Here is a 72,089-nt window from a genome sequence, read left to right as displayed (position 1 = left end):
CCCGTGCTGGGGAGCCCAGTATGAGACTGTGCCTTCTCACTCCTCAGGAGGGACCTCCACAGCTGAGATAGTCGTCCCAATTTTTAACCACCACACATGTGTTCTGGGAGGATTTAAACACAGTGTTTACCTGTTCCACCATTTTGACTGGAAGCCCATCCTGGATATCTTTTTTTAAACCAGACTTCAAAAGAATTGCAAAAATATAACACCATGTCACTTTTTTCACTGCATTTCTTAGTCTTAGAAAATATACCTATTCTTTAGGAAAACATGTTCTAAGTTTTCATTTCTAATAAATACCAATACATATAACGCAAATAAGCAAAAAAACTCTTTGAGGTGCTAAATAATTTCTTAGAGTGTGAAGAATTCCCTGGTTTTCAAGAGATTCTCACTATGCTAGAAAGATCATACAGATAGTTTAACTTTCTATTGGGGAATTTTAGGAAAAAATAAAGGCTGGAAATCAATGAAGGCCATTCATGAGATAGTTGCCTCTTGAGTTGTGAAAATTCTGTCATAGTTATTTTCAAACCCCAATGTTTCAGGGAACAGATGTGGCTGAGTTTGAACCTTGTAGCTTTGTGTTCTTTCAAGGAGAAAAGCAAAGCAACCATTTTATGAATTGGATAGAGTAAGAGCAAGCACTAACAGTGGAGGGTAGAAAAGAGGAGTGAGGCCTAAAGGAAAGGAAATAAGAGGTCTTCTATTGATCCAGGTGAAGGCTCAATAAACACTGACAATAAAGGTGGATCTAGGGATGGAGTGAACTCAAAAGATGTTGAGGAAGAAATAGATTCCATGAATGAGTAAAAGGGTGGCTCTGGGATTTGGCTTAATATCTGAGTATATCATGTAAATTTATTGACACCCCAAAGAACCTATAATATTAATATTGAGCTCTTGTGTTCTGCCTTCATGTGATTCTCATGGTTTCTACCTATAAATTACAAATCAGGAAGTCTTTGGTGTTCTGTGATTAAAACATAGGAGAGCATGAGTATCAGAAACCATCTGTTTGAGTCAACATATTTTACAGATGAAGAAACCAAAATCTTGGGTGGTAAAATGATTTGCCGACATAGTGGCAGAGCTAACATTAGAATCTGTTTTTCCTGACTCTTGAATCTGCAGTTTTTATGAATATGAAGAATAATAACACCTTAAAATGTTTTTCCCAAGGAGACCAAAAGTGTCATTTCATCATTAATCACCTGAATAACTTTGACTAATGTAAATGTTCTGGAATCTAGATTTGCCTCTTCAGTTGTTAAAATTCTGTCATACTTATGGGTGGGTGTATCATTCACTGGGTGTGTCAAAGCTAGATTAACCAGAGCACACTGGCTTTTTCATATGAGATGCTTTAAAGAGGAATGTCAAATACCATCTGCATGTGCAGCCTAACTCCTATTTCATTAATTCCATCTGCTGCCACTTTTGCTTTTTCTTATATAGTGTAAGTCACTATGTGTATTCCCCCCTAAATGTACTGCGTGCACCCTTGCTTCTGATGTGGCAGCACAATCTTTCAAATATTATTATGCTAGTCCACTTCCATGCTCCAGTTAATAGGTCACAATACTGGTACAATATGCAATCCAGAAAACACTTGGTTTTCCACATTAAAAGAAAGAAAAGGGTGTGGATAATTAAAAATGGTGACTAATCCAGAAGACATTTAAATTTGTAATGTGCTTTGTGCTAACATTAAACATGGACATAATTATGTTTTGAAAATTTTCTTCAAACAAATGAAGTCACTCTCTAAACATCTCCCTTTTTCTTGTTTTTGCTGTTTAATTATCCATACCCTATCTCATATCCTCCCTTTGGTGTATGTCAAGATAGTTATGTTTAAAACCTTTAAAAGTACCCTTATTTTAGAAATATAAAGAACTTGCTAACTTATGTAGTTGAGATATAGCAAATGTTTAATGCAAATGTAGCTGTATCTTTCCCTTTTCCTTTCAGAGACATCTATTATTGATCACAGCACTCTTGACCGATGGGCCTAAATTGTGCTTCAGAATTCTTCTTAACATGGCACTTACAGACAGCTGTGTTGGATGAACACAAGAATTAAACCCTCTTTGATGGTGCCAATCAAGCCAATAACACTTTCCCAGAGATGATCACTAACATACAATTGGTTAACTACACAACTAAGTCACAAATGCAAAACTCCTCATTTCAAATCCGTAATGCTTTTTGTAGAATAGTGTCATAATTATTGCTTCTTTAGTTAATTCATTTAACTTAAGTTATATGAATGTGTATAACATAATGGCTACATCTTAAAATGACAATAAGATTTAGTCTAAAAATTTATACTGCAGATAATTACAGTTAACCTATATAATTGTTTATCTTAAATCATTCTTAATTTCCTCATACTTTGTATTTTCAAAGAGCATTAAAGAAACTAATCTCTTTTCAATTACACTTGACATATAATATTATATTAGTTTCAGGTGTACAACATAGTAATTAGACATATCTATAACTTACAAAGTGATCGTCCTGATAAATCTAGTACCCATCTGACACCATACATAGTTATTAATATATATATATATATATTTATATATATATATATATTTATATATATATATTTATATTTATATTTATGTTCCCTGTGTATACTTCCCATCCCCATGACAATTTTGTAACTACCAATTTGTATTTCTTGATTGCTTCACTTTGTTATACCCATCCCCCCAGTCTTCCTCCCAGCTGGCAACCATTAGTGTTCTCTGTATCTATGAGTTTCTGTTTTGTTTGTTCATTTATTGTGTTTTTCAGTTTCCACATATAAGTGAAATCATATGGTATTTGTCTTTCTCTGTCTGACTTCTTTCATTTAGCGTAATACCCTTTCTGTCCATTCATGTTGTTGTAGATGGCAAGATTTCATTCTTTTCATGGTTGAGTAATATTCCATTGTATATACAGAGGTTGCCAACAAAATGTATACACATTTTAACATAGAAAAACTGTATTAAAATTTTAATACTCAATATAGTGGATGCCAAAAAAAGTATACACGTTTTAAGAAAGGAAAAACTTTTAAAGTTGTAATACTCAATATATACTGATAACAAAAGATGAATACAAGTCACGTTTGATGTCTGCAATTACAAGAGGTGCTCAAAGTGGTTCCCATCAGTGTCCAGACACTTCTGATTATGGCAAACTACTGCTTGAGCAACGCTGACCAAAGGTGTCCGATTGTATACATTTTTTTGGCACCCTCGGTATTTACTACTTCTCCTTTATCCATTCATCTACTGAGGGACATATAGGTTGCTTCCATATTTCTACTGTAAATAATGCTGCAGTGAACATATGGATGCATATGGTCTGTTCAAGTTAGTGTTTTGGGTTTCTTTAGATAAATATCCAGAAGCAGAATTGCTGGGTCCTTCTTTCTCTCTTGTTATAGCCTTTGTTTCAAAGTCTATTTTATCTGGTGTAAGTATTGCTGCGCCCAATTTTTTTTTCTTTTTTCTTTCCATTTTCAGGAGATATCTTTTTCCATCCCTTTACCTTCAGTCCGTGTGTGTATTTTGATCTGAAGTGGGCCTCTTGTAGGCAGCATATACAAGGGTCTTGTTTTTTTTATTCATTTGGCAACCTGATCCCTTTTGATTGGAGCATTTAGTCCATTTACATTTAAACTAATTGTTGATACATATGTAGTTATTGCCATTATACTATTCATATGTTTTATCTTTTTCTTCTTCTTCTCCCTCTCTCTCCTTCTCCTTCTTCTAATTCTTCTAGAAGCCCTTTAACATTTCTTATAAACCTGGTTTGCTGGTGATGAACTCCTTTAGCTTTTTCTTGTGTAAAAAGATCTTTATCTATCCTTTGATTCTAAATGACAGCTTTGCTGGGTGGAGTGATCTTGGTCGTAGGTCCTTGCTTTTCATAAATTTGAGTATTTCCTGCCAATCTCTTCTTGCCTGAAAAGTTTCTCTTGAGAAATCAGTTGATAATCTTACAGGAGCTCATTGTAGTTAATAACTGCTTTTCTCTTGCTGCTTTTAAAATTCTCTCTTTGTCTTTAGCCTTTGGCATATTAATTATGATGTGTCTTGGTGTGGGCCTTTTTGGATTCATCTTGTTTGGGACTCTGCACTTCAACAGCTTGTATGTGTATTACTTTTACCAGGTTAGGGAAGTTTTCTGCCATTATTTCTTCATGTATGTATTTAATTCCTTACTCTTTTCTCCTTCTGGTACCCATATGATACAAATGTTGGTATGCTTGATGTTGTCCCAGAGGCCCCTTAAACTATCCTCACTTTTTTGGATTATTAATATTTTTTTTTTCTGTTCTGATTGTTTTCTGCTACCATATCTTTTGTTTTTTGGGGTGGTTTTTTTTTGTTTGTTTTGTTTTTGTTTTTTTTGTTTTTAGCTGAGCCATCCTGCCACATGTTAGCAGCTCAGTGGCAAATCAGCTTGGGCTGGGAATAGAACCACTGTTGCTGAGAGCTCGCACTCTTGAGCGAGAGCTTAATCAACTGAGCCACTCGGCCGGCCCTGCTACCTTATATTTTAAATCACTGATTCAGCCCTCTGTTTCGCCTAATCTGTTGAGTCCCTCTAATATATTCTCCCTTTCAGTTATTATATATTTTTCATTTCTGAGTGGTTCTTTTTTCATGTTTACTGTCTCTTTGTTGAAGTTCTCACTGAGGTCATTGAGTATCTATATAACAAGTGTTTGGAACTCTGTGTCTGGTAGATTGCTTGTTTCCATTTTGTTTAGTTCTCTTTCTGGAGCTTTGTTCTGTTCTTTCATTTGGGACACATTTTATTTGTCTCCTCATTTTGGCTGCTTCCCTGTGTTTGTTTATATATATTATGTAGAAATGCTATGTCTCCTGGTCTTGGTAGAGTGGCCTTATGTAGTATGTGTTCTGTGGGGCTCAGTGGCACATTCTTCTTGTTCACATGAGCCGGATACTCCAGGTGTGTGCCCTCCTGTTGTAGTTGAGCCTTGGTTGCTGTTTGCCCATCAATGAGAGAGCTTGACCCTCAGGTTGTTTGTGAGGACTGGCCTTGATTACACTGGAGGCCAGTTTTTTGATTTTTGTGAAGGGGCTGACCCCATGGAGCAGGATTCACTTTAGCGTGGTTCTAGTGCCTACTGAATCTGCTGTTTTGGTTTCTTGTTTGTGGAGGTGGTTCGGTTGTGCTCTGCTGTGGCCTGAAGCTGGCCACTGGGTGTGCTGCTTCTGGGGCCTCTTGGAGGTGGCTCTGGTGCAGGCCAAGGTCAGCCACTGTGTGTGGCCTGCTTGGGGCAACTTGAATGAGCTACATAGTGATCTGCAGATGTAGTAGACTTGGGGGTGCCTGGGAGAAGCTAAGCTGTGAACTAAGGCCAGCTTTGCACTGGTTAGCAAAAGGTACACTGCACTCCATAGCCAGATGCTGCTTGTTTGGGGTTTTGAACCTTTGAGAGATTTTAGCAAAGTCTGCAGCATGAGCTAAGACAGGTCATTTGTATGGAAATCCCACTGCAGCGGCTTAAGAAAGGCCTGAAAGTTGAGTGGAGTAGAGTCTCAGTGAATCACCAGGATGGGGCTAAGGCTTGATTGCATGGGGACTCAGATAACGCACCTATCTGTGTCCCCACACTGTGTGATGAGAGGGCTCAAAACAGAACAATGGCTTCTGCCAACACTTCTGTCTGGGAGAAGCTGCCCCTCCAGCCCACACCCAGAAGGTAGACAATTCAGTGCCTCCCCATATATCCCTGGCACCTTTGATTTGCTTACGCAGTATTGGAGCTCAGACTGAATGAGTCCATCAGCAAGTAAGTCCATGAATATAGAGACTGATTTCTTAAAAATTATTTTTCTTTTAACATATTTTAATAAGAAATCCTTAATAGATATTTAAAACCCAGACTCAGTCATCACTCCTATATGTATCTACCTATCTGAACTATAGAGTTGGATGTAGTAGAAACTGGCTAATTGGTCACCAAATCTATTTCCTCTTTCATCTGGGCACACAACTAATCTAATACTACTCAGTGTGCTGACCAGCTGACCATCAGAAGTTTGTACCAGAAAGTAAATCAGCAAACCACTTCCTTCATCAAAAAAGTTGTTTATATCTTTAGTGCCATAGTTGATTACATACAGAACAAGTTCCTTACCTTATCAAAGATCAGTAACAAATTGTTTAAAGTTAGGGAGCCAGTACAAGGACCCCAATTTCAAGACTACTGACCTAGACTTCAGTCTCCTCTTTGGTAAGTTCTAACCATTGGAATATGGTTGAAAAGGAGGTCCACCACTTGCAGGGCTGCAGATATAAATCTCCCATGGTCTTCTACATTATGCAGTGACTTTGGAAACCATGTGGCTGAAGATGTAGTTAAGCAAAGAGACTATATCTATTAATTAGCCCACTCAAGCACTTATATTGGACTTTTTGTGTGCAAAATATAAATTTTTACTGTGTTAAGTCACTGAAATTGGGAGGATTAGCTATTATAACAACTAGTGTAACCTTAACTATTGGATTGCATAATACAGTGATTCCATGTCAAAATCTTTAGTCAGAAATAACCCACTTTGCAAATCAATTGGCTTTATTTTTTTAATGATTATCTCATTTTCAAAAAAAATTAAGTCAGGGTTTAGTAAATTAAGTTTAAATTTTAAACATATTCATGAATATCACATTTTACTTTATTTTTTTTAAGTCCTAAAGTAAGCCTTTCACTTTTCTCAAGCTAGTCTTGCCTGTCAATTTGCAATTGGAACAAGCCAATTAATTAAAAATGGCTTTATTTGGGGATATGTCCATATTACTTTCTTCAAATATCACTCCAACCTGTAGACCCTATATTAAAGAGATTAAGTCTATCTCCACCATCAAGTAGACTTGGTCTGGATAACTGTCTGTTGCATGAATGACGAAATGAATGCTGTCATTTTTCACATACATGTTATCAGCACACCCTTCCATACTAAGAAAAGTGTCTTTTAATTTTTAGCTATATATCTTCACTTTTTATGCTTAGATCAGCATTTACATTTGTATCTCTCTGTCTTACATAATGCACAACCTCTTTTTTTAATATTAAAACTCCAAACAGAGCACATGAAGACCATCTTCATTCTAAATAGCACCTATTATTCATAATATAAACAGTAATAATACACTTGGCATTGGTTCACAGCTTAGCCTCTCCCAGGCACCTCCAAGTCCAGTGAAAATTTATGGTGTATCAAATGTTAAGCTGAGTGCTTTCAAACTGGTATCACTAATCTTCCGAAAGGCATTATGAGGCCATGTTGCAATGACAAACTAAGGACTTTTTTTTTTTTTTTGGTAGCTGCCCATTAGAACAGAAAAAGATTTTTATTGGCTTAATAGAGAGAAGAAATATTTTTAAGTCTGGATAATTTGGCTGTTTATTACTGTTGGTCTAGCTACAGTATCAGCTAAATTATTCCTTTTCTTATTATGATGACAGCTGTTGACGAAAAACATCCAACCTAGGAGAAAGCTTATAAGAATTTATTTGAGGCAAACTGTCAACAATTGCCGGAAAGCAAAATCTTAACGGATTGAGAAAATACTCCCCAAACTAAGGACTTTTGAGGGTGCCTTATCCAGATTCACAATGTGCATAAACAATAGCTGTGATTAGTACTCCACAGGCCATAATTTTTCTATCATCTCATTCTACCAAGCACATTGATATAACTTCTACACTTCTACATATCCTTAATGTAATTTTGTTGCACATGTTATTTGTGATCAATACACTTAATTCCACTATTCAACAGCCAGTTAAACGTGCTAATTTCAGGTGTCTTCTACATGAGGAATACTTACTTCTTTTTCAGCGTGGGAACTGGGTGTGTTCTGAGACCTACTATAAAAATCTTGTTTACGGGTCAAGGTATGTATGAATGAACCAATAATTCTGTTTGTGATAGGTCCAACCTCTCTGACAAAAAGAAGAGCAAAGCACTGCATAGTTTCTAGGCTTTCAACTTACTTCTCAGTCTCTTAATAAAGTTTAGTGATTGTGTGGGCTTTGAAGCCAGGCAGAGTAGGGTTCCAGGCTCAAATACTCCATTTATTGGCTACATGACCTTGAAGCAGTTTCATAACCTCTGTGATCACCAGTTTCCTCAAGTTTCTATTTCATAGAAGTAATTTGAAGATTAAATAAATAGGTGCATGTAATAGTTAACAGTGACAAGCAAGTGGTAAATGCTAAATAAATACCAGTTATTACTTGTTTCTTGTTTCTAATTTCTAGTTTTGCATCTTTGACTCTTTCACTGGAAACTGCTCTGTTCCATTGGAAGAAGATTATGATAGTATTTTTCATAAGGGGCATTTCCTGTTTGGGTAAATACATTCAACATGGAACTAAAATGCAGTTGAACATAGGAATTGGGAAGAAACTTAGATAAAGGAAAATATTGAGAAGTGTAAAAAGGGGTCCTTTCAAGTAATTAAACTAGCATGTGAATTGACATGCATATCATAAACATCTACTATCCATGGTGAATATGAAAAAGATTGGAAATTAATAATTAATCAAAAAATGGTTTATATATGAATGATAACATTTTTGGGTCTCTGGCACAAGTGCCTCAAAGGAAACAGGATCCCCCATCTGAAACTAACACGCTATCTTTCAAACTCCCTACTATTCATATTTTTCAATTTTTCTTTGCCTATCTTTTGTAATAATATCTAAAGATGATGTTATAAGACTTTAAAGTTTTAAGTCCTTTTTAACTGTTGTTCTGAATGTTTTCATCAGTTAGAAAATTTAATAGTTTTTAAAATCACTTCTGCTAAGTGCATTTTAGAGAACTTTCCCAATATGCTGCAAATCCACGTTATGACCTAACAGCTAAACAGAAACTGCTTTCCAAACTGACTATACAATGATAAAACAAACAAACAAAAAAACAAGAAATGAAACAATGTCAAAAATTGACAATTGGCAAGGTGTTAGAATTTGAACAGTATCCACCCAATGAAATACTTTATTTAAAAAACATTTTAAACAATAAATTCTGTCATCTTGAGAAGATCATTCCAGAGTTTCCTGTCTCCTCCACATTGTAGAACTTTGTGTTCTTCAATGTAGGAGGAAAGAGTCAAACAGGAATTTGGTTTTTAATGGTAAGCACATCCAAATACAAACCAAATTTTTAAAAAGTGACATGAAAAATTGTTGGAACTCTTCATCTAACTAGGTATTTAATATTCATGAAATTCATCATTTTACAAGTCCCAAACAAAGCAATTTATACAAATCATCTAAAATATTTTTATGATATAACAACTCAAAATTTGATGGTCATAGCAAAAGAATGTTATATAGAGCATAATTTGCAGTGCTATGAAAGTAACTTATTGGAATGCAAAGTAATACAGTGGAAAAACAAAATATAAAAAAATCATTCCCATAATCATACCCATATTTTAGTCTTTTTTCTATGAGTACTTTTAAAATTCATAGTTAAGATTGTGTATACTAAAATGGATGGTAACTGGACTTATTATGGTGATAATTTCATACTGTATACAAATATTGAATCATTATGGTGTGCACCTGAAACCAATAAAATTTTGTATTGTATGTTAATTATACCTCCATTTAGAAAAAAATACATATACTACCAATTTTGCATCTTGCTTTTCCCACTTATTATATAACTACTTTCAATATCATTACAAATTATTTCGAAAAGTTATTTCTAAAATTCCAACATATGAAAGGTGCCATGATTTATTTGTTCTAACATCGCATATTAATGATAATTCTATTCTTGATATTATAATTAATTCTATTCCAAATATCTTTATACATAAATTCTTATTTACGTTTCCTCAAGAATAAGTCTAGTAACTATCATTATTGGCCCAAAAGGGAATGAGTGAATATCATTGACATGTTCTTCAATACTCTTTAGCAATCAGGAGAGCTTTGCTAATCTGAAACACATGTATTGGAACTTTTTAAAATTTGCATTTCTTTGATTTCAAGAGGGATTGAATTTTTTTCAGTACCAGTTGTATTTATTTTATAAACAATTCATTGCTTATGACATTGATTCCCTTTTCTTTTCAATTTATGTCCACTTAAAAATAATTATATACTCAAAGTAACAAGCTTATAACAGTCTATATAGGTGATTTTCTGCTTAGAAGTTCTGCTATTCAAGTCAAGAATAGGTTTAGATTTCCTTCATCTTCCCTAAATCACCTTCTTTCAGTGGCTATATCTTATTAATTGTTCATTAAATTATTTGTTCTTATGAAGTCACAAAATCTGGTTAATCTTTAAGAAAGACAAAAATGTTATAAGACTCTCAAGCCTATGTCATATTTGGTTGAAGATATTTCACAATTTTTTCTCTCCTGATTTCACTTAAGATTTCTGTATTTCAGACATGGACATTTTTATATACTTATGTTTGCTATTTTTTTGTGATCACTTCCATTCATTTGAGCAAAGAAAGTCTTTAGACACCCAATAGATATTCATATTCCCTTTCTTCTTTTTAACATTTAATTATTTTCTTCATTTCAAATGTATTTCTTGGCTATAGTATGAAGTTAAAAAGTAACTTTTTCAAATATCTATTCATTTTCCTGGTATTATGTTTTGAGTAATCCATTATAAGTTTTTAATTTTACCTTTATAGTATATTAAATTCTTATATCCATATCTAGATGTAGACCAATATGAGTAGGTAAAAATCTTTTCATTATAATTTCCCATTCCACTGATCTTTACCAAAAACCATACTGCTTTAATAATTATAACTTTAAGATATATTTTAATGCCCATCTTTTTGCCCCATTTATTACAAAAATTTCTTTGGCTTTTTTAATGTTTATTTTTCCAAATGAATACTAAAAGTATTTTACCAAGTATCCTATTAATGTTATGAATGGATTTATTTGAAGCTTCTTAAATTTTTAATAGATTGTACATCTTTATAACATTTAGTTTTATCATCCCAGAAAATGGCTTGTTAATCTATTCACTTAATTCTCTTATTAAGTAATTTGAATAATAATAACCACAATTTATTCAATATCTAAATGTCCTGTTAATATGTATCACCTCAATTACTATATTCACAAAAATCTGTAAAATTAACATGTAACCTCATATATTTATCCCTATTTAAATCCTTAGGAAAACTGAGACTCCAAAAAGTTAAGTGAATTGTTGATCATCATATAGCTAGCAAGTGACAGAGCTAAGACTTGTCATCTACATATGGCTCTATATTCTTTCTACATAAACACTCCCTTTGAATCCTAAAATTTCTTAAATAGATTATTCTGGCATCTTATATTTTTGTTGCTTTTATGTACAGAATTCTTTTTCATTGATTATTCATTAATTGTCAATATGACTTTCTTTGACACTTAATATAAAGTGTGCATTAATGCATGTTGTTACATATTCTCATGGAAAGAAAATAACGTGAGTATACCATAAATTATTTCCTGAAAACTGGAAATTTGGCTATTTGTGTTATTTCCTTGTTTCCTAAAATAATGATGTATTATATATTCTTGGAGAGAATTAATTGCACATACACATAATTGTGCATTATGCATTCCCAGAGATGGGTTTGTTGGATAAACTTATGCACACTTTAAAGGGATTTTATATGTAGGAGTCTCAAAAAGAATGTAATAATTTACATTTCCAGCAACTCTGCATGAAATTAACTCCCTGCATTTTGGGGAAACAAAGCTAATATTTATGAGTAACTTATAGTTTTCAAAATAATCTGTACATTTAGCTCAATAGTTATACATCTTTTATTTATTTATTTTGCTTAAATTTGATGCCATTGTTTGTTTTTATTGTTTTTTAATGGTTGCTCAAGAGTTTACAATATGCACCTTTAACCTCTTGCAGCCTATCATCAAATAATATTAAACCACATCATATAAAAAGTAAAAGCTTTACACCTTTATGCTTCTATTTCCCTCTCCTATTGTAAATATTATGTTGTTGAGTGAATTTTGTTGTGTTCCTTTAAAAAGTGTTGAACTTTCTTTTCTTTGGCAGTTGTTACTTTCAGATCAGCTTGATTATTTCAAAGCTTAGTTGAAGTTATAACAGGGCAGGTCTAAACTATCTTTTACTCTATATCTAGTTTAGCTTTACTATTAAGGCACTGTACGAGTATGTTATTTTTCAAAAGTTTTTATTTTTCAATTACAGTTGACATATAGTATTTCATTAGTTTCAGATGTACAACAGAGTGATTAGACATCATGTAACTTATGAAGTGGTCACCCTGATAAATGTATTACATGTAAATAGCCATCACAATATTATTAGCTATATTTCTTATGCTTTACATCCCCATGTAAACTACCAATTTGTACTTCTTAATCCCTTTCCCTTTTTACCTATCCCCCCAAATCCCTCCCTTCTGACCGCTATCAAAAATGCCACCTGTATCTGTGAGTTTGTTTCTGTTTTGTTTTCTCATTTATTTATTCACTTATATATAAGTGAAATCATACAGTATTTGCCTTTCTCTGTCTGACTTATTCCTCTCAGCACAACACCCTCTCGGTCCATCCATGTTATTGCAGATGGCAAGATTTCATTTTTCATTTTTTTGTATTGCTGAGTAGTATTCCATCGTATATATAGACCACCTCTTCTTTATCCACTCATCCATTGATGGACACCCAGGTTGCCCCCATATTCTGGCTATTGTAAATAATGTAAAATGAAAATGAACATATGGATACACATGTCCCTTCAAAGTAGTGTTTTGTGTTTCTTTCGATGAATACCCAGAAATGGGATTACTGGGTCCTTTATCTCTTGTTAGTCTTTGTTTTAAAGTCTATTTTGTCTGGTATAAATATTGCTACTCCAGGTTTTTTTCCCCATTTGCATGAAATACCTTGACCCATCCCTTTACTTTCAGTCTGTGTGTCTTTCGATATGAAGTGAGTCTCTTGACATTATATTATTCCTGTCTTTGATGTTTTGGGGGGTTTGGTGGTGATGAACTCCTTTAGCTTTATTTGCAATATAAAGAGCTTTCCAGACAAGCTCTTTATCTGTCCTTCCATTCTAACTCACAGATTTGCTGGGTAGTGTACTCTTGGTTGTAGGTCCTTGCTTTTCATCCCTTTAAATATTCAATGTCAATCCCTTCAGGCCTTCAAAGTTTCTGTTGAGATATGAGCTGACAGTCTTATGGGAGCTCCCTCATAGGTAACTAACTGCTTTTCTCTTCTTGCTTTTAAGATTCTCTCTTTGTCTTTAAACCTTGGAATTTTAATTATAATGTGTCTTAGTGTTGGCCTGATTTGGTTCATTTTTGGGACTCTGCACTTCCACAGCTTCTATGTCTATTTTCTTTGCCAGTTTAGGGAAGTTTTCCATCATTACTTATGCAAGTAGGTTTTCAATTCCTTGCTCTCTCTTTTCTCCTTCTGGTACCTCTATGATGCAAATGTTGGTACACTTGATGTTGTCCCAGAGGTCCCTTAAACTACCTTCATTTTCTTTGTATTCTTTTTTCTTTTTGCTGTTCTGATTGGGTGTTTTCTGCTACCTTATCTTCTAAACTGCTGATTTGGTGCTCTGCTTCATCTAATGTACTGTTGATTCCTCTAATGTATTCTTCATTTTAGTTGTTGTATTATTCATTCTGACTGGTTCTGTTATATGTTTTCAACCTCCATTTTTATGTTTCCTATCTCTTTGTTGAAGTTCTCCCTGAGATCGCTGAGCATTCTTATAACCAGTGTTTTGTACACTGCATCTGGTAGATTGCTTGTCCCCATTTTGTTTAGTTATTTTTCTGGAACTTTGACTCTTTTTCATCGGGGACATGTTTCTTTGTTTCCCCATTTTGGCTGCCTCCCTCTGTTTGTTTCTATGTATTAGGTAGAAGTACCATTTCTTCAGTGTTAGTAGAGGGGCTTTGTGTGGTAAGTTTCCTGTGGGGCTCAGTGGCATAGTCTCCCTGGTGCACCTGAACCAGGCGCTCCAGTTGTGTCCCTTGTGTGGGTTGTGTGTGCCCTCCTGTTGTAGTAGAGCCTTGGTTGCTATTTGCACCTCACTGGGAGGGATGATCCTCAGTCTCATTGGTTGTGAGAACTGGCCATGATTACAGTGGAGGAGCTGTTGTGCAGAGGCCTACCCTAAAGAGTAAGATTTGCTTTCATGGGGCTCTGGTGCCTCCCACATCTGCTGTTTGGGTATGTCACTTGGGGAGGTGGTTGAGTGGTGCCTCTGGTGTGGTCTGAAGCTGGCCACTGGGTGTGCTGGCTCTGAGGCCTCTTGGGAGGGGTTCTGGTGCAGGCTACAGTCAGCTGCTGCATGTGCCCTGCCTGAGGCCACTTGGTATGAGCTACAAAGTGATCTGCAGATGGTTGCCACTTGTGCTGGCCTTAGAAGTGCTTAGGAGAGGCTAGGCTGTGAATTGAGGACATCTTCCACTAGCACTGGGCTCTGGGCTGCTTCGCAAAAGGTAGGGGGCATGCAGAGGCCAGATGTTGCTGTTTGAGGTTGTGAACCATTAAGAAATTTAGGAAAGTTTGCAGTATGAGTCAAGACAGGCTGTTTGTATGGAAAATCTACTGAAATGGCTTGAGTGGACTGAAAGTTGGTTGGGGTGGGATCTCAGGGAATCACAGGGACAGGATTAATGGTGTTAGCTAGGTTAATGGAGACTCAGATATGGTGCCAGCCTGCATCCCCATGCTATGTGGTGGGACGGCTCAACAAAGGAACAATGACTTTTGACAGCACATCTGTCTGGGAGAAATCTGCTCCTCCAGCCCTTGCCTGAAGCCAGAAAATTCAGGTCCTGCCCCTATGTCGCTGGAACCTTTTGAGTTGCTGCCCCAGCACTGAAACTCAGAGCTAGTGAGTCCTTCAATAACAAGGTTTGTGTGCGGGCCCTTTAAGAAAAATGCCTGAGAATCCAGCTGCCTGCCGACTCACTCAGACATAATCTCCACTGTTTTTCACAGCCAGAAGTTATGGGGACTTCTGTCCCCCAAAGTGGAACCCTGGGCTTGGCAGCCTGGTATAGGGTTTGGACCTCTCACTTTTCAGTGGGAACCTCCACAGCCCCAAGAGCCCTCCCAATCTTTAACAGCCACATGTGGGTATGGGACCAGCCTGTTCTGCGTCTCTGCCTTTTTTACTAGTTGATATGGCATATACTGTATGTCCTCAGTTATAGGACATCTGTTCAGCTAGACATTTGGCAATTCTCAATGATGGTTTTTCTGCAGCTTAGTTGTAGTCCTGGGGTGGTCATGGGAGAAGGTGAGCCAGCGTTACCTACTGCATTAAAATCCCCAAGGCAGTGTATTTTAATATTTAGTACTGAATGCCCCAGGTTTTCAACACGGTCTCTGGTCAGCTGGAACTCAAATACCTGCCATCCCATGGGTGCTCCAGTAGTTGCTCAGCTTAGAGATCCCTAGGAGTTCTTAGCCCGACTTCATGAAATTCCATCATATACATGCATCGTTTAGTCATCAGTCACCCCTCTGCAGATAGCCCCATGCAGCCTCTTCTGTTCCTTTTCCATTTAGCTATCTCCTATGTGGTATTTCATAACTCTGCTACTTTAGAAAATGTTCACTTAATGAAAAAGGAAGCAGTGAAGGAACAACGGAAGAGCAAAAGAGACATGAGACATATGGAAACAAAAAGTAAATTGGCAGGTGTAAATCCAACTATATCAATAATGATGTTAAATAGGAATTAAACAACCAAACCAAAATATAGAAATTGTCAGACAGGATTTTTTAAATTTCCCAATCCAGCTATATATTGTGTATATGATATGCATATCAGGTGCAAAGATACAAATCGAGTGAAAGTAAAAGGATGCATAAAGATATCACACGTAAACAGCAACCACAAGAAAGCTGGAGTGGCTATAAGAATATCATCAAGCAAAATAGACTTGAAACAAAAAATGTTAGTAGAGATGAAGAAAGACATCTTATAATTTTAAGAGGATGAAACCACCAGGAAGATAATTATAAACAATGCACCTAATGAGAGTGTATCAAAATACAAGAGCAAAACCTAACAGAGTACCGGTCGAGTGGCTCAGCTAGTTAAGGGCTCGTTTGAGAGCGCCAGCTGTGAGCAACAGGGCTGCAGTTCGGATCCCACATTGAGGGCCAGTGACGCTCGCCCTCTCCAGCTAAGATGATGAACAACAGCTCAACCTGGAGCTGGGCTGCTGTGAGTTGCCAGCGATGGCGTAGGTTGCAGCAGGGCTGCAGTGGCTGCCATGAGCTACCTGAGGGGCTGGCAGCCAGCGTGAGCGTCCAGCAGCCGGTGTGAGCTGCTGGGAGCCGGTGTGAGCAGCTGACCAATGACTGGCGACTGATTGCCCCACCCGGGAAGAGCAGAATGATCATACCTACATGGGCCAGTGAAGCCACGTCCTCCACAACTAGACTGAAGAACAAAAACAGCAATTTGTCTACCTGTCTGTTCCCCTTCCCCTATTCCCCAACGCTGTTCCCCTCCCCCCAATTCCCCAATAAAATCGTTAAAAAAAAAAACTAACAGAAATGAAGGGAGAAATAGAAAATTCAACAATAATAGTTAGACTCTTCAATACCCCACTTTCAATAATGGATAGAATAACCAGGCAGAACAAGGGAATAGAACACTTTAACAAAACTTTAAACCAATTATACCTAACGAATATCTGTAGAACACTCCACCTAACAACAGCAGAATACTCATTCTTTTTAAGTTCATACGGAACAATCTTCAGGATAGGCCATATGTTAGGCCACAGAATAAACCTCAATACATTTTAAAGGTTAGAATTAATATAAAGTATATTCTCTGATCGCAGTGGAATGAAAACACAAGTCAATTATAGAGAGAAATTTAGAAAACTCACAAATAGGTGAAAAGTAAACAACATATCCTTAACCAATGGGTTAAAGAAAAAAGAAATCAAAAGGGAAGTTAAAATATACTTTGAAATGAAAACAAATGAAGACATACATACCAAAACTTATTGGAAACATGTAAAGCAGTGCCTACAGGAGAATGTATGCCTATAAATTTCTATATTTAAAAAAAGGGAGGATAAATTAACAACATAGCCCCCCACTTTAAGACACTGGAGAAAGAAGAGTGAACTAAACCTAAAGTAAGCAGAATAAAGGAAGTAATAAGATTAGAGTGGAAATTAATCAGATAGATAATAGAAAAATCAATTAAATCAAAAGCTAGTACTTTGAAAAGATTAACAAAATTGACAAACCTTAGTCAATATAGTGACTAAGAAAACATTTGAATACTCAAATTGATAGAATCAGAAGAAAAAGAGGAGACATCACTATTGACAGAAAGAAAAAAATAATTGTAAAGGAATGCTATGAACAATTGTATGCCAATACATTAGCTAACATAGATGAAACCGACAAATTCCTAGAAAGATACAAACTACCAAAATTGACTCAAGAATACACAATCTGAATAGAACTATAACAAGTAAACAGACTGAATTGGTAATCAAAAATTTATCCACACTGAAATGTCCAGGCTCAGGTGGCTTTACTGTTGATTTCCACCAAATATCTAAAGAAGAATTAATATAATTTTTTTCACAAAAAAAGGAAGAGGGGAGAAAACTTCCCAATTCAGTATGAGGCCAGTATTATCCTGATACCAAAACCAGACAATCACAAGAATCTACAGACCAATGTCTTTTATGAATATAGATACGATAGTCCTCAACAAAATACTAGCCATCTAGTAACATATAAAAAGAATTATACGAGTATACCATGACAAAGTAGAATTTATCCCAGAAATGCAAGGTTGATTTGGTATCTGAAAATCAATTAATATAATTAACCATATCAAATGAATAAAAAAACAAAAACCACATTATTATCTCAATAAACTCAGAAAAACCATTGACAAAATCCAACCCCAAACACATTCAGCAAACAAGAAATTGAATGAAATCTTCTCAACCTGATAAAGGGCATCTATGGAAAATCCACAGCCAACTAAAATCAGGACTAAAGACAAGGAAGTCCACTCTCACCACTTTTCCTCAAATTATACTAAAGAGTCCAAGGCAACTAGATACTATAAAGACACAAAAAGTATCCAGCTCTTGACTATAGAAAATTCTAAGGACTTTTAATAAAACAACAAACAAAAAAACTAATAGAGCTAATAAATGAATTCAGAAGGGTTGAAGGGGCAATATACAAAAATCAGTAGTATTTCCATAGCAATAAACAATCTGAAAATAAGAAAAATTTGATTTACAGTAGCATCAAAAATAATAAAATGTTTAAGGTTAAATTTAACAAAAGAACACTATTAAACATTATTGAAAGAAATTAGAAATATCTACAGAAGTGAAAAATATATTCAGGAATTGGAAGAATTAATATTGTCAAGGTGAGAACATTCCCCAAATTGATGTACAGATTCAGTGTGCTCATCTTAGCATCCCAGCTAACTACTTTGTAGAAACTGACAAGCTGATTCTAAAATTTATATTGAAATTCAAGAGATTCAGCAGAGAAAAGCAATCTTACAAAACAGATCAAAGTGGGAGGATTCACATTTCTCAATTTAAACTTATTACAAAGTAACATTACAAAGTCTGGTGCTGCATAAGGATAGACATATGGGTCAAAGGAGTAGATTTGAGAGTCCACAAATAAACCCATGTGTCAACTGATTTTCAGCCAGGGTTCTAAGATCATTCAATGGGAAAGTAGTATTTGTTTCGATAGATGGTCCTGGGACAAATTGATAGCCACATGCAAAATGAAGTTGGGTCCTTACCTCACAACATATACAAAAATTAACTCAGAATGGATCAAAAACCTAAATATAAGAGCTAGAATTATAAAACTCTTAGAAGAAAACAGGGATAAATCTACATAGCATGGGATTTGACAGAGGGATTCTTAGATATAACACTGAAAGCATGAGCAACAAAAGGAAAAAATAGATAAATTGCACTTCAACAAATTACAAATTTTTGTGCTTTCAAAAAAGAAAAAGTTGACTCGCAGAATGGGAGAAATTATCTGCAAATCATATAAGGGACATACTCATACAACTCTATAACATAAAGATATATAACCCCATTTAAAAACGGGCAAAAGATATGACTATACAGCTCTCCAAGGAAGCTATACTATAAATGGCTAGTAAGCACATGAAAAGGTGCTTGCCATCATTAGCCATCATGGAACTGCAAATCAAAACCACAGTGAGATACCACTTCATACCCACAAGAATGGCTATAATCAAAAATTGAGGTAATAACAAATATTAGAAATTGCAAATATGGAAAAATTGGAACCCTCATGCACTGCTGCTGGGAATGTAAAATCATGAGGCCATGTTGGAAAACATTCTGGCAGCTCTTCAAATGGTTAAATGTAGAATTATGACTCCACAAGCCCACACCTAGATATATTTCCAAGAATAAAGAAGATTTGTGCATGGATGTTTATAGCAGCATTACTTACAATAGCTAAAAAGTGGAAAGATCCCAAATTTCCATCAGCTGATGAATGAGTAAACACAATATGGCACATCCATTCAATGGGATATTATTTGGCCATAAAAATGAGTGAAATACTGATACATGCTCCAACAGTGATGAATCCTGAAAATATTATGTTAAATGTAAATAGCCAGTCACAAAAGACTGCATGTTACATGATTCTGTTTAAATGAAATATCTGGAATAGGAAAACCTATAGCGACAGAAAGTAGATTGGTGGTTGCTTAGGGCTGGTAGGCATAGGAGTATAGGGAAGTGATAGTTAAATGACTGATTTTTTTTTTGAAGTGATGAAAATGTTCTAAAACTGACTGTGGTGGACCTTGTATATGTTTGTGAATATATTAAAAATCATTGACTTGTCCACTTTAAAGGGGTGAGCTGTATGGTATGTGAACTGTAAAAAATTCCCACTTCTCAACATACCAGTTGTAAAATTGAACAATATTCAGGAAATTCAAAAGAACATATGGCCCAATATTTTTCCCTTTGAAGCTTTGTGTTAATAATACCACTGTTTATGATTCATTTGCATGTAATTCATCAACATGGTTTCTAAGGAGGCATTTGATGACTAAGGGGACTGATAAACCTTTTATTTGGTGAACCTCGGGTGGATGTTTTTCTTTTTTCCCTCTGAACCATGATGTTGTGCTTGACAACATTAGTTTTAACTTAGTTCTGGAAAGGTTCATTTCCAGTTCCAAAATCAGATCTTAGGAATTGCAGGGGAGTCCTACATTTAGTAAAAATGCGGAACGTATTATTTCCTCTGATTTCAGTGATGAAGCAGATTACATGTGACACTGATGAGCAAGATAGCAAGTTCAAATACCTGGAGTCTGTAGCCATATGTAAAGTGATACAAAGCACCCAAAACGTGCTTTACACTAGTTTTCTTTCCTGTGGCTGGAGCGTTGGCGGGGGGTGAGAAGAGCTGTGCTTCTGCTGACTTAGTGTCACTTGGTGACCCTCTGTTAGGCCCCTTATGTGCTTTATGTCTGTGGGAGAATAATAAAAGCAAAATGTACTGTGGAGAGGGGACGGTGATTTGGGTGCTCAGTGGGGAGGAGAAAAAAGGTGATACAGGTACAAATCTGATGTTTAATTGTGGAAGTGAAGTGGAGCAGAGACACTGACTCAGGGTATCTGAGAGCCACTGGCTGCCTCAGATCCCCAAGATTAACAGCACTGAATCTGTACCATGGAGCCTCTCCATGGAGCACGTGCTTTGTGCGTCTCCAGCCATTTCTGTGAGTACCAAGTATGGCATTACCCTCAAGACATGAAAAGAGGTGCTAAATGTCCTCACCCTGAAAAGTTTGCTAGGCTGCCTAGGTTTTTCTTATCCTTGATCATCTTTGAATGCAGATAAGCAACAGGAGTATGGTCAAAAGAAGTAGCACGGCTTGTAAAGAGTGATATGGAAGATGTAGTTCATATGCTTGTATTTTTCTAATGCCCTATGTCTGCACCCCACGGCAACAATTCCAGCACTCTGCAAAAACTTGCTAAGGTATTTCCCTCTTAAATCAATCTAGAAACTAACTTGTTACTGACTGTGTGATCAGTAACCAAGAAAAGAGGGGGGTTTATTATGTTTGCTTTAAAACTTGGAGTATTCAGGAAGGTGGTATTTTTTTTTTTATCTTTGAAAATACTCAATTACACAAAATACTTGTAGGATAATGCTTCATCCTAGAAGTCAAACAGGTTACCCAGCCTAGCTCCTCCTCTGACCCAGTAGAAACCTTTCCATTATTATTAAGTTAGAAACAGTTTTACAACCCTCCCCATTACCGGGGAATAGCCATCTTTACCTCAACCATTCCTGAGTCACTGTAGGTAAATCACATTTACCAAGGGAAGGGGAAGTGGGGAAAACATTCAACCCAGTGATAGTGCTATTTAGAAATGGGGGTCCAACCTCCCACACTTGCTATACACCCACAAGCTTACACACACTTTTGCATTTGTGAGTGTGGCTGGGAAAGGATTTAAAGTGTGGGCAAGGCTGATAAACTCAGATTTGGGGCAGCATGACTGTTCTGTTATCTGTGCTGCTGCCGTGTCTTAGCTTTCCTCAAAAGCTAAGAGTGATGTTTTCATGTCTTCTGTTATACTAACCACAGTAACAAGATTGAATAGTTAATAGGTGATTGATGTGACAGACATGGGTCTAAATCCTTTACATAGAAAATCCTATTTAACTTGCACGCCCTCTTGAGACACATGTCATTACTGCCCAGTTAACAAACGTGGAAACTGAATGTAGAGAGATTGAGCATTTTGCAAAACATCATATTGCTCAGGGGAGATCTGAATCAAAGGAACAAACTTTGGAGGCCAAGGGCTTCACCAATATGTGATAGCGAAAGGGTTATCTGGGGCAAGTTGGTCAAGACATATGGCCACAGGTTCATTCAATTCACCAACCATTTACTGAAAGCCTCCTTTATGTAATGAGTATATACATGGACCCCAAATATACTTTTCTACCCCATATTAAAATCCAATCACTACAATTAAATATGCAGGGAAAAGAAAATTATTTTTTGAACTTATGCTTATGACTGGGAAGAAAGGCTTTCAGTCATATACACAATATTTCATTTATAAAGCATTTAAACAAACCAATGAGACTCTGGAATGGCAGATTGATAGAAATCATACAAAAATGACTAACGGGTCCTATAAAGAACCACAAAGTTAAAAGAAAGCAAGTCTCCTTGCTGAGGCTGAAGAGTTGTAGCAGAGTTACTGCCTAAAATTAGATCAATCATATGATTTAAACAATTCCTCTAGAGGATGGGAAGGGGACATGAAGAAACAGTAATATTCAAAATGTTAAAAAAAAAACCACAAAAAAAAAAACCTTCTAGAGACTTGAGAACAAACGCAGCTTTAACAACGTGGGCATCAAGCCCAAAACTGCCACGTTGCCTTTGGGGATAAAGACACTTAGCAGCGTTCCTGGATGGATAACAAACAGACTGTTTTCCTCTTCTCCTACCTCCCTGTAATAAATAGTCAAAGATGCATCGTGTGAAAATACTGCATTTGGGCTTTGAGGCCATATGCTGACACTGAGAATCTGAAATAGGCTGACTCATGGGCCTTGTGATTTTTTTCCTTAATTGTCCTGGTTAATAAGGTTAGTTGAAGTCAAGTTATGAGAAAAACCAGTTGAGAAAAGATGGATGATTTTGCTTTCTTTTCAGAGAATACTGCCCCAGCTTTTAATTACACATGCTGTATTTACAACAAAACAATATTTTGTTTGCCTTTACTGAAAAGGAAAGTAGTATTTTCACAATTTTTTTACCTTTCAAAAAAGCAGGATGTTTATAAACATTATCAGGTTGTAATGAGTTATGTGTCTCCAGCCCATTGGGGTGGCCATTTTGACTAGAGACAAAGTTGGGTAGGGATGAGTTCATGGACTTTGAACCTTAACAAACTTAAATTGTATCCTGGCTCTATCCATGAATAGCTGTGAAATCTTGGGTAATTTAATTTACTCAACCTCTCTAAACTTTATTACCTTATTTGTAAAATGGGGATTATATACATTGCTCTGTGAGGTCCTTCAAGAATTAGAGATATGTATGCTAATATATAATATAAATAACTGATTATTTATCTGATGAACTGATTGACTCACAGATATGTCTACTAATCAAGACGTTTCTTTTTTTTTTTTTTAAGCTGAGCCATCCTGCCACCTGTTGGTAGCTCAGCAGCTGCTCAGCTTGGGCCGGGAATCGAACCGCTGTTTCTCAGAGCTCAAACTCTTGAGCGAGCTCTTAACCAACTGAGCCACTCAGCCGGCCCTTCAAGACGTTTCTTGATCTGACCAAGGCTGCTCCAGAGATTTTTAAGTATTTTATAAAGAAATGCTTTAGGGGCCGGCCGAGTGGCGCAATGATTAAGAACTGGCTTGGGATGCCAGAGGGCCCCGGTTCGGATCCCACATATGAGGGCCAGTGACACTGCCCTCCACAGCTAAGATGCTGAACAACAGCTCGACCTGGAGCTGGGCTCCGTGAGTCGCTGGCTACGGTGTAGGCTGCAGCCCCTGTGGCAGTGGGTTACCATGGGCTACCGTGTGTAGCCAGCAGCCAGCGTGAGCGGCCAGCAGCCGCAGTGAGCGGCGTCCAGAAGCCGGCGACTGATGTGCCTCACCCAGGAAGAGTGCAATGATGGTGCCAACTTGGGCCAGTGAAGCAATGTCCTCCACAACTAGACTGAAGAACAAAAACGACGCAACTTGTCTCTTCCCTTTCCCCCAATTCCCCAGCACTGTTCCCATCCCCCCAATTCCCCAAAAAAAAATTTAAAAAAAAAAAAAAAAAAAGAAATGCTTTAGCTAAACACTTTGGACTTATAGCAGACACACTTTTTTGTTGTTCCTGTAATGTAGAAGGTATAAGATGCAATAGAGAGTAATTTAGAGCTCCAAATTCCTAGTTCCTAATGTCTAACAACAACCTTGCTACTTATTCATGAAATATTTACTTAGGTTTCATTATATAGCTAACACTGATTACACAGGTGACCAAAACAGAAAAGGCTCTGTTCCTATAAAATTTACATTTGTGAGGCAGGGTGGGAAGAGAGGGGCAGAGCTACCAGGTTGGGGCAAAAAACAAAGGCTATGGGGAGATATCAGACAAGGTTACAGATGGGGCTGTGGATTATTTGTGTGGACTGATCAAGAAAGAACTGATTATCAGTAGCTCTCCTCTTATACACTGCAAAAAAAGAGTTTTTTAGATTAAAAATTTTTTTAACATATCCTAAGTGGCCACTTCTGATTTTAATTCAGTTTTTGCCAAATTACTCCAACTGGTTTTATTTTTGGATTGTTTGTGTTGTTTTTTTGTAATCCAAAAGCCTTGTCAATACATCTCCTAGGAATCTCACCTATAATTGTCAGGATTGTATATTGAATACATTTAAAGTTTTCTGCAATGTCAGTAGGAATTGAGGGAACAGATTTCTTCCACAAGGTATTTCAGACAAAAAAGTTGTTTGTGATGGGCTAAATTGTGTCCTCCCAATATGTTGAAGTTGTAACCCCCAGTACATCAGAATGTGACTTTATTTATAACAGGGTTTTTAAAGAGGTAAGATTAAATGACGTCATTAGGGTGGGACTTAACCCAATATGACTGTTGTCCTTATATGAAGAGGAAATTAGAAACAACCTAGGTGTCCATTGATAGATGAATAGATAAAAAAAGTTATATATATATATATATATATATATATATATATATATATATATAAAAATACTATTCAGCCATAAAAAGAAGGAAATCTTCACATTTGCAACAGCATGGATGGACCTTGAGGGCATTATGCTAAATAAATATGTCAGACAAAGAAAGACAAACGCCATATGATCTCACTTATATGTGGTACCTAATTTTAAAAATGAAGCAAAACAAAAACACAAGTTCATAGATACAGAAAAGACTGATGGTTGCCAATGGTGACAGGGTGGGGCAGTGGGAGAAATAGCTGGAGGGGGTCGAACAGCACAAACTTCCAGTTAAAAAATAAGTTATGGAGATGTGTGCAGCATGATAACTATAGTTCATAATACCGTACTGCATATTTGAAAGTTGCTGAGAGTAGATCTTAAAAGTTCTCATCACAAGAAAAAAATTTCTGTAACTATGTAAGGTAATAGATATTACTAGGCTTAGTGTGGCAATCATTTTGTAATGTGTACAAATATTGAAGCATTATGTTGCACACCTGAAACTAATATAATGTTATATGTTAATTATACTTCAACTAATAAATGAAAGAAAGGAATCAAGAAAAGAAAGAGAGAAGAGAAAGAGAGAATGAAAGAAAGAAAAGAAGGGAGGGAGGAAGTTTAGGACATAGAAACACAGAAGAGAGACCATGTGAAGACACAAGGAGAAGACGGCCATCTATAAGCCAAGGAGAGAGTCCTCAGAAAGAAACAATTCTGCCACACCTGGATCTCGTACTTCTAGCCTCTGGAGTTGTGAGAAAATACATTTTTGTTGTTTAAGTCCAATCTGTGAGCCTTCATTATGGCAGCACTAGCTAACTACTATAATACAGGGTCCAAAGTAATACAAAAGCCATTTAGCCTATTTACTTCTCAGTCATTTATTTTTAAGGTTATTTGACATCAGCTCTTAAAAAGGATGCAGAATAAACATTGTTTAACATTTATGAAAAGCTCAGTCTTCACCTCCTAGGATCAAAGATGTACTTTCCTGCTTCAGTCCCCTTGACTTCCCCGCCCCCTCCCCCCTTTTAAAAGAAAGATAAGGTTATCAGACTAGTAGTAGACCTCCACATTTCTTCTTTATGAAAGAGGAGAAATATTTTTTTTAAAAAATGACATTTTTTTATTTTTGAGATCTCGCTGAATGCAATATAAAAAGTATATCCTATTCCGGGGGTGGGGGGGTGGGGGAGAGAAATGTAAACTGCAAAACTATTTTAGTGGAGATTGAAAAAAAATCCATGTTTATTAATTCTCAAATTTTCATTCCTCTCTCTCATTTCTTTCTCCTGTACTGTAAAATAAATAAATAAGAAATTAAAAAAAAATGGGCAGAGAGGGTATTAGGTTAGTAAACAGTATGTCAGTAGGAAATCATTGGGGTGGTATCGGCTAGCTCTTTCCCATTAATTTCTCAGAGTGTAACAGAAAGCTGGAATGCTGGACCAGCAGAGCAGGAAATTCCTTACAAGCCCCCACTTCCACATCTGCTGCCTCTTTTTAAATCCATTGACTGAAGTTCAACAGTTGTCCCCAAGTTTCCTCAGTTAATCTGTTGGTTAGCAAGTGACCCTGTATTTTTGGTAGATGAAAGACCCCCAAGTCCTATTTGCCACAATGGGTAATACTGTAAAGATATTTGCAAAGAGGTAATGAGAATAGAACCCTATTTGTACATAGTCTATGCCACACCTATCCATATACTCATCAGAATAGTACCTTTGCAAGGCGCTTTATATTTCTAACATTCTTCGTAACCATGCTCTCATGTAACCCTCAGGACAACTGTTTCAATAAGTAGGCCACTATTGGTATAGCCTTAGTGGTTTCTGAGAGGTGGGAGAGAGGAGATGGCTACTGGCAGAAATGTCAATGGAATCAACAAATCGTTGGACCTAGAACCCAGGTATCCTGCTCCCATCGAGTGAGTTCCATTACACAAAATACATAAAACATTTTACAAAAATATGTAAATACATAAAATACATAAACACTGTGTTTGTGTCACACATTTGACCTTTTTGACAATTTGAATATATCAGCAACTTTTTTGATCTGGTAGTTTGATTGAAATTACCGATCAATCAAGGGCAAAGAGTCGCTCAGATGGTACGTGTAACCACACTGCCTTTGGCTCTGTACTATCTGGAGCACAGGTGTGCTTTGTTATGTCAGTGGGATTCAGGGCAATTAATGTTTTCTTTCTCCTGTCCCCTATTTAGCACACAGCAAAGGCTGGCCTCTTCCAGAATCCTCATATGATCCTTGATTGCATTACAAAATATGATCAAAAGACTCCACCTCAATGGGCATGATTGTACTGCTTGCTAAACTCAATGGCAATTTATTTAAATATGATACTCTGCAGGAGAACTCCTTCAAAGAAAAGGCACACCAGGCAGTTTATCATTTCCATGCGAGGCATTTGGAGTTATTGCCTCTTGAAAGCATTGGAGAAACAAGGATAATGCTGGTGGAAGAGTTAAAATGTGATATGATCATAATCCCCGTTCTCTGTGAACAATGCTAGTTATGTCCTAGAGTTAATAGCTTGGTGGTCCCTTCTTAACACAAATCAGCCTTCCAAACAGAGGAAAGAGATGGGTGTGGGTGGTAAGGAAATTAGGAGCATGGATTCTAGACAATAATGCATCTGAGATAATCGAGTGATGCAAACACATTACTATTCAGTGTGTGGCAGACTGCCGCTAATTCACTAAAAAGCTAAGTCAGGAAAATATAAATTAAAGCATGTGCAGGACTGGATTGTAAAAAATAAGAGCAATTAGCACTGCAGTATGTGCACATCTGCAATGATCCTGTTGGATGCATCTTCTATTAATTAACTTTATTGGAAGAAAAAAATCAGGTCAACAGAAGGAAATACACAGCTTTTGGCCACTAGAAAGCATTTCCAAACATTGACTAAGTTTACCATATAAATGTGTCAAATGTCCTCCTTGAAGACCAGAATAGAAAGGCAAAATGCCTCTTCTTTGTAAAGCTCTGATTTTTAAGCTTATAAAGTTTAATTTTTAGAAGTGCATTATGACAACTTTTATTCGTGTATTCATTGTTCTCCCTGGTAACATGCTTCCTGTGTTTATGGGATAAATTATGTTAAAAAGCAGATTGAATAATTTCATTTATTTACACACAAACTGCAACCCAATCAAATCTATGATTTGTAACATGTGAAAATTTTTAATTGTGTTCCTGAATCTGGAAATACTTCATTCTATAACCTTTATTCAATAATGTATTTTAAGTATTTCTATATTCAAGTATAGAAAATGAGATTTAGATCAAAATTAATATATAAAGATTCAATCAATGTGGAGAGTATTTTAGAATGCAACAATTAATCTTTTCCAAAGTATAAAAGTAATTTAACTCCTAGCTTAATATGTTGTGAAACATTTCTCATTAAATGTTTATTATTTTACCAGTATTTTCTGAAATCTCTAATATAGGCAGGCAAATTATCAGTTTTCAGTAAATTGAGTTGTATATTGAGAATGAATATTTGTTAAATACATCATCCATTATATCTCATTCTTATAGTCAATTTGCTTTTAAAACAGATACAACTCTAAAATAAAAAAATTGTATTTTGGGCAGGTAATGTTTATGTGAAAAAACAAAAATTATTTTTCTTAATTAAAATTGGAAGCCATCTATGCTTTCTAATTCATGTAAACTCATCTTTATTTTTTTTATTCCAAATGTGTTTACTTTAAATAACTGATACATTTGGTTTTTACCACCTTTCTTGATCATTTACAAAGAAAGCAAACAATATGGCTGTAAATGAAACAAGACGTTAACTAATTAATTATCATTGTTTAATTCATTTGACAATCTCCAGATCAACAGAAATACTTTTAAATGTGTGCTATTACTGTTATGTGACAAAGCACTTTGAAGAATACCATTAAAAGTATAATTCAAGAACTGTCGGTCATTCTATATTTGCAGACATTAAAAATTTAAAGCATTGTACATAATCCAATGAGATATTTTGCTATAAATTAAGCTTATTTGTGATAATTATGTATTTAATAATTTATTTCAAAGTAAAACCACTTTTAAAATGGATGTTCTTATTAAAATTCAAAATATGTTTTCTGCATTAATTAATATTAAAATGGAAACAACAAGCAAGTATAATTTTTTGAAGAATAAATTCAATGCAATATAATAACAAACCAGATTAAATGTTTCATTAATATAAATTTGATCTCCTCATTGATTAATGAATTTCAGTTTCTATGTAATTATTTGTAAGACAATTGTTTGAAAAACAACACTTAAAAATATATCCTCCACAACCATTGAATGTTTGCCTTCTGAGTTATGTACATAAAGGAGACTTTATGTCCTGAGACCTGAATCTCTGGCCTCCTAAGTGAGATCAGTAAACTAGATGGGTTTGAAAGAATGGCTTCTCCCATAGGCCATAAGCAAAGGATGTACAAGTGAACAGTACTTCTAAACACTCATGGGAGAATATAATTTTTGTCAAGTTCATACCATTAAACACACCTACACCACAGATCAAAAGCTACATTGTCATTTTAGAAGTCTTTTGAATGTGTGCCTTTTGTGTCTGTATTAAGGTTAGTTAAGAATTGGTGTTTATGAAGAACATAATTTTATATTAAGTAAATGTGAATATAGTGTCTCAGATAAATTGTACTAACCATGTGTCTTCAACCATATCATCCTGCCAATGTTATTGTTTTTTTGTGTTTTTTAATTTTTACATTTATGTGAACTGAGCACTACCTGTCATTTTTCAGGGGTCCTAACATCCCTTGGACATAGTATAGCCAGATCAGAGCTTCCGCATTAACTCTCAATTTCCTGGCTTTTTGAGTGCTTCAGAAGACCCATAATGTTTCTTTAACATTGGGTTTTTTTGTGTGTGTGTTTTTTTTTGTGGTTTAATATTTCTAAAAGCAGTAAATTATTTCCAGCGTATGTAAAAAAGACAAATTTCTCTGTGGTTAGTGACCACAAAACAAAACAAGAAACAGAAATACTTCAGAGCACGAATCCCAAGTTTTAAACCCTCACTTTGATGTCACATGTGAAAAAGGAAATTTTGATGAAGAATTGTGAACTAATATTTTAAAGACATCTTGTAGCCAATATACATTTTTGTATCTATCATTTTCATTAGCCATAATAAGCCTGTTAATTGTTAGGTAAACACATACTCATTGTCTATCGTAGGCATATAACATAGCTATGAGCTAGCTGCTAAATAGGATTAATATTGACTAGTAAAGATACTTTATGAATGACTTTATGCTCTATCTTCACTTTACGGGATTGATAATAAATACTTTCTTTTATCAAGAAAATAACAAAGTAAAATTATTAGCAAATGTCTTAAAACGCAATGAGATGTTACTGATTTATCACTGCTTTTGTACTTGCAGATCTCAAATTTTCATTTTTTAAGTGTAATAATTGGAAGTTCAGAAAGCATTTTTATATTTTTAAATAAAGTTTCACTTCACAATTTTTAAGTTATAGTTTTAGAAAATACAACATTTTAATTGATCTTATAGTTTTAAAATTTCACATCTAACAGAGAAAATTTCTTGACAAGTTAATTTACAATGGTAATTTAAAATTCTATTTTATTGAAGCATCATCGGAGATATTAGATCATACAATGACAGAATGATAATGTTTGTGATAAAGTGTACCACACTCCCCAATTTTACAGAACCTGATGCCCAAATAAATTCAGTTAATTGGCAAATAACACAGCTAATAGATGGTGGAGCTTAGACTGGACTTGTTCTTTTTTCATTTATACCCTAAACTGATCGAACTACACATCAGAAGGGACTTTGTTTAGGGCAAAATGAATAATGCAAGAAGACCTCATAACCTCAAAACAAAGATACATATGCCAATGAAAAGGACAGCATTAAGGGTTTGATTGCTCTACATAAGAAAAAGAAGAGCAAAACCATGCTTTGATTATCTAGTAAAGCAGCTAAACTTCTTAAGCGTTTTTCATTGTTTCACGTTGCTAAACCTTCACCTTCTTTCTCAAATGTGGCCTCATTGGTAGACAGAGAACAAAGCAATAGGAAGTTCATGGGCGAGAAAGACCAACAATGGCAAAATGCAGTACATATTCTAGACTCTCAATCTCAAGCAGAGTAAAATAATCAAGTTTCTTACTGTTTTCAACATTATTCCTGCTTGTTTATGCATATTTCTTCCGGAGCAGATCAAAACTAAGCTGAGAACCTAGATGGTATATACAGATAAAGAAAATGGGCATATCACTTGAGATTTCCACTCCTGATATGGTACACGCAATGTTATATATGGAACAGCTTTTTCTCAACGTTCTAAATTATATACCTAATATCAGAATTTCTAAGCTTAGAAAAATAGGAAGACACAGACCCAGAATTTTTTTTCTTTTTATAGATAACTACCAGTAAGTTGGATTAATGACAGTTTCAGGGTGTATGATATTGTTGTAGAACTTTTTTTTTTGGCTTTTTATAATAATCCTTTGCTATGAAAGATAGTTTCCACTTAAAAACTCGAATTGAATATAAAAAGGGAAAGAAAAACAAAACAAATAACTTAGTTGAATAAATTGTTTTGTTTCAAACATCTAATTATTCTCACATAAAAACGATAGTCTCATTTATTATGACATATGCTGTATTAAAAATATACACATATTTATTTGTCTTGCTCATTTGTTGCTTTCAGTTTTGTATCCCACATATGAGGGAAGTCATGTGGTTCTCGACTTTTTCTGCATGACTTATTTTGCTTAGCATAATAATTTCAAGATTATCCATGTTGTTCAAAATGGCAGTATTTCATCTTTTCTTATGGCAGAGTAGTATTCCATTGTGTATATATACCACATCAATTAATTTATATATATATATATATGTGTGTGTGTGTGTGTGTGTGTGTGTGTGTGTATTCTATTAGCTTTTCTTACTGGAATAAAATACAGAAGTTATTTTACATGCAAAAGCAGAGTCGTGATCCCTTTCCAAACTTTACAATGAATTTTAAAATTAAAGGTAAATTATGATATGGTGTCCTAAGAGGACATTAAAACACAAATGTTAAGTGGTATCACAGAATTGTCAAACCCTGAGTTAATAGTAAATCATATAGTGAAGCCAAGAAGGAATAATCCAGGCTTCAGGGCTCTTCCGACTAATAACTATTATGTTAAAGCAAATGACTATGTTTGGAGATAAGGAAGCAACACAAAATTCCAGGAAAGAAAAAGATAGTTATAGATAAGTTATAAGTGGAAAATGCTTTTAAGTTTTAAAATGTGTAAGTAGCTTAGTTAAAGAGTTAAAGTTCTCTATAAACATATCTATGCTCCCTGACCGAGATCAACATCATGCTCTCTTACTTATAAGGAATGGAATTTAAAGATCACACTTCTACTTTCTGTGTGTGCAAGGGATATTCTTTTCATATTTCAGGCTCACTAATTTGACTCGGAAGCTGTGTGATTTTTCTGGAGAAGTAAGGCCCACACATTTCTTTATCTTCAACATTTCCAAAGTTATTACTCTGTTCTCCTCCCTTGCATTGGAATCTTTTTTTCTTGTATGAACAAGGGTGCCATTTCGTAAAGATTTTCATTCCGAAACCAGAAGGAGCCGATAGGTGGGATGACAGAGGAACACAGCCCTGCTATTGGTCTGGTAGATGTTACTACCGTTTTCAACAGTAACAAAGACGGCACTGTGTGCCCTCAGGTGAGTCACTTAACCTGCTGTGTCACAACTGCTCTACCTGCAAATTAGATAATCGCCTTTGCCACCCATCTTCCTCTCAGGGTTGTTTTGAGAATGTCATAACTGGTCATTTCTTTGATCTGTTCAAGAAACATTCAGTGCCCTTGGACCTCTGAATGTGCCTGCCCAAGTGCAAGTTCAGTTATGAAACTACACCCAACAGGAATGTTTCCTTACTGAAAGAGACAAAGGGCAGCCAGTTGAAGAATGCCAGACCCAAACGACATCTTGAAGGCCTTTGAGATTCTCAGATGAAAGGCCTTTTATATTTATATATATATATATATATATATATATATATATATATATGTATTATTACCTAGGCAAAGAAAAATGCACGCATTTTCTGTCAGCGTTCAAGATCCAAATATAAGGGTGCCTTCTGCTGCTCCCCTTTGATATTTCGTTTGCATTTCATTTGATGACAATATAGATAAATCCTCTATTTGGTGCCATTGGACCCGGGTTACATTTCAGTGCGTGGAAAATGATGAAATGAAAGAGAGAAGCCTTTGAAAGAAAGTGAAAATAAATGTAATAGCCAAAAGCCAAATAATAGTCATAGTATATTTAAAGTCTATTAAAGAGCAGCAGTCAGGGTATCAAATGCACACTCTCTCATCCTCTGTGGTCAGCCTACTATGTGGACCACCTGCCTTAAATTACACAAGTTCACCGCATCCCTGGAGTCAGGGGGGAAGGCTAGAGAAGAATGGGGGTGGAGAAGCAGCTTTCTCCATTCATAGTAATCATACCAAATTTAAAATATTTTTAGAATGCCTCTTTTCAATTCACAATCAATTATATTTGAATCTCTAAACCACCACTCTTGGGTTTGGAATAATGTGTGCATATATGCAGTAAGTAACTAACTTGGAATTTCAGTTTTTCAGTGGATACAGACTGGCATGTACAATTCAGTTATCAATGATTCTGCTGTTTTAGGGGGTGACAGGACAATGTAGAGTTGTTCATAGCACAGGAATATAAAAAATGGAACCCCAATTGGCTGGGTCAGGAGAGGGGACCCTTCTGGATAGCCTGGCCCAGTTTGCTTAAGAAGCGCATGCAGAGAGTCTGTGTTTGGGTCTTTTATAGAAATCAAGAGGAATCAATTTCACAGATACAAAAATGCACTGATAATAAAAGCTAGCCAGATTCCTTATTAAATGTGACAATTATTGCTTTGGAGGTGCCAAGGCTACTACATATGGTTGTGAGGGATGTTTATTGATAAAAGGCACTTGGTCCATGGGGTAATGGACGTGAAGTCATCCCTGCTCTGCCAGGTAAGCCTTATGCCCTGGAAAAAAAGGTCCCTTTACTTAGTGACACACACACAAAGAAATCATAGGCAAATCGCAGCTGTGGGCTCCATCCAGAAAAGCACTCTAAAATGCTTAAGTTAAAATACATGTCTGAATCTCAGTGTTTTAATAAATGTCTTCTTTTGGAATTACTTGAGTTTTCATTCTAAACGTAAATCTAAGAGACAAGTGTATGAATTGCCCTACCATAATCGTATGGGACTGTCATATTGTCATTTTTGGTTCTTTTGGATGTGGATTCTGCCTCTTTGCCTGGGTTTCCTATTAGTATTACGGCGATGTTCATTCAAATGCACAAAAATGCCATGTGACAGGTGCTAAGCAAGGTGCTGGGATTATAGTAGTGAGCTAGATATGCGTCTGTCTACAGAAAGCTTAAAGTCTAATAAGCAACTATTAACCTATGGGATGTTGCTGCAGATTGATGAATGTGCATTGAAAAGAAAGTAAAGTACCAAAGGCAAAAAAAAAAAAATGTTATTGGAGTTACTTCTGTCTGTTCAAAAGTCCCCAGTCTTTGAATGTAGGTGCTTTTCCATTCCTATTCTTCCACAGGTAGGGGGGCCCTAATTATCTGCACCACCGCAGAATATCAAAGAAAACTGAGGGGAAGTAACCACTGTAGGGGCCTCCAGTGCACATGCAGCAAATATCCACAGGTGAGATTAGCCTTCTGTGATTAGAGGCTCCTTTGTTTATTATGATGAGCATGACACAGTCACTTCTACATAAACTTGAGACCTTAAGGAGCCCCTCAAGAAATGTTTGTTGACTGAATAATTATGCTTTTGTTTAATCGAAGGCAGTGTCATAGTGGCCACCCACGCAGCCTGTCACTTGGGGGAAAAGTGTTTGGGAAAGAGTGAACAGTTAGAAATTGGTTCTGCAGATCTATGTAATATTTAACTCTAGCTGTGCAATCAGACAGTTGAGAAGATCTTTCACAGAAGAAAATGAGTCTCTCATGGCCCTACATTCAAATAAGTTCACACACTCTTTACCTAGGTTATTTTTCTGAATCATGCTACCTACAATCTGATTTCAGGTGGTTCTTTACATCAGTAACTCATGAAAGCAAAACCCACTAGGAAAGCATGTCAGCCATAATAATAGCATCACAGATCACAAATTGAAAAGGCCTCTGGGATCATTTGCACAGAGTAGAAAAACCCACTTATGATCACTCTGCTCTGGTTCTGCCTCATTCCATAATCACTCCATGGGGCAAACTGCACTCCTGGTTTTTCTGCCCAACAACGTTTCTGTACATGCTAGTTAAATTATTTTTCTTTTTCCATCAGTCTTGAATTCATAAGAGTATTCTTAGTGGTAATTATCCTTATAAAAGGCAAATATAATGTTCTCAAGGCATTTTTCCACAAACAAGTCTTTGTATCAGTAATTGCAAAAATCAAAACAAAGTAAAAAGTACTCTGAAAGGCACATGTATTCATGATATTGCTATTAGAATTTTCAGTGTGTATTAAGACATACTCATTTTCATTCTTAGGATGTGAAAAGATAGCTAAATAGGATCCTGGCCTGTACAATTTACCAGGTATAACGTCTACACACACAGCATCACTTATCAAGAGACAGTCATGGTCTTGTTATCTGCTTTGTTTATGCAAAACTTTGTGGCAAAAGAGAAAGATAGTGAGCTTTGGGGAATAGTTGCTCAGCTGGGAGATAATGGGTAGTTCCAGTATTCAAGCCAATTCTAGAATTTACTATCCTGCTTATAATCTTAAAACGTGCTCTTAAGTAGAGAAAAGAACACTGTACAAGGCCCAGTTAGTTGTAGGCAAATATCTTAAACACTTGGGACTTCAGAGTCCTTTGCTCTAAATTAAATGGTTGAATTAAATGAATCTAAACCTTGAGAGAAATGGAGACATTATTCCAGTGGTAGAAGGCCAATGGATAATCTATCAACGAAGGTATATAAATCTCCGTCAGGCTAATGTTGACAGTAAGAACCTCTTCTCTAGGGAGGCAGATAATCAGGTACCCAAAGCAACTCTGGAAGGCACTGTGAAGTGGACCACAGGGAGAACTGGAAATAACAATAATGAAGTCAAACCCCCATCAGGGTTGATCAGCGCATTGGTCCCAAAGCAGGAGCCTACCAGCAGATGAACTTTCAATTCAACAGTTAAAGTGTGATGTCATTTTTAAGAAAGCAAAAGTCTTATGGGACCTGTAAGTCGAAAAGAAGCTGCAGCTCCTAAGTGGAAAATGTAGCTACCTATGAGACACTAATATTTTGGAGATTATTCCAAGTTGCACATCAGCCTTGCTCATGACAGCCTATTCAGAAATAACACGACCAGGGTCACCTTCCAGTGTAAAGGTCCATCTCTCAATATGGCAGAGTTGTAAGTAGGAAAGAATATTAGGATGAAACATTTCAGAAGGTAATTAGTGTGAGCTATTAAAAATTAAAAATGGCCACATTGATGTACACTTTCCCCTATCCCCCAATTAAATATCATAATATTTGCTATCATAGAGATCAGTCTTCTACAGAAAAAGCCAAATGCATAGGAGTTCAACACTAATTTCTCCTTACACAGAATACAGATGACCCCTTTGATCACCAACCTGTCTTTCATGCTAGTTTTAGAAACCCTGTCAGGAAGAATAAACATTTCTGTGGCTTGTGGAACTTTTTTGGAGTATAAGGTCTTGACCAGCAAATATGAAAGTATATTGTTCGGTTTCCTCTCAATATCAATACTTCGTATCATATTTTGGTTCTTGTAAGTGCTCCCATATGTTTCAGAAATAATTAAATTTTTATTGACATTTTGGCCTGCCTCCTAAAGATGAATATCCTTCAGCTGTTAAACATTTGATAGGTTTGAAGTTGGGCAAGTTTTTTTATTTAATATTTTTATGCTCGTGAATATATACATACAGAAAAGACAAGAGGTGAGCTGAGCCTTTTGATGTAGTGATTGGAACTCTAGGAAAAAGTGATTTTTAAACACTCTCAGGCCGTCCTTTGAGAGAGAGGAGGGAATTATCAGTAAGCTTTTTGTCATATGATTAAGCTTATCAAATCAGGATCGGTTCTACATAAACCAATAAACTGATCTGGTTCCTTGTTTTGTAACGTTTTGAAGAATGAAGTAAGCTTGTACATTGGAAAATAAGATGTTTTAAAAGGCTCTCAAGTTCATCCATTCTTGTTCACCCAGGAAATCAGGCTTATTTTTCGATTGGGAAAGCAAATCGCGGGCCTTCGAATTACTAATATCGAAGGGACCTAGGAGGGGGATGGGGGAAGGCTCATCAAAAGAGACTGAAATAGTCAGACACTGTTCCCCAAATGTTACAGATCCCCAGCCTTGTGGGATTCTAAGCAAATCACCAGGATATCACTCAGGGCTAAAGCTTCCTTTATACGCTTTCCCAAGCAGTGCCCTGGCCTCGACCTTCCTCACCACTGGTCATCAAGCCTGCGCGGTTAATTCCTTCCTTAATTTGCCCTCACCTTGGGAAAGAAGAAAGAAAACAAAGTTCCTCCTCCCCAGTCCCCGATCTGTTATATTTCGAAGTAGAAGAAATAGCTGGAAAACCTCGTTTCCTTTGAGTAAAGCGTCCGCTGAGGCTACTGCGGGTCGGGCCCACCTTTAACTTCAGGTTGACAAATGTGTGTAGCGGGTTCTCAGCTCCGCCGGCCCTAGGGGGTCCCCTAAAATCGCACTAGCGTCCGCCCAGCCTGACCTGCCCCCCTGCCGCGGCGCACATTTCAACTTTTCAGCTTCCCGGTGGAGCTCGCAGTAATTGAGTCGGGAGGGTTATTTTTCCTGGCCTCGCCTTGCTGTTCGGAGCCTGCAGGGAGCTTTCGGAAAGACATCGTCTGCTTCCCCCCAATGCCACGGCAGCTTCCGAGCGCTGCCCCGGTCTCCGCCCCGCGGGAACCAGGATTGCGTTCCATGCGGCAGCGGCCAGGGATTGAGGCCGAGGGTGAAACCACCAGGGGTCCCAACGGAGGGCTTATTCCCGCCCCGTTTCACATTTAGGGGTCAAATCGTATTAACACCAAACCACCAATGGGGCGGGAGCAGGTGGTTAATTACACAAAATAGAGTTAACTGCGAGACACTAACTTTACAGGAGGGTGACTTGATTTCCCACCATAGTTTTGTCATCTTAAAAAGAAGGTCCCTCCCTCCTCCTTAGTTGGAAGGCGGGGAAAGGTTATCAGCTGCTCCAAAATAAGGCTGGTGCACAAGGTCAGTTTAGAGTGACCAGCAGGCGGGCGCGGTAGGCGCGCGGGCTTCCCATGAGCGCGGCTATTTGGAAGCAGGTTTCCCTCGCCCCTTCCTGGAAGGTAAGAGCTTTGGCATCTGGAAGTGTCAGAAAGGCGCCTTTTGCCATAAATCATCCTGAAAAGCATTCAAATCAGACAAGCGTCTAGAGACCCCTTAGACACTCCACCCCCAAAATCCTAGATCAAAGTGCAGTTCCTAGAACCATAAACACCTATTATAAGCAAAATCCTACTTATCTAGAGGATGCTAAAGCCGAGGCAAAAAAGAAGGGGTAAGGGACATCTGTCGCTGTATATCCCCTGCACAAATTCACAAACTCTATCTTTTCTTAGCATTGTCAACTGCTTTCGCGGAGCTAGCCAACCACAACGCTGCTAAACTCGCCCAATACGCGTTTGGGGTCCCTGAGAACAGCTGGCCGGAGCGCTTAGCAAGCGGGACTGGACACTCGCTTTCGCTTATTTTTTCAACCAGGAGAAACAGGTGCGAGAGAGTCCGGGGCTTGGGAGGTGGGAGGCAGAGAAAGAGAATCCACTAGGTCCTAGTTTAGAGGACAGAAATCGCTTCTTCCACATTACACTAGTGTGGCAACCCACCGTGTAAAGCACTGTTCGTCCGAAATTTAACAAAACTAGGAACAGACAACACCCGCCCAGGAGATTTCTGCTCTCGTTGAACTCTCCGGGCGACGTTACATTTACACTGTAAAATTTTGCAAGTTTCCGAGAGGAATGAGGATACTAAGCGGGGGGGGGGGGGGGGGGGACCTGGAAGGGAGAGGTCTTCCATGCTGAGCGCGCAACTTTCTGGCCTCGGAAATGCAAGGACCCCAACTTTTTTTCCACGACTTCCTTGGTCAATTCAAAATCAATCGATTGTATGTAAATCTCAAGTCTGGAGCTGGAATGGCCGGGCGGAGAGTGTGTGGCGGAAGCTAGGGGGCGGCGGGGAGAGCGTGGGGGGCGGGGAGGACCGGGGAAAGACCTCCCTCCACAAACATTCCCCCGCAGGGAGATGCGCTGGCCACGCGGGTACCACGAGAGGGGGCTTTAGGAACCGCGCTGGCGGCCAGCGAACTCCCAAACTGAGATTATTCGACACGTGTCTTTTACTCCTCACGATCCATTTCTTATGGGTGATTTATGAACGCACCTCTTTGATCAGGGACGGTTTTATCTAAGCCCTGCTAAAACGACAGACACGGCTGCTAAAATGCCTCGTCCCGCTGCCTAAAATGTTGCTTCCCCCCCCCACCCCACCCCTCACCAAATGCTGTTGGCCTTTTCTCTGGTGATCTCCACCCCCTGCCTATATGCTCCTCTCCCCTACCCCCAGTCCCGTGTGCTATATTAGTTGCAGTCCCTCCGGGGTTTTACGTCAACAACAACAAAAAGAAGCGCGGGGCAGGGTCATTTGAGAGCCAAGGCCGGCAGATTTGGGGCACGTCATCCCATTGCTGCCACACGTGTCGGGGGGCCTAAGAAGAGATCCAGCCAGGCACCAGAAGAACTCGTTCCCAAAGTGTGGGTGCCGCCTTCGGAAGGGAGACGTCGAAACCCTCGCAGTCAGGTCCCTGAGGGCCTGGCTTTGCTCGGAGAAGCCGGGATGCGGAGGGTATAGTCAGCCCGCGGTTATCTGCGGACTGGGAGTCATCAGAACAGCTACTTCGGCTTAATTGGGGAGAGAAGGAGGCGGCAGGAAAGAGGGAGAGGGGATCACGTTACGGAACCTCCTAGTCCTTAATAGGTAAAGGAAAAGTGGAGTCTCAGAAGCCGTTATTAATAGTAGATTTTTTTTAAGTGTGTGTGGTAGTAGTATTTCATTAAAACTATATCCTGGAACAAAGAGTTGTTTTTTCATGTTTCTTTGCTTTGTTATAACTCTGACAGGAGTTCTAAAAACAGGATTTTCCAAATCAAAGGATCCCTGGAGTCCTCCACCCCCCTCCCGGGGCCCCCTTCCCTTCCCCAAACTGCTCTTGGCATCATTATCCCTGTCCCGGAGTCTTCTACTCTTGATTTGGCTGGAGGACATTTAATAGCTGACTGGATTAAATATTGCAGACTCCAGCCTGGGCTATTTGAAAATCCGGGTCGTGGACTGTGCCTAACTTCAGAGAAGGAAAGCTGATCTATGAGATGTGTTTTAAGTTTCACTCAGTCAGGGCCTGGAGAGAAGGAAGAGGAAGGATTCTCTGCTCCAGGTCTCTTTTACAGGTTACAAAGTTAGAAGTTTTAAAAGGTGTGTGCTGATGGGGGGTAGCAAAAGAAGTCAGGGGTGGAATGAGGCGAGAGGCAACCTTAGCAAGAGGCTAACAGAAATTTCCTTCTGTCATCAGGTGAAAAGGGGATTTATAACATTTTAAAGAACGCTGCCCTGGAAGGCAGGCTTCTGCCCCAGGAATAGGAATAGAACACTGGTGCAGGGGTGCATCAACCAACCTTTCTGGAGGGTTCATTGTCATTGCTAAGCTTGCAGTATTGAAATAGTCGCTTTTAGCAGCAAGTCGGTTTTCAACAATGGTAACAATTCTTTGGTTGGTGTTAAGTTTCAGGAACAAAAGAGGGAAAGACATGTAAACGTTTGTCCAGTACTATGTTTAGAAATGGAGTCTGGAAGCCCCAAAGGAAAGCTTTCCATAGCAGAGTCAGGGTGTTGGGGCCCAACCCAACATTCATCAAGGCTGGGCAAACCCAGGGAGGAAGGATCTCAGGTCTTTGTCCAGGATGCTTTGGGGGCTATAACCAGATATGATATGCACTCAAAGGTAATCAATCAAGGTTAAGTTCCTCCCAGGATGGCTGGATGGGTATTTAGATTAAATGCTATATAGTGAAAAGATGCTTTTGTGATCTTGCGTTTAAAAAACTGTCAACCCTTAAAGCAAATGTGATCACTTTGAATATCTTTCATTTCTGACCAGGCTTTGGGAAACCCAAAGAGGAATAAGATAAACTCTGACAATAAACTTAGATTTAATATTGTGGAAGGAAACACTCCAACTTTCCAACTTCTAAATTTTGTTCAAAGCAGAGAGCTGTATGGGTGGCTATAGAGCTTTCAGCCAGGTGCAACTTCAATTTAACAGAGACTTAGGAATAGTGTTGCATTTAGATTTAAATGAGAGCCTCAGCAGCTCATTTAGTGTATAGTCTTAAAGGTATTGTGAACAAATATTTAAAACCTTAATATGCACAGAGACCCAGGTCTGTGCCACATGTTAATAGTCACAACAACCTCTTTGAACATATCTCTTAAATACAGAGAAAGGAATTGGACTGTTTCCCACAACAGGGCAACTGCTAATTCATTTTAACTTTGTTTATGAAGTGAACTTCCTTCTTGCATAGAGAGAGAAAAAAAAGGCCTCCTATCTGTACAAGTCATTTAAAAAAAAATCCTTCTCAATCAAACCGATGATTTAACTTGGTTAAAAAAAAATCCCTACCCCATGGGCAGCTGGGATCCCCAGAGCGCTGGGTCCCCGCCCCAGGAGGGAGGGATCACCGCTCATCTTTCAGCCCATCCAAGCATCTTGGAGGTTTAGGGTCTGTCAGGCCTGGCATTCCTGTGCTCTTCTTATCACTCTCTACCCCTTCAAAAGGCAATTGATTAGTTTCAGCTTTTCCAAACCGAGATCCGATACGTTTCTCAGGATCAAACGTCTCTGAGCAGCCAAGAGAGAAACGTGGGGGATGGGGAATGTGAAGAAGGAAAACTAGTGGGGAGACATGTGCCCTCCATCTCAGCCCTCTGCACCCAGGGCACTTAGGGGATGAGGGATTCTGGCAAGGGATGAGATTGCGACTTCTCCTGAAAGAGGCACTTAGTTTAAGATGTGTCTTCCCTTTCCGGAAGCAAATATTGAAAGGAGAAAATAGATACTAGAAAAGGAGGTTGATGATTTATGCCTGGGTTTCCCTCGGAAATTTTGCCTCCCTTGTATTTACAGGCGTGGCCCCATTTGCAAGTTGTACATCTGTTCTCTTCACGTGACATTTCATAAAAGCCCTAACATCTGGGCAAGATAAACTTCCTCAGGTACCTGCTTAACTTTTCACTTGTCACGCTCCTGTCACCCCCGGCGCGCCCCTTTGTCCCTTTCCCCCTCCCGCCTGCCTCAGTGGCTGAGTCTGGGGCGCTTTGTTCCAGACCCCCTCACTCTGGCTCCCAGCCCCAGGTGACCCCACATCGCCCCCTCCCAGCGCCACCCTCTGCCAGGGCATGTTTCTTTGGCAGAACCCTCATCCTTACGTCTCCTGCCTCTGGCTCCACTCTGCAGGTCAAAGAGGGCACCATCTTGAATCCAAGGCGAAAAGTCATATCTCGTTCGATTCTGGCTTCGAGCCCAAAACAAAACAAAACAACTGCCTAATAAGCTACCCTCAAACTGGCGCTTAGATCCGACAGTCTCATGCACATCTCTATATTCCTCCGTGAAATGAGAAAGGGGAGCGGCTGATGTTGGCGCTTGCCTTTCCACTGAGCATTCGCTCATCTGCTAGATGTTTAAACTGCATGTTTTACAGAAATTTAATTTCACTCGCTCGCAATCTCCCCTCCCCCAAGAAGTTTGCCTTCTGGGATGAATTTTTTTCTTTTCCTCTTCTTTTCCCAATCTGGATTTCTGTTCCCCTGGCTTGAGCCTACATCACACGCGTAAGTACGGAGACACATCCACAAACTTTGGAGAGGGGAAAAAAAATAGAAGGAAAAGAAAATAGTCCACGTAAACAAGCAAGACGGCCATTCGAGGCCCTCGCTGCAGCAAACCCCAAACGATCTCATTGCAGGGCGCCCACGAAATCCCGGCTGTAATTGAGTGTTTTCTTTGAGGTTTTTCTGACCATGTGCTTTTTACCATGGTTACCATGACTCTGATAGAAGCGGGATAGTCCTTAGGCTCCGGTCGGTCCCATCCTTCCCCTGAGGCTTATCTCCTTGGCCCTTATTAAGGAGAATATAAAGGGGGGGGGGGACTTTTGTGCCCGTGATTTTAACCTGCCCCACCTTCCAGTGACCTGCCACATGCTCCTTCTTACTTTATAGACATCTGGGAATTCCATACATGCCTTAAACTCCAATTACACACCTTCTTCAAAGGACACGTGCTTTGATTTGCTGAGAACATTAAGTGGCCTCACGTCCTGGGGCCTTGGGACAAAAGCGAATGGAAAACGTATCCCATGGCCTGTTTACTAGGTTCTGTCTTTTGCTGTTCAGTAAATAAGGATCATTAATAAATCTTTTTGCATCTCGAGGGCTCGGTTTCGAGGTTTCTGGGAAATTGTGCGGTTGCCGGCTTTGAGAAATTATGAGGAAACTGATTTCTCCTTCCACTTTCGCTGGTGCTGGGGGTGGGGCACGCTTTAAGATACACACGCAGAAAATTCTGGAAAAGTGGACCCCGGGGATCCCCTTCCTGACCCCCGTGTGTCGCTAATGCGGGCCTGTCTCTGGAAATTTGAGGTTGGGCCTTTGCCTGACTCCCTTGCTGCTGCTCCGCTAGCTACCGCTGACACTTGGAGCCGCCGCCTCTGCGCTGAGGCCAGACGCAGGGCCCGCGGCGGTGCACGCAGTGGAGGAGGGCACAGACACTGTCGCTGTCCCCAGGGCGAGGGCCTGGCCGCCACCCACGCAGGGAAGACTGGGCCCATGTCCCCTCCCGCGCCCGCCGCAGGTGAGACTCCCACTCCCCACCGAGTTCTGTTTGGGTTTCCGTGGCGTTTGTTCCCCGCAGGTTTGTATGTTTTTCTTCAAATTACAGATGCAGGGAAAACCGCCTGACATCATGAGAGCGGGACAAACGCTCACTTTGAAGGATTCCTGGGCAGCACTTCAAGTGAAATCATATGCCTGAGAAGAACTTGATACCGGTCTAGAGAAAATAACCAGTTCTGAGTTTGCCAAACCGTGGAATGTGCAAAATGCTCGACTTTTTTGCAAGAGGCCAAGTGTCCCTTAAAAAGCTCCATTATGAGCATGAGCCTGAAGACCGAAGGAGCAAGAAGCTTGTGCCGTTGTTGGGGGAAAAGTGCACATATTGTGTGAGTTTCTGCTATTTAACGTTAGTTTATAGTATGTTCCACTATGGGAAGGATACCTGCAACTTTGCATGAATTATCATCTCTGCATGTGCTTAGCAAGTGTGTGCACAAAGGGGGAAATGTGTGTGTATGGGAACAAAAACTTGCTCCTTTCTTATGGCTGAAGGCTATCAATCCAACCACATTAAGAGCAAGATTTAAAAAAAAAATTATGTGCACAGTACAAGAAACATTCTTCTCAGTTGTTCAGAATTCACCCAAGACCATTTAATACAATACTTTCCCTCCAGTGAATACATTCTGGCTAAAGGATTAAGAACTCCAGGTCCAGCCACCACATGAAATTCTCACTTCTGAAACAGAGGTAAATCATTCTAAGCGTCCTTTAAACAAGAAGAGGTAGCAAGAATAAAATGCAACAGAAAGTAATGGTAGAGAGAAAAAAACACCAGGTGGCTTTATTTCTGTTCTAAAAAACAATTAGCATTGTCATGTGTATTGGGGTGGGGGAGGTTGGGAATACAAAAATGGTCTGCAACCTGGAAACTGTATTTTAATAGTTGATATTTTCCACCGTGAATTCTACTTATTCAAAGTAAAACTACTCACCACCTTTCTTTCATTCGTTTATTTCTTTGAAAATCTAGGGGGAAATATTGCCTTCAGTATAGTATCTAGTATTACAACATAATGTGGCATTTGCTTTTCTCCAAAAATGTTTTCTTATGAGAAAAGTGGAGAGAATAAAACACCAAAAAAAGAAAAAAATATTGGGGTGGGGGGAGGCAAATGGAAGGCTACCTTTTTTGAACGTGCTTGTTTTTATATCATCAGAGTTAAGATAGAGATTACCTTCTCAGCAATCATGGTCAGCTCCATCCTGATGTATGTCAAGAAATCTGAAATATCAAATAGTCAGACCAAGCTAGTGAACCAGGAGGTTCCTCCATGAACAACTTAGAAAATGGAGGTGGTTGGATGATACACACACACAAAAGAGAATTCCATCTTGATGCTTTCCCTCATCCTTCTAGGACGCCTTCCTTATATTTCTGCTACACACACACACACACACACGCACACGCACACGCACACGCACACGCACACGCACACGCACGCGCGCGCACGCTCCCACCCCTACACAATCACTTCCCATCTCGTTATTTGGTAAAGGACTAGAAAAATCCAAAAATTAATTCCCTAAGCTTTCACTAATCTTTTAACGTAAGTAAGTGCTTCAGGTTCCTTATCGTAAAATGTGGTCTAAAATATTCACAGTAATAAATTCTTAATATTGTGAAGTCAGCATTCTGTGACAGTGTATGGAGAGGGAAACAAAAACCTCCGGGCAGTATAATAACCTCCATCTGAGCTGAGCAAAGACGATCTGCTTGCATTCATACACTTATTTGCCACAGTCCTTGTTTGAATTAGGCAGTCAAGTTCTTTTCCAGTTTGAAAGCTTTCCTATTTACCCTTGAATGAGGTAAACTGGATATAAAAGTTAAGAACGAAGTGATACACACTCACTCTAATGATATTAATGATAAAAGCCAGTATTTTCCTGACCCCGAAATAACCAGAATGAAATAAAAACCAAGCACTGTTTGTCCCTGTTTTTTAAATTAATTTCATCAGATTTTGTATACACGTTACCTAACCAGGTAAAAATTCTGTGTAATTTTGGATAAAATATATTTGCTAATGAACTGAATGAATCGCTATAGCATTTAAAATTGTAATTGTTCCAATAGTTACTGAGGATACTGAAAGTTCAGGTTCTTTGTTTATTGTATTTCACTCCATAGATATTCGTTATATATAAAGAAGCATGCTTCCCAAATGGACAACATCAAAATGGTAAAATATCCTTAACTTTAGCTTTTCTCTTTAGCAAACATGACATTAAATGTCATTTTCATTCATGAAAGAAGAGTTAAGCAAATTACTTTACAAATGGAATTCTTTCCTGCTGAATTAAACTTTATTATTTTCTATGCACTTGTATTCATTTATATGTGTATATAGATAAGTTTAACAACAGTTTATGCATCATTTCACTGAGATGAACCTATTATTTAAAAGTCCTCACAAAAAGTGAAAAATACATAGTAACCAGAGAAAATAGTAATGGCTTCGTATTGCTGATTTGCATTTAACTGTTTTACAGCTGCCTCCTCAAAAGATAAGCAAGAGAGGTGAATGAATAACAAGTTTAAGTTTTTGTTGTTTGGGGACCTGATAGGAGATGAAGGAGATGCTTCTAAGCCCACTGAACACCAAATTGGAATAATAATAAAGCTGTCTTTCTAAATAACATGCCAGTACCTGTCAGTAGCTAGTTTATTTGCGTTTTTCACTGCTTTGTTTATATTAGTGCCCCCTCCCTCCTGGGTGCCTCCAGAGTTAAACAAGCAGGTATTTACCTCCAGCTTAATCCTGGAGCTTTAAAAATATAGACCAAACTCTAAGGTTCTTAAAATTTTTCAATCATATTTATTTATTGCAGAAAAATAATATACAAAGATATTTACAAAACAATCATAAAAATATGAATGCATTTAGACACCGGATCTATTTGCATTTTACCATGGGTCATCAATAAATAAATAGAATGTTGTTTTTTGTATTTTAAGTTTTTTTTCCCTCAGAGGAAGAATGAAAAAAGGAATTAACTGACTATGATTTTGCAAGTCAGTTTGATCCCAGTATTTTTATTTCTAAAGGTGTTCTTAAAATTCCTCTGATTGTTAGTTACCATTTTAAAATGGAGAAAAGTCCATACTGATGCCTTTCCTTTCAGTGGCTGATTGGCACGACCTCTTGAGAATGCATGCATGAAAAAATAAAAATAAAAACATTCTTCGTCAAAAAAAAAAAAAAAGGAACACAAACAACTGTTCAGACTTCTATCAGAATGTAGAGGTGTGAGGATGGTGCCGCTGCCCGTCTGGGAATCACTGTCCACGGGCCTGTCTCGCTTTCTTTTTTAAAAGTGCGCCCCACGCCCTGTTTCTTTGGATTTGGGTTCTGCTCTTCTAATTTCCAAGAAAATCTTTGGCATATATATTTATTTTTAGTTATCCAGCTCCAGAGTCTCTAGACTGTCCATTTTCTCCTTCTCTGGAAACAATGACATCTGCAAAAACCCAAAAGGGGGTAAAGTTGGTTATTGTTTCGGTCTCTGTGGCTGTTCTCTACGACTAGTGAGCACTGTTCTTATCACCACCACCGAGAAATTACGCTGAACAACCTGGAAGGATTTCAGCCCAAGGGCAAGAGGAAGTGGGTGGGCGGAAAGGAGGTGGAATTTGGAAACACTGGTTGTAAGGAGAACGAAAACTTGAAAGCCAAGAGAAAGGGAGGCGCTGGCAAGACTGTCCTCACCCATGACCCCTGCCTCTTTCTCAGTCTTCCCTCCTGTCTGTCACGCACACTCACGCGCACGCACACCCCTCACCAGAGCGCAGCCCTCTCTCCCTAGGACCGACTGCCTCCAGGGACGCTCAGGGGATGGGGTGGCGGTACCAGGTTGGGGGCGAAGGCGGAGAGGGGAGAGGAGGAGGAAGGCGAGGAGGGCAGGGACCCGCGGCCTGGCCGTCGGTCCTTCTGCCACCTGAGCGGCGGAGGGGCGCTGCGGCGCCGGTCCTTACCTAGGTCTCCGGCCCTGCCGAGGGGGTGGGGAGCTCCGCCTGCTAGTGGGACGCCGACATGGACCAGGCCCCCTCCATCCTCCAGACCGAGAAGGCGTAGCTGAGCCGCTCGTGGGCCACATAGCTGCAGCTTGCCATCTTGGAGTCCAGCTCGTCGCTCTGGAGGACCTGGTAGAGGAAGTCGATGTACCTGGCCGCCAACTTGAGGGTCTGGATCTTGCTCAGCTTGTCCGAGGGCAGCGTGGGGATGATCTTCCGCAGCGCGGCGAACGCCTCGTTCAGCGACTGCGTGCGCTGGCGCTCCCGCACGTTAGCCATGACCCGCTGCGTCTGCAGCTCCTCGTAGGACTGCGGACTCCCGCCGCCGCTGCTGCTGCCGCCGCCGCCGCCCGCGCCGCCGCCTCCGCAGCCCGCAGACTTCTTGCCGCGCTTGCCCTGCGCCGGGCTGCCCGGCTCCTCACCGCCTCCGACGCCCCCGCCCACGGCCCCGCCAGGCCCCGAGCCGCCGCCTGCACTGCGCCGGCTGCTGCGCCGCTTGCGCCCCCCGCGCTTGCCGCTCGGGGGCTGCTGCCGGTCCGGCTCCTCCTCGCTGTTGCTCAGGCTGTCGTCGGCCGGCGAGACTGGCGAACTGGACACGTCCTGCATCATCTCTCGGGCGGCAACGCGCGGCCTCGCAGGCCCGGGGCAGAGGGGCGGGCCCGGGGAAGACGAGGAGAGCGGGACGCCTCAGCCCGCCAGCTTCCCCAGCGCGCGGCGCCGGCCCGGGCGGTGCGGCCCGCCGAGGAGGGAGCGGGAGGAGGGACGGGGAGGATCTCCGCGGGGAGGGCGCGCGGGGGAGGCGGGGAGGGAGGCGGGAGGGGGAGGGGACGGTGTGGATGGCCCCGAGGTCCAAAAAGTAGGCGCCCAACGGCTGCACGCACGCCCGCTCGGCCTCCTGGAAGCGCTGCGGGTGCCGGCGAGCCCGCGAGGTGTCTGGGAGTTGGGCGAAAGCTGCCGACTTGGAGGCTCTTATACCTCCGCGCAGGCGGAACGTTTGGGGGCAGCGGTGTCATTGGCCTGACGTGGGGAGGAGGGACTTTTCGAAGTTTTATAGGAAAGTTTCCGCTTTCCAGCCCCCCTTCTCCGTCCCCACCCCCCTTCCTCGGGGTCTAACAATTCGTCCTCCCAAACCATTCAAAACCGACCTGGCCCGGGAGGCCGGCCCCTCTGCCCGCCTCTTTGCCGCCCTCCCCCTTTCCCTCCCCGCCGCCCTCCGCCCCGCGGGCGCGGGGCGATTTCCTTCCGCGCAGGAGCGGGCGCGGGCCGCGCCCCCGCACCCGAGCGCAGCCCCGGGAAGCGGCCGGAGGGGACCGTCGCGGCCGCGGGGTCGGTCCCTCCCGGAGTGGCTGTGACAGCAGCGACGGCAACAGCTTCTACGCAGTGGGTGATGTCTCATTTCGCCACAGTACCCGCTAGGTCCGTGGGGCCGGTTGGGGAATCGCTGGGGCGGGGGAAAGGCAAGACAGCTGGCAACGCGGAGCCCACCCGATGGTTAGACAGACGGGCTCCTGGAGTCCCAAGGGCCAAACCACCGCTGCTGGCCCTGAGGTCGTGGGCGTTTCTGAAGACGTGGCCGCTCCGCGGGGACTGCGGCTCTGCGCCCCGGCCTGCTCCCTCACCCCTCCCCTAGAAGCATCTGGTCGCCTTTTCCCCTCCACAGTGACCCAGTCTAAAGCTTCCCGACACCCAGATGGACTACATCTCCGAAGGTGCCAGAAAGAGGCAGAAGTTAATTCTCCAGCGGAAGGCAGTCCTGTCCTGGGAGAAGGCTGCAGGGCCGGAGTGGGCAGCGCAGCGCCTTCGCTGCCGCCCTGACCGCCTGAGCTGCCACCCCAAGGTGGAGGACCCTGTGGCCCTTGCGTCCCCATCTCTTAAGTGAGGCCCTGCGCTGTGACCTCTAAAGGTTGCTCCTAAGAGAGTGAGATGGGGGTTCAACATTGTTACCAGCTGTGAGAGACCCCTTCCCCCCACCCCACCCCACCCCCATTCCTAGGCGATCGAGTGGGCAATTAATGCTTCCTGCGCCCCAAAGGCATTCCAATTATTTGGACACTTACATTTTAAGCATTTCTATCCAATAAATTAACGAAGCGCCCCAAAGAGGGTGTTCATGCAGAATCGGACAGATTGGAAGCAACCAAAGTTGGTGAGCTGATGAAGTGAAGGGAAGCCGCTGTGGGAGAGAAGCCCATCTTTGCAATGCTAGACTTTTTTTTTTTTTAACTCGTAGGGATAGAATAACCGTTTCATGTTCACGCCTTACGTTGCAAAGCAAAGCAGAGGTCAAAAGTAGTAGTTGGGTTGGGGGCGGTGGGGGGGGCAGATTTGGGAGATGCCGGTGCTGTGTGTCCTGCGCTTCGGTCCCTAGCCCCGGCCGAGGTCCGCGCACTCCTCTCCCCAGTCCACACTCGCTGGCGAGAATTAACTGAGCCAAGCGCCCCTTTCTGGGCCCGACGGAGGGTCGCGGCCGCGGGCGTCTGGTGGAGGAGGCGGGAGCCCGAGCGACGCGAGGGCAGGCCACGTGGCTGTGCCGGGCTGAGGCTCTTGCAGCTTCGGTTCGGGAAACCCCGGGGTCTGGAGCGCTTGGGGCGGCTGAAGGGCTCAACCTTCTAGGAGAAATGGGAGCAAGAGGCATCTCTCCCGCGGGGAGCGAACAAGATTGTGCTTCTGCGGGGGGAGTGGGAGTGGGGGAGGGGGAGGGGCGACTCGCAGGATTTGTCTATCACAATTTTTACGAATATTCAGAAACAATGACCACAGCGTGCCAACTCCTGCTTTGCTAGTCGCTGCCATATTTTAAAATCAGCCTCTCTGAAAAATCAAACTCTACTTGACCTCCACTTAGTGGTACGTTGGCAGGTCTCCTTAAAACAAAACTCGCTCTGATTAGTCACCTTGGTGTTTGCATCTTCTGCCTGTAGGACTTTATCTCTTGGAAGCAGTTAGAGAATAAGGCAGAAATTCTGCACTCCTCTCTACCTAGTGTTGTCTCTGGGAAATCTGAATTGCCGAGTATTCCGCAATTCTCGTTTGAACGTGGCTTCAGAATTCTTCAAAATATTCCTTCCACATTTGCCTATCTCGTTTTTTTTTGAAGCATCAATTTCCAAACTTAATTTTTTGTTTTTGTTTTTTTTTTCCTTTAGCCGAATTCTCAAAAATAAGGAGATGGAATAATTGGACTCTTTCCTTTGTGGCTGTGGGTAAGCAAGACAGGAAAGTGTGGGCAAAGTGTAAAGGAAACCTTACCTGACCAAGGGGAATTGGGGTTGGGGGGATGGAAATGGGGGCGGGGAAACTGGAGGATAAACCGAGTCCATGATTGCGCAGCAGCCAGGGATCATTAGCCAGCCCGACTTGCAAAGTCATCAATCTCCAAGACTAGTTCTTAAACAAGTGAGCCCAGACCTTCTCGGGCACTAAACTTCTAGGGGGCCATTTAGTACAGGGATCCCCAGGGCTGAGGCAAAGCTCTGGGTGACAGAATGCCTAGAAGAGGGTTTAAAATGAGTGACCTAACCAGAACCATCCGGGCACGGAATCTTCCCGACGGAGTCACAATGAATGACTTTAGTTCTGATGGGGAATTTCTCTTGAACTCTTGGAAGGAGTGAAGGATGAGGATGAGAGGGGTTTCCAGAGTGCTCAAATGTTACTTTTTGAGCACAAAGTTGTAGCTTGCCCAATGAATTAACCTTGCAAAGCGTGTGGGGCTTGAAACGCCCTGCTTTGCAAACTACAACGTTTCCTGGCCCGATTATCCCACCACTCTGCTCATCTGTAGCTATATATCCTACCTGACATTTTATCTAACAATTTTGTTATCCACTCTTGCTGATGCAAGAATAAAGGCGGGATCCCCTTCTATGTGCTGAAGAGCCAACTGTAATTATGAATGTGTTATATATGCAACGATAACTTCCAAAATATTTAATTTAACAGACGAAGGCTTACTTAGTTCTAAAAGCTTAATTGCGAGCTCTTAAAAACTGTCTTAGAAATTTCCCTCTGGGGCTGAACTCAGCCTCACTTGAAGGACATCAGTGGAGGACTACCTTCTTTGGGAGTACTGGATTAATTGGAATTAATTCATTTCGTCTACTTCTAACATAAATTCCCTGAAAAATAACTGAAAAGAAAAAAGCTTTCTTTTGCACTCGATAGTTCAAAACGAGCTTTTGTTTTCAAACTGCAGACTTGGCATGTTGGCGGTTCTTCCTGAGGAATGTATGCAGTGTTAAAAATAAAAAATACTGTTAGAGGTAACAGAGTTAGGAATCTCAGGGAGAATCTTCAATAAGTATGTTCCTATCTGTATCTTCACAGTTGGAATGTGCACTTCCTTTCTCTTAGCCAGTCATTTCTAGATACTTTTAGAGAAGGAACGGAAACACCCATACCCTATGAACTTTTTAGCAAGCTGGTCAGTTTTCGAGGTGGAGCTTGCACAAAAAGGTGAGTACTTAAATCTGTGCCTACTCTTCTTCCTCAGTCTTTGGATGACCTACCACCTGTGTGTTGGCTTAGAGTTCTGTGAAGTAATTTCTCTGAATTTCATGAATGAAGCACAGTATTCACACAGAAGGGGGCGCAAATTGGAAAGTGCTGCAGTGGAGTGGACCTTCCATGACGTTGCACATCTTAGATTACATCATGTTTTGTACACTACAGCGATGTAAATGAGAAAATCTTATCGAAATGGAACATAAAGCTTATGTCAGCACAAAGGACTTTTAATAACTCTGGAAAATCAGATGCTTCCTCAGTGACACAGGCAGCCTTAATGATGTTGGAACACCTTGCCCTAAATAAGAGGTCATTCTTTTTTCTCTTTTAATGATAGGTTAATTCATGACCTGATTCTACCTTTCTCTTTCTGAATTTCTTTAAGAGGAAGGAACTAAAGTTATAAGGAATGAAAATTTGAAGCTTTCATTCCAGACATGAAATGAGAAAGTATAAATAAATCACAAGAAATTGAGTTGCCGAGATCACCTGAAATGAGCCAATCAGATTTTCAAGTAAATACTAATTTTTTCAAGTACCTGCCATTCTTGCACTCAAAACGAGGATGAGATAAGGAGACGTAAAATTGTAGGGAGAGAAGAATCAGTGTGGAAAAGGATGGAGTTTTGCAGAGTCTTTCCTCCCTCCCTCTTTGTTCACTTATTGGGTGTGCTGGCGAGAGAGTCTCTGTCCCGTCTATGCTGCCAATTAACCTTGTTAAAATACACTCTCATTTTACTTATTTAAAAGAATTGCTGCAATAATTGAAGAAATGTGATAAATTTATAGTTATTCATAGAGGCTTGTATCATGGCCAAAAACTGCCTACATAGTAAGCATTTTTACCTTCTTTTAAATCACCTGATCATCAAGCAATTTAAATATAAATCAAATGATTTGCATTTTGCCTTTTTCCAACTAAAGTTCACTTTCTAATCACTCACAACTTTCAACCTTTTTACTTCAAGGGATTTCCTTTTTCCACACATGGTTCCTCCTACCCGCGAGCCTTAAATCCTAGATCCATTGTTTGGATTGATTCTTTCTGCAGAAAACATGCTGTTTTTGCTGGTGACCACAAGAGGACACAATTTCCCAGAGAACTTTGTTTAAAAAGAAGCTTAGGGACGAGGAAAGCTCACAAAATAGCAAAAATATTGCACATCAACCAATGTCATTTGGGCATGTCTAGTTGATTTATGTAACTTTTATTAATTTTTAAAAACAAACGTGAATTGGCATTCACGTTTTTGATTTTTGGGAAAAGTTAATAACTTGAAGTAGAACATAAAAACATGCATTTATGAAAATATACTAAAATACTACCATTTTAAGGGAAAATGTTTATTTTGCATTAGCAGAATTTTTTTACAAAACAGTATTTTGTACAAAGGGAAAGTATTTATTTTACATTAGTAGAATTTTGTATAAAACTCTCACTGACCAGGCATTTGATTTTCTTAATTTTGAGCTATGTTTGGCAATAAAAACAGTTTTTAAAAAATATATGACTATTCCAAAATGGTTTTGAAAGTTTGAATTTTTAGTTTGGGTGTTCGGGATGTCTTTACATTAAAAAATTACATGGGAATTATGTTTTATGGTTTGTCAATTATATTTTAATGCACCTGGTAGGTTAAGACCTAAAATTATTTTTCGAAGATACAGAAAAATAGGATAGTTTACAGATGTTGACTTCCCCCAAATTATTATACACAATCTTGAATTTACTTTAAGCTGTCTTCCCTCTTTCCTACTACTTCCTCTTAAAAAAGTGTTCAAGGCATCTGATTATTTGTGGATTAAAGTAAATTAAAATCAATTATGTCTCAATATTTTTCTGGAAGGGTCTTCTAGTTCTGGTGGAGCACCATGACAACCAGGCTGGGGAATTTCTGTTTCAGTTGGAACTCAGTGCTTTTGCTTTGCATTTGTGTCTTCTTGCAGATACATCCCTAATCACATTCTCTGAGACCCTGCTGGAGGGACTGAGCAATGGACCAAAAGACATGGAAAAAGACGATGATAAAAAGACAAGAGGGAGAACCGAGTAAAAATATGGAGATGACGAGAGACAGAGCAGAATGTGGAGAGAGGGTAATAGAGGGAGCTGCAGCACATGAGCAAAAGAGAATGGACAGAGAAAAAGAATGAAGCTTGATATGTAGGGGTAACAAAAGGCTTAAATGACAAAAGGATTATTTGCCTCAGTTTCTGCTCAGAGAGATTGTTGCAAGTAGCTGCCTGTCCCTTGCGGTAGGCATTTCATTAAAAAAAAACAACAAACAAACCCTGTTACTATCACCCAAGTCATAACAAAAAGTAAAGAACAGGGTGGAGGGCCATGAAACTTGTAATTTAAGTCGATGTTCATCTAGTAGGCATGCTCTATCCAGAATGACAGCAAAGGTGGTACCATGTTGCCATTACTGGATCTCAAGCTGGTGAAGGGAGAGACATCTAGGGGAGTACTGATGCCATTACTCTTTTGAAAGATGCCATGAGCCACAATAGGATTTCAAAATCTTGTGGAGTTGCTGAGACTTCCTAGCTCATTCGTTATTTTCCATTTGACCTCCAAAATGGAGATCAAACTGAGCGTTTTTCCCTGTGGTTTAGTCAGGATCAGTGCCTCTTCCTTCACCACCTCAGATTCCTCAGGAGAAAGAAATAGCTGTAAGTGATGAGTCTTATTCTCACTCACCCCTGCTCAAGACCTTGAGAGACTGTAAGGTTCCTGTTCTGCCGAGTGGTGTATGCTGGAATCCTGAATTCTGGTTTCCGTGGACACTAATTAATTGCCCCACATTTATTGATTCTTTTGTAGTTTATGAAAAATGTGTCCAAGTTTGTAATTATTTTAGGTGCTTGGAGTAAGAAGATTTAGCTCTGACATCAAGGATGTCACAGTCTAATGGGAAATACAACATGAAAACAGTTTTGTAGCATGGAGAGCTAAATGCTGTGATAGATGTTTCCAGAGTACCAAGGAAGGACCCTGGACCTGTCTAAGGTGACAGGATGCCTTTGACAGGATGCATATTGGCAAAGTACCTCACTGGAATGGTAGTCTCCAAATGCCCTTCCAGGAAGTCTGTCCCAGATAGAAACACACCAAAAGGCCCATAGAGCAAATTAAGATGTACATGTCACATGGTTTATTGAGTCAATTTGAAACATACAGCAAGAAAGGGAAGTAGGTTAATATACTAGGATAGGTTGCAAACAGGCAGAAAGAACTGCTACTCAGACCCTTGTACACACAGGCACAGAATGTTAATATTTTCTGTTTCTCTCTTCCTCTCCCTCCCCCTCTCTCCCTCTCTCCGTCTCACACCCTTTTCCTCTCCCTCTCCCTCTCCCTCCCTCTCTCTTCCTCCTTCTCCCTCCCTCCCTCTCTCACTCTCCTTCCCTCTCTCTCCATCAGCCTTCATGGCTGGAGGTAGCATGGGTGTGGGAGCCACCAGAAATGATACAAAGTGCAGATCACGGTAACGGTGTGCCATGCCAAGGAATTTGGGTTTTATTCTAAATGCAATTGGAAAACAGAAGACTGTTAAGCAGGGAGAGGACGTGACCAGATTTATATTTTAGAAACATCAGTCGGTGACAGAGAGTACAGGTGTAGATTAGACAGTTACGTAGATTTAGGACGTTTTGCATCAACCCACAATATACCTAAGTAAGTAGTACATCAGTTGACTTATGAGAACTTTCACAATTGCAGTAGCTGTGGGGACATGGACAGGATCATATCAAGTTGAAAGAAAATGACTGGATTAAGAGAGATTTGGGGGCATCAGTTCCTAGTCTGCAAAATGAAGCGAATGGATAGATAATTTGAAAAAGTTGGAAAATGTGTACATTTGAAAGAATTTTAGAAATTAGTCTGATTAGCCAGCTTTACAAATGAAGAAGTTTTCTCTATGAATGCTTATGACTCTAAGATTTGGGAATATCTGGAGCCTGCAAGCATTTTCCTAAGTGATGAGAATGAATTTCCTTCTAATTCTGGAAGCCGTGTGTGGCCAGCTGTGGGTCTAAACTTTTATGCCAAAAATGAGTAAAAGAAGCAGTGAAGTGATTTGAAAGGGGGCAGAAGGGGCTTCCTCCAAAAAAACCACCTTTTCCCATAGGCTTGCCTTGAATCCGTCACTGGTAACTCATTAAGATGGGGCCTGGCATTGTCCTCTCCAGGCTCCTTTTTTAGATGGCAAAGTCCCCAAGGTGAGGTAACCTATTAGGTCACTAACACCCTTGAGTGAATTAGATTGTATGATGTTTTTCTCAAAACAGGAGTGGCTCAGGGTAGCCAAAGGACACTGGGACATACTGAAGACGCCGGGCTGAAAGGCCGGGAGAATTGTGAAGACAGGAAAGGTTGTGGTATTAGGGCCTTTGCAAGTTTTCGAAGTGTGAGCCTTCCATGCCTGATACTCAGTGTGGCTGGAGCTGTCTGGCTCTGTCTTTTCGATTTAGCTCTGATAGGTAGAGCATATGGAGATAGCGAGGAAACTAGAGCCCACTGGCCTTGATTTTTATCAAGGTCTTAGAGCCTTCAAATGTGCCCATCACATAAGGGATACCCTTCTATTTCATTGTAAGTTGTGAGTTAAGAGCAAACAATAATTCTCGATCTCTTTGTTTTAACTATAATGGGCCCCTTTAGATGTAGTTGTGCTGAAGAGTAGAAATATTTCCGAGGAATATGAAGTTATATAATGACTGAGAAAGCAAAAATACCCACTAATGGTCATAAGCAACCTTAGTGCAATTGTAATTTCACAGCCAAGATTTTGGACTGGGGAGAAATTGTTGTAAAACAATACCCTAAAGAGAAAGACAAAGATGTTAATTGTGAATCAGATCAGTGGGCTTGGAATATCTGAAGAGCAGGTATTACAAGTGAATTATATATAACTTATTTTTTAACTGGGCCATTCTCCAAAATAGACAACACCCTGATATAATTATTAGGCAATATAAACTCTGCCTCTGGATATGTAACATGTATTCATTATTAATTTCATTATATTGATTCTTATATGAAAATTGGGCACCCAGATATTTTACAAATTCACTAAAATATTTTACAGTGTTTTGTTTAACACACATCTTAAATTGGAGAGAGATAATTTCATGGCAAACTTTGGTAAGGCAGAGTGACTCAGATTTTATAGGTGAATACATCAGCAATAGAAGCTACAATCATAAGTGTGCTTTAGTTACTGTCATTTCTATGAATTCATAGGTATGGCAGAATCATATTATTGGAGTAATCCCATACAATGAAGTCAAAATAAAAAGATTACCTGGATTAAATTAAATGATCATTTTACTTTATTATAAACTTTAACAAATATTACAATTGCAGGACTGGAGTAACTGCTTATAAAAAGTCACTTCAATAAAGTCGACCATTAGAGCTACAATAAATTTTAGAAGTCCAGAGCACTTCTTCTTTTTCTAGCAAGAGTAGAGTGACCATAGAGAATGGTGTAGTGGAGGACAGCCTAGATCCTGGAACCAGTTAGTGAAGGTTCAAATATGGCTTAAGTTCTTACTACCTGTGTGACCTTAGATATATTACTTACCCCTCCATGCTTCCTGTGAAAGGGAGAGAATAATGTACCTCAAATGATGAAATAAAGTCATAAGTGCTAACCACTTAAAATGGTGCCTGGCACTTGATATGTGAGGAAATTATTATTATCATTATTTTTATTTTGCAATTTTCACTTTTTTATTTGATTCTTAAAATATTTTTATTAATATACAATATTATATTAGTTTCAGGTATACACCATAGTTATTCAACATTTAAATACCTAAAGGAGTGATCACCATGGTAAGTCCTGCAACCATCTGAAACCATACCATTGCAATCACAACATTATTGACTACATTCCTCATGCTGTACATTTGTTTTATACCTGGAAATTTGGACCTCTTATTCCCCTTCACCTTTTCGCCCCTTTTCTAATTTTTCAATTACAGTTGACATTCAATATTATTTTATATAAATTTCAGGTATACAGCATATAGTGGTTAGACATTTATATAATTTAAGAAGGGATCCCCTGACTAGTCTGGTACCCACCTGGCACTATCCATAGTTATTACCATATTATTGACTATATTCCCTATGCTGTATTTTACATCCCCATGACTATTTTGAAACTACCAGTTTCTACTTCTTAATGTATTCACCTTTCTCACTCTGCCCCCAACCTCCCTCCCATCTCTTACCCCATTAAATCTAGTACCTATCTGACACCATACATATTTATTACAATATTATTGACTATATTCCTTAGGCTATCCCTACATCACCATGACTACTGTGTAACAACCGATTTGTACTTCTTAATCCCTCCCCCTTTTTCACATTTCCATCCCTCCTCCCATCTGACAGCCATCAAAATGTTGTCTGTATCTTTGAGTTTGTTTCTGTTTTGTTTGTTTGTTTATTTTGTTCTTTAGCTTCCATATATGAGCAAAATCGCATTGCATCTGTCTTTCACTGTTTGGCATGCTCAACTCAGCACAATACCCTCCAGATCCATCCATGCTGCAGCAGATGGCGAGAACCCATTCCCTTCTCTAGTCAAGCAGTATTCCTTTGTATATATGTACCACCTCCTCTTTATCCATTCCTTCATGGATGGACACCCAGGCTGCCTCCACATTGTGGCTATTGTAACTAATGCTGTAATGAACATATGGATGCACATGTCCCCTCAAAGTAGCTGTTTGGGTTTCTTGAGATAAATACTCAGAAGTGGGATTACTGGGTCCTTCATTGTCTATTCTTATAGCCTGTGTTTTAAAGACTGTTGTTTTGGCCTAAGTATTGCTACCCCAGCTCTTTCTTTTTTTTTTCACTTTGATTTTCATGAAATATTTATTTCTATCCCTTTACTTTCTGTCTGTGTCTGTGTTTCAATCAGAAGTGAGTCTCTTGTAGGCAGCATATGTAAGGGTCTTGTTTTCTTATCCATTCGGCCACACTATCTTTTGATTGGAGCATTTAATTTATTTACATTTAAAGTAATTGTTGATAGATACATAGTTATTGCCATTTTATTATTCATATTGTTGATTTTCTTTTTTTCTTTTCATCTTAAAGATGTTTCTCTAAGATACCTTGTAATGCTGGTTTGGTGGTGATGAACTCCTTTAGCTTTTTCTTGTCTGGGAAGCTATTTATCTGTTTTTCTGTTCTGAATGATAGCTTTGCTGGGTAGAGTAATCTTGTTTGTAGGCCTTGCTTTTCATCATTTTGAATATTTCCTGCCAGCTCCTTCTGGCCTGCAAAGTTTCTGTTGAGAAATCAGCTGATAGTCTTATGGGAGCTTCCTTGCAGTTAACTAACTGCTTTTCTCTTACTGCTTTTACTCTCTTTGTCTGTAACCTTTGTCATTTGAATTACATTGTGTCTTTGTGCGGGCCTGTTTGGGATCCTCCTGTTTAGGACTCTCCGTGCTTCCTGGGCTTGTATGTCTATTTCCTTCACCACCTTAGGAAAGATTTCAGTCAGTATTTCTTCAAATAGGCTCTCAGTCTCTTGCTCTCTCTCTTCTCCTTCTGGTACCCCTATGATGCAAATGTTGTTCTGCTGGATGTCCCAGAAGTCTCTTAAAATATCCTCATTTTTTGGATAATACTTTTTTCTTTTTGCTGTTATGATTGGGTATTTTATTCTACCTTGTCTTCCAAGTCGCTGGTTCGATCCTCTGCTTCATTTAGTCTGCTGGTGATTCCTTCTAGTGCATTCTTCATTTCTGTTATTGTATTCTTCACTTCTGACTGGTTCTTTTTTGTGGTTTCTCCGTCCATTTTTATACTTGCTATCTCTTTGTTGAAGTTCTCACTAACTTCCTTGAGCATCCTTATAACCATTGATTTGATCTCTGTCTCTGGTAGGTTGCTTGCCTTCATTTCGTTTAGTTGTTTTTCTGGATTTTTCTCCTCTTCTTTCATTTGGTATGCATTTCTTTGTTTCCTCATTTTGGCTGCCTCTCTGTATTTGTTTCTATTAGGTATTAGGTAGCTCTGCTATACCTTCCAGTTTGGGCCAGGTGGCCTTATATAATAGATGTCTTGTGGGGACCAGTGGCACAGCCTCCCTGATCACCTGAGCCAGGTGCTCCAGGAGTGTCCCTCGCGTGGGCTCTGTATGCCCTCCTATTATAGTTGAGTCTTGATTGCTATCAGCACATCAGTGGGTGGGAATGACCCTCAGGCTTACTGGCTGTGGGGTTTGGCCATATCCACAGTTTATGGGCTGCTGTGTGGGAGGCTTACCCCACTGAGTGGGACTTGCCCTAGTGGGCTCTGGTGCCTTGAGACCACCCTTTGTGTGTGCCACTTGTGGGGCAAACTGGGTGGTGCTCTGCTATTACCTAAAGCCAACCTCCAAATATATTGGTTCTGGGGCCTCTTGGGAGGGACTCCAGTGCAGGCCCAGGTCGGCCACTGCTTATAACTGGCTGGGGGCTACCTAGTAGGAGCTACAAGTGATCTGCAGTTGTTCACTGTCTGTGCTAAACCTGGAGATGTGTGGGAGAGGCTATGCTGTGATCCAAGGACAGCTGCCACCAGTACCAGGCCTGGGGTAACTCCACAAAAAGCCAGGACACCTGGAGGACTGCTACCACCTGCCTGCTCCCTTAAGGTTCAGCCACTAATAAAGCTTCATGCAGTAGTGACTTGGGTGAGGCAGGGTCTTAGGGAGTCACTAGAGTGGAAGAGTTTTAGTCACCAGGTTAATGTAGACTGGTTTGATGCCAGTGCTGAGCCTGGAGTGACGCAGCAAAAGTCTCAGAGCACACCGAGGCCAATGGCCTTTCACCTGGGGTCCATTGACTCCAATAGTTTCCAAAGAAAGAGTGCAATGCGGGAGGGGCTGGCTACTAATGGAGAAAGTGCCTCAGGTGGTGCTCGAATTTGTGTGGCTGGGACCCAGCTGAGTCAGCAGGGTGGAGCAGTGGAGCTCACCAAGCCAATGAGATTCAGATGTGGCCTGTGGGGGTGAGCTCAACACAGATAAGATGGCTCCTGCCTGCGAGCTGCATGGGAGAGCTGCATGGGGAAATGCCGACTGTCCTACACACCTCGGTCTGCCCCCCATGTGTCTCCGAGGCCCCCTGAATCACTGTCCTTCTTCTGGAGCCCAAGGTGAGTTTGCGAGTGAGTCAGTCTGTGCGCGGTTCATTTAAGAGGATGCCTGGGTTTCCTGCAGCTTTCCATCCCTCCCTAACAGCTGGAATCCTCACTGTTTTTCACAGCCAGATATTATGGGGGCGCCTCTTCTTCGCACCAGTACTCCAGGCTGGGGACATCACGGGGAACCAACACGGCTGAGAGACGCCTCCTGATCCTCAGCTGCCACACACAGGTGTCGGGCTCATTCAGCGTCTCTGCCCCTCCTACCAGTCTCGATGTGGCTTCTTTATATTTTTGGTTATGGCACTTCTGTTTGGCTAGACTTCAGATGGTTCTCCAGGTTGGTTGTTTTATAATTTACTTGTAATTTTAATATTTTCACAGAAAGACACAGGCACAGTATTTATCTGCGGTGCCATCTAGTATCCTATTTTTACATTTTTTTCTCTTGATATTATTTTAAATGAAAACTAAGTTATGCAATACCTTTTAGAGTGAGAGGAAGCATTTTCACTCAATTCTAAATGAAAAAGGAAGGGTTTAAAGGGTAAATGAGGAAATTAATTGATGACCCTGTTCTTTTTGGAGAGCAACTGTTCCCATATCCTTGTCTAACTCCCTAAAGACTCAAAGTTCAGGGTAGCAACAAGAATTAGAGGAGCTTCAGTAATTTTTCTATGCTCTAGCTGCCAAGAAATGGTAACAGGAGGCATATGACTTCTCCAATTTCTGTGTCAGGTGGCATCTTGTCTGAGCTAAATAGTCTCACATTCAGCTCTCCACTTGATACGACAATCTAGCATTTCTCACAGACATCTCGAACTTATTGTCACTCTCAAATAATATGTTTCCTCCACTTTTGAAAATCAGTAAGTTTAGGTAAATTATTTATCTAATTGTTTTGCCTAACATCGAGGAGCCGTCATTAATCCCTCTGTCTTCCCACTGTCTCCCCCTTGGAAGTGGTCATGAGGAGTGCTGTTTCCACCAAGCTGAGAGACTAGGGATTCCCCCAGTAGTAGTAAGTTGGTTTGGATGTGGGTCATTCAGAACTCCAACAGAAATGGCATTTTCAGAGTCCATAGCATTGAGACTCTGTAGCATAATTTGGTGTTGAGAGACTCATATTGGAGTCTGTTTCGTTTGTGTTAGTACTTTCTTCCCAAGAAACCAGACTCTTCTCACATTCGTCAGGGGCTCCATAATGTGCAAAATGTGTATTCCACAAATACTTATCTATTGACTATCACTCTCTTTAGAAATATGAAAGAGTGCAGGTACTATCATAGGTCAAATATTCCTCAATTTGCCTCCACATTGCCCTAAATATACATTTTAGCCAATATGCTTGAATGACAATGAAATGGAGTAATACCTATTACTCACAAATCAGAGATTAAAAACACTTACTTTAAAAATATTAATTTGGAGATTATTTTCCCTCACAAATATTCAACCAAATATTACCACCAACTGGATTCTAAAATGATTCAATCTACCTATCTGGCCTTGCTTACCCAAATGCTGTGTCTGACAATTTAGGACAAGGTTTTCTTTTGTATGGCAGCACCAGAGGAACATACAGCACAGCGCAAATATTGTGTAGGATTTAAAAAATTTACAGTTAAGCAAAACTTAACTGTAAATTTTTTCTTTTATTTTCTTTACAAAGAAAAAGCTGATTTCTGTTCAATTGATTACATTCCATGTTCTTTTTCATTTGCCTAGTTAGACTGTTTTCCCCTCTGAAACATCAGAATGGTACCATGTGAGATGAGACGATGGTATGAAGAGTTTGAGGTGTGTTATAAACTGGCTTGGGGAAAAGGGATGTAACGCTCTCCCTCACCTCAGCCTAACATGCAGAAAAATATGAACTTGGCCTTTGCCTATTTGTGTTCTGGGTTTGGGCTTACAAATCTTCTGTCTAGCCTGCCGTCATTCTTCCCTTTGGTGGTCCACAGTATTGATGGGACCCCATTATGTGTCAGACACTGTCCCAAGGCTCCTGAGAGGAAGAGATATGAGTATATGAGGTAGGATATGGCACTATAATAAAGGGATCTAAAAATACAGTGGAATAAACAAGGCAGTTTATTTATCTTATGAAAAAAATTGGATAGGTATTGCAGTCTTGGTTCAGTGACTCAGCCATGTTGGATGTTGGAGATTTAACTTCTTACTACTCATCTCCTCAAAATGTGACTTCCATTTCATGGACCAAATCGCCTCTCCAGGTCTCATTTCAATTTTATGTCCAGCCAATGGGAAAGGAGAAAAGCAAGGGGAAGATATACCCATCTTTTAAGCGTCCTGTCTAGAAATTTCATGTGACTTCTATTTATATCCCATTATTAGATTTTAGTCAAATAACCACAACTAACTACAAGTGAGGCTGTGTGTGAAATGTCGGCATTAGCTGGATGGCTAGGTCTAGTGTAACCTTCACGAGTTCTATTGCCACAGGATGAAGGAAAAAATGGATATTGGTAGATAATTAGCAGGCTCTTTATCAAGCAGTGGACCAAACAGTCATGATCCATGGCTTTAACTTGACTCTGAGCTTAGAGTTGAACCCTTTAGTCATAGTCTGCATGCTAAGTAAGTGGCCATTGTATTTAGCCTGCCAATGTCTCTCTTTCCAGCAGCCTCGAGTTAAGGGCATTTAAGTATAAAGTAGTGCAGAACTCACCATATATTAACTATATTTGTCTATTGCAACCCAATAACTACTATTTCTAATGCTCTTACATATCCCATCCAGTATCTGCACAAGTTGGTTAAGTGTATGTCCCTCATTCTGCTATGAGCTCCTTTTAGGCAAGATATCTTAACCAAACTAGAAAATTGTGTTGAGCCCAGAGTCAAGTCTATAGTAAGCATTCAATAAATATTTGATAGCTTTTTGTAACATTGGCAATGAAAGTTAGAACAAGAACTGGATGCTGACCAGTGCTAGAAAACTCAATCTGATCCAGCCCAATTTAAACATAAACCACGGCTACATTATTGCTCCTTTTCACTCTCTCCTCACCAGGACATTTATGTGCTTGTTTAGTTTGGGGCTACATGTAAGGACCACTGTGAACATTTGACTTGGGAAAGTGGAATCAGGAAATTGTTCACCTTTTTGGTCATTTTGTCAAATCCTCTCTCCTAAAGGAGACATTTATGTAGCCCAATAACTTCACTAAATTGTAATAAAGTATATCTTCATGTTTTCTTTCTCTATAATTTCTGTTGAAAACATATAATTTGCTTGCATTTTTATAGACCGAAAGAATCTTGAAAGGAGAAGAAACTTTTAATTTTATATGCAGCATATAAAATATAGTGAATGACTCCAACAGACAGTGACAGCATGAAAGGATAAAAAAAGCGTGTGTGGAGAGAAAGATGGATAGGAGAAGGGGAGCAGAAGAGATCTATAATTATTTTATGTTTTTTTTCTACATAACTACTTATCCTTGTGACATGAATGATAAATGAAAAACTAGTAGAACCGTAATACAGTACAATACATTGAAAGCCAATTATTAGTGATACAGGAACATTAAAAAGCAACTACAACTAAATTGTAGCAAATCAGTCAGAGGATGAAGGAAAAACATTAGATTTATGAAAGAGTGAATTATTCTAAAGAACATCCACAGAATCAGAGCTGTAATAATAGCATTATACTTTAAGCTGATGAAGAAAATGCTATAAATCATATATTTTGACTTGGAAATTCTCCCAATGGTTGGAATTTTATTTCAAGAGAACCACTATTTCTGAATTAAATGCCATAAATCTGAGAGCTGTATTCTCTTTTGTCACTCGATCCATTGGGTAATAAATTTATGGTAAGCCTCCATGAAAAGTTTCTAGCCCCATAGTTAAGGTTGGTCTGACTACTGTCCTTTCCTCATCAAAGATGTCTCCTTGGGGTTTGTCCACACTGGCCTCTCGATGCTAAGACTTTTAGCTTCTCTGCCTTGGTGTTGCTCTTGACATTGTTTGGGGTTGCTTGGCTGTGACATTAACTTAGCAAATTATTTCTGATACTAGCATTGCATATGGGCACAAACCAGACTTAGTTTTCATCCCGGAAATTGTGTTTTTCTTTTGTTGAAATGATGAAACAGACATCTGTACAAATTGTCTCTGTTTTAATGTTAAATTTTGACACTTAGAAATTTATCTCAATTTAATTTTCATTTTGTTAAAAAGCAGGAAAATAAAAGTGAACAAAGAGAAAAAACCTGAAGGTAAATGCTGTCCAGTAGCAGTGATATCCAGTTTGACTGCAGGGCATGGCTCTGGCCAAAATAGGATAGATTTATACAACAGTCATTTATTCTCCCCACCTTTGCTGTTGCAAACATCATAAATATGATACATATCATATAGAGGGCACTTTAGTGAACAGCATACATTATGATTATGTAATTATGAATCAGAGACTAATGAACTGCATCACCTGAAGGAAATACCAAGGATTATGTGGTTTTCAAGTGGTAGCCTTTTTATTGTAGTGTCAGGCAGTAGGAAGCTATCTATATATGTATGTCACCCACAAACACACACACCCACAGACATACAGACATAAACACATATGTATTTTCAAAGCATTTAAGAAAACAGCCCAATTTATATGCGAAGAACTATTTCTTTCACACTCTATGAACATAAAGCAATTATAACATAAAAAATGTGAGCAGGGGAATGAACATAATACAAATCACATGAAATAAAAATCATGCCAGTAGCAACAAATGTACCATTTAAAACATGGTATAAATTGGAACCATAGTAACTCTTAAAGAAGCCCTTCAGTTCATGCTTGTAAAAACACCTTACCAAACTGGACACCTAAACAATGCCGGGCCACTTTTGCAGGATGTATATACAAGCTTCCAGCTAACTGATGTGGGCATGGAACTATATAATAGCTATGTTTGTCAGCATTCCCTCCAGAGAAGGAGACAACTGGGTCAAAATCTAGTTCCACAGCTGTCTAAGCTTGGACAAGATAACTTAATTAATTTGAACTTGTTTCCTTATTTGTAAAGGCAATATATTCATATTCATTGTAGTAAGTATTTTTTAAGGATTGGATGCCATAGCTCATGTAAATAGCTAGTGCATAGCGGTTGTTCAATAAATTAATTGCTGTTCAGCTGGCTTTGCAGTTCCTCACTAAGCATGGGTTAGTGGATAACACAGCTGGTCGGTCTACTGGAGAGAAGGTGTCTGAAAGTTGAGGCAAAAAAAACAGCCAAACAGATAAAATTGGATTTTTCACTCATTAGGTTTCATTTTTCCCTTTGTGTTCCTTTTCACTAATAGTGAAGGTAATGAAGTTGGGAAAGAGTAAGTAAACACTGTTGTTTTTTGTGATCTTTTTTCTTTAGAGTTCATCCAAATTTTCATGGTCTCAATAACTGATTAATTTTTTTTAAAGATTTTTATTAAAATATAGCTAGCATACAATATTGTATTAGCTTCAGGTGTACTTATTCAACATTTACATATATAAAGAAGTGATCACCATGATAAACCCAGCAACTATCTGACACTGTACCACGCTATCACAATATCATTGACTGTATTCCCTATGTTTTACTTTACATTCATGACTATTATGTAACTACCAATTTGTACTTCTTAATCCCTTTACCTTTTTCCCCAACCCCCCACAACCTCCTTCCATCTGTCAACCATCAAAATGTTCTCTGTGTCTCTGAGCTTGTTTCTGTTTTGTTTGTTTATTTTGTTCTTTAGATTCCACATACATATAAGTGAAATCACATTGCATCTGTCTTTCTCTGTCTGACATACTCCACTCAGCACAATACCCTCCAGGTCCATCCATGCCGCTGCAGATCTCATCATCCCTTCCATGGCTGTATAATATTCCATTATATATATGTACCACCTCCTCTTTATCCTCTCATCCATCAACACCAGGTTACCTCCACTTCTTGGCCATTGTAAATAATGCTGCAGTGAACATATGGATGCACAAGTCCTCTTGAAGTAGCGTTTTCAGTTTCATTGGATAATTAATTACCCAGAAGTGGGATTACTGGGTCCTTCCTTGTCACTTGTTATAGCTTTTGTTTTAAGGTCTATTTTTTCTGGTATAAGTATTGCTACCACAGCCTTCTGTTTTTGTTTCCATTTTCATGAAATATCTTTTCCCCATCCCTTTACTTTCAGTCTGTGTGTGTCTTTTGATCTGAAGTTATTCTCTTGTAGGCAGCATATGTAAGGGTCTTGTTTTCTTATCCATTCAGCCAACCTTTCTTTTAACAGGAACATTTAATCCAATTACATATAAAGTAATGATTTGTTGATAGAGATATAATATTGCAATTTTATTATTCATCTTTTCTTTTTTATCTTAAAGAAGTCCCTCTAAAATTTTTTGTAACACTGGTTTGGTAGTGTGTAACCCCTTTAGCTTTTTCTTGTCTGGGAAGCTCTTTATCTGTCCTTCGATTCTAAATAATAGCTTTGCTATGTACAGTAATGTTGTTTGTAGTTCCTTATTTTTCATCACTTTGAATATTTCCTACCAATACCTTCTGGCCTGCAAAGTTTCTGAGAAATCAGCTGACAGTCTTATGGGAGCTCCCTTGCAGGTAACTAACTGCTTTTTCTCTTGTTGCTTTTAAGATTCTCTCTTTGTCTTAAGCCTTTGGCATTTTAATTATGATGTGTCTTGGTGTGGGCCTTTTTGGGTTAATCTTGTTTGGGACTCTGTACTTTCTGGTCTGGTATATGTATTTCCTTTACCAGGTTAGGGACGTTTTCAGTCATTATTTCTTCAAATATGTTTTCAATTTCTTGGTCTCTCTCTTCTCCTTCTGGTCCCCCTATGATCCTAATGTTGGTAAGCTTGATGTTGCCCCAGAGGCCACTCAAACTGTCCTCATCCTTTTGGATTCTTTTTTCTTTTTGCTGTTCTGGCTGGGTGTTTTCTGCTTCCTTCTAAATCACTGATTTAATCCCGTTTCATCTAGTCTGTTGATTCCCTCTAATGTATTCTTCTTTTCAGCTATTGTATTTTTTATTTCTGACTGGTTCTCTTTCATGTTTTCTATCTCCATTTTTATGTTTCCTATCTCTTTGTTGAAGTTCTCCCTGAGATCATTGAGCGTCCTTACTTATAACCAGTGTTTTGAACTCTGCACCTGGTAGATTGCTTGTCTCTATTTTGTTAAGTTCTTTTTCTGGAGCTTTGTCCTGTTCTTTTATTTGGGAAATGTTTCTGTCTCCCCATTTTGGCTGCCTCCCTGTGTTTGTTTCTATGTAGGGCTGTTCTGCCTCCCAGTCTTAGTAGAATGGCTCTGTGTAGTAGGTGTCCTGTGGGAACCAATGGTGCTGTCTCCCTGGTCACCAGATCCGGTGCTCCAGGTGTGTCCCTTGTGTGGGTGTGTGTGCCCTCGTATTGTAGTTGAGACTTGATTGCTATTTGCATGTCAGTAGCAGAGATTGACCTTGAGGCTGTGGTTGTGAAGACTGACTGTGACTACAGTGGAGGAGCTGTTGCTCAGGGGCTGACCCTACAGAGCAGGGTTCTCTTTAGCAGGGCTCTGGTGCCTGTCCTGGTCTACCCTTTGGGTGTGTCATCCTTGGAGGTGGCTCGGTAATACTCTGGCCCAGTCTAAAGCTGGCCACTGGGCCTACCAGCCCAGGAGTCTCCTGGGAGGGGACCCACTGCAGGCCAAGTTCAGCCACAGTCTGTGCCCTGACTGGAGTCAGCTGGCATGAGCCACATTAGCAATCCAGAGATGGCTGCTGCCCATGCTGTGCTTGGAGGTGCCTTGAGAGGCCAAGCCATGAACCAAGGCTGGCTGTTGCTAGTGCCAGTCTTAGGGCTGCTCAGACAGAGGTACAGGGCATGCCAAAGCCAGATGATACTTGTTTGAGTTTTGTGAACCTTTGAGAGATTTAGGAATGTTCCCAGCATGAACTAAGGCAGGCTGTTTATATGGAAAAGCCACTGGAAGTGGTTTGGGTGTGCTTGAAAGTTGGGTAGGGGGTGGACTCTAGGAATCACTAGGGTGGAGCAGAGGAAAAGTGATAGCCATTTTCTGAAGACACTGATCAGATGTCTGCAAGCAGGGAGGGAGAGGGCTCAACAAAGAAACAATGGCTTCCGCCAGCTCCTCTGTCCAGGAGAAAGCAGCCTCTGCAGCCCTCAACCTGAAGCCTGGCAACTCAGGTCCCTCCTGTATGTCCCTGGCACCTTTCCAGCTGCTGCCCTAGCACTGGAGCGAATAAGTCCATGCGCTGACCCTTTAAGAGGATCATGTGGAACTCCAGCTGCTCTTCTTCTCCTCATTCAGCCACAATGTCTGCTGGTTTTCACAAATGGGGACTTCTCTCCCTGGCACTGGAACCTTGGCTATTGATGGGCTGGGAACCCTTGCTCCTCCAGGGGGACCTCTGCAGTGTAGATATCCAACCTGATTTTTAATGGTCACAACACATGGGTGTGGGGCCAGCCCATTCTGTGTCTCTGCCCTTCCTACCAGTCTTGTGGTGGCTTCTTCTGTGTGTCCGTTGTTGTAGGGCTTTGGTTCAGCAAGACTTCAGGTGATTCTCAATGACGGTTATTCTGTGGTTTATTGTAATTGATGTGGTCCTGAGAGGAGGTGAGCACTGAGTTTACTTACCCCCCGATCTTGACTGGAAATCTGATTATTTTTTGACAGTTAAGTGTGAACAAAGAAGAATTGTAAATACTAGGTAACATGCATGAATCAATGGAAAGAGTTTTGTTGTGTTCGAATTAGCTCTCTAGGGACTAATATGAGCATATTCTAGGTATTAATTTGGCTTAAGTGGCTCCCATTGAAACTGTTTTGGTTTCTATGGAGACTTTTGCTCTGGTTTATTGGTATATAACTGTTTCCTCACCTTTTCATTTCCTGAAATAGCACCAAGTACAGTATCTAAATTTTGACTAATATAAATCAAAGCACATGCTTTCCTTTCAGTAAAATCCTGTATTTCAACACGTGTGCAGGATTTTCCTTTTTAATGCATTAGACATCTGTTATTGCTAATGGGGATAAAGTGTCACATGTTTAAAACAATAAAAGTTATTAAAAGCAGTGCAGCTTTTAAATATTTTGAAATTATGTTAGAAATCTAATTGTTTTCTTTTCTCTTGGTATATATCAGAGTTTTCAAACCATGAATATAAAAACTGCATAAATTAATTATGCATATGAATATGTGATTATGAATATGTAAAGCTTTGGGGGATCATATTTATCAAATTCTAATGTATCCTTTGAAAAAATAAAGTGAATATTAAATGTTATGCAATCTCTGTGTACTTACACACACACAAACACACACACACAGGCACACACACATTCACATGCAAGCACACAAGCACAATACACACATGTAATTTCCATGGGGCTAAATCGGAAGCAAAACTGTAGTACTAATTATTTAAAAACCATGAATTTCATTAGCAATTCAAACTGTGTTCCTGGCCAATCAGTAAATGTCTTAGCATTACTGTAGTTTATTGTAGCTATTTTTATCAGGTGTGTGTGTGTGTGTGTGTCTGTGTGTGTGTGTATGTATGTATATATGTAAGTTATAGATGAATTCAGCTGTGCTTAAGAAGGAATACCTCACATTATTAAAATTTTCATTTCTGTTTTCCATTTCGGTGTCAATGAAATTAAAGTGCATGTTTGCTAAGTAATTTTCCTTTTAATTTTTAACTCTGTTTAGTGGTAAATTTAATCCTTATTTTCCTAATTAATTTCCACTTCCCTTTGATTTTGGGAGGGGGAGGAGAGTGCTGTGAGAATATTTGTTTCCTTGAAGGTATATTTATAAATGAAAACCAGTTTTTTCCCAAAACTCAATTATTTTATTCATTTAAACAATACAAAAACTGGGAAGCTCATTGAGGCTGTTAGAAATCAAGTCGCTAGATAGCCTCACAGGGAGAGAAGGGCAATAATTGGAAGGAGTCACAGAGTGGCCTCTCAGATGTTGATTCTAAGAGTAATGTTCTGCTCTCTAGTATCAAAGAAAACAAAATTACAGACTATCATTTCTAAGCTTGTTAAATACCTAGTTTAACTGTTTTAGAGTTAATAAGGCAAGAGTTTTTACCTAACTAATAGCATCCTGCCATACAACTAACAGAACTCACAACTTGTATTGTTCTGTTGCTATTTTTAAGATAATTTTTTTCTTTTTTTGTGTGGTGATAACATTTGAGATCTACTCTCTTAGCAACTTTCTAGTGTATAATATGGTATTGTCAACTATAGTCACCATGCTGTATAATAGATCTCAGAACTTCTTCATCTAGTAACTAGATGTT

The 72,089-nt window shown here is 39.6% G+C and overlaps 1 protein-coding gene and 1 long non-coding RNA gene across 2 annotated transcripts; one reads left to right on the top strand and one right to left on the bottom strand.

Annotated features, from left to right (window-relative positions):
• Window positions 1-46,846: 46,846 nt before the first annotated feature.
• TWIST1 (twist family bHLH transcription factor 1) lies at window positions 46,847-49,039 on the bottom strand. Its single transcript, XM_019650621.1, has 2 exons — window positions 48,023-49,039; window positions 46,847-47,508 (listed from the first exon to the last, which is right to left on the bottom strand). Exon 1 carries the CDS (start codon window positions 48,668-48,670, stop codon window positions 48,065-48,067), a length of 606 nt encoding a protein of 201 aa, XP_019506166.1. The 5' UTR covers window positions 48,671-49,039; the 3' UTR covers window positions 46,847-47,508; window positions 48,023-48,064.
• A 239-nt stretch (window positions 49,040-49,278) lies between these two features.
• Window positions 49,279-55,338, top strand: LOC109386979 (uncharacterized). The gene is made up of 3 exons (XR_002124880.1): window positions 49,279-49,477; window positions 51,208-51,264; window positions 54,515-55,338. It is a non-coding gene; the product is annotated as an uncharacterized LOC109386979 (long non-coding RNA).
• Window positions 55,339-72,089: the final 16,751 nt, after the last annotated feature.

This window comes from Hipposideros armiger, unplaced genomic scaffold, assembly GCF_001890085.2.
Source record: "Hipposideros armiger isolate ML-2016 unplaced genomic scaffold, ASM189008v1 scaffold_143, whole genome shotgun sequence".
NCBI lineage: Eukaryota > Metazoa > Chordata > Mammalia > Chiroptera > Hipposideridae > Hipposideros > Hipposideros armiger.
Note: the sequence above shows the minus strand (reverse complement) of the source record. Positions and strands in the feature narration are given on the sequence as shown.

What these genes read in the sequence shown, in the direction of transcription:
- TWIST1 (XM_019650621.1), bottom strand. Translation starts at nt 48,670, where the DNA reads ATGATGCAGGACGTGTCCAGTTCGCCAGTCTCGCCGGCCGACGACAGC.